Source organism: Syzygium oleosum, unplaced genomic scaffold (assembly GCF_021117445.2).
Source record: "Syzygium oleosum isolate NSW1041296 unplaced genomic scaffold, Sole_v2.1 Sole_v2.02, whole genome shotgun sequence".
Lineage (NCBI taxonomy): Eukaryota > Viridiplantae > Streptophyta > Magnoliopsida > Myrtales > Myrtaceae > Syzygium > Syzygium oleosum.
In genome coordinates, this window is record NW_026607486.1 from 16473863 (window position 1) to 16544163 (window position 70301).

At 41.1% G+C, this 70301-nt stretch overlaps 6 protein-coding genes and 1 pseudogene across 7 annotated transcripts; 3 read left to right on the forward strand and 4 right to left on the reverse strand.

The window, feature by feature from the left end:
- Positions 1 to 1477: 1477 nt before the first annotated feature.
- On the reverse strand, positions 1478 to 2506 carry LOC115670263 (uncharacterized). Its single transcript, XM_030591495.2, has 2 exons — positions 2365 to 2506; positions 1478 to 1911 (listed from the first exon to the last, which is right to left on the reverse strand). Exons 1-2 carry the CDS (start codon positions 2468 to 2470, stop codon positions 1625 to 1627), a joined length of 393 nt encoding a protein of 130 aa, XP_030447355.2. The 5' UTR covers positions 2471 to 2506; the 3' UTR covers positions 1478 to 1624.
- Positions 2507 to 18397: 15891 nt separating this feature from the next.
- LOC115672310 (phosphate transporter PHO1 homolog 1-like) lies at positions 18398 to 23906 on the forward strand. The gene is made up of 13 exons (XM_056305425.1): positions 18398 to 18887; positions 19015 to 19321; positions 19467 to 19893; positions 19985 to 20033; positions 20157 to 20228; positions 20492 to 20621; positions 21353 to 21804; positions 21962 to 22066; positions 22266 to 22310; positions 22406 to 22558; positions 22672 to 22950; positions 23303 to 23439; positions 23563 to 23906. Exons 1-13 carry the CDS (start codon positions 18522 to 18524, stop codon positions 23651 to 23653), a joined length of 2613 nt encoding a protein of 870 aa, XP_056161400.1. The 5' UTR covers positions 18398 to 18521; the 3' UTR covers positions 23654 to 23906.
- A 1763-nt stretch (positions 23907 to 25669) lies between these two features.
- Positions 25670 to 28651, forward strand: LOC115670602 (uncharacterized). Its single transcript, XM_030591907.2, has 4 exons — positions 25670 to 25950; positions 26094 to 26217; positions 27438 to 27566; positions 28372 to 28651. Exons 1-4 carry the CDS (start codon positions 25808 to 25810, stop codon positions 28462 to 28464), a joined length of 489 nt encoding a protein of 162 aa, XP_030447767.2. The 5' UTR covers positions 25670 to 25807; the 3' UTR covers positions 28465 to 28651.
- Positions 28571 to 29799, reverse strand: LOC115670594 (lysine-rich arabinogalactan protein 19). Its single transcript, XM_030591897.2, has 2 exons — positions 28915 to 29799; positions 28571 to 28822 (listed from the first exon to the last, which is right to left on the reverse strand). The coding sequence occupies exons 1-2, from the start codon at positions 29608 to 29610 to the stop codon at positions 28721 to 28723; spliced, it is 798 nt and encodes a 265-aa protein (XP_030447757.2). The 5' UTR covers positions 29611 to 29799; the 3' UTR covers positions 28571 to 28720.
- Positions 29800 to 31256: 1457 nt separating this feature from the next.
- LOC115681434 (tRNA(adenine(34)) deaminase, chloroplastic) lies at positions 31257 to 37250 on the reverse strand. Of its 2 annotated transcripts, none has more exons than XM_030605421.2 (4): positions 33379 to 37244; positions 33205 to 33292; positions 32446 to 32573; positions 31257 to 31808 (listed from the first exon to the last, which is right to left on the reverse strand). In XM_030605421.2, exons 1-4 carry the CDS (start codon positions 36903 to 36905, stop codon positions 31535 to 31537), a joined length of 4017 nt encoding a protein of 1338 aa, XP_030461281.2. In that variant the 5' UTR covers positions 36906 to 37244; the 3' UTR covers positions 31257 to 31534. The 2 variants fall into 2 exon arrangements, with proteins under 2 accessions (XP_030461281.2, XP_056162777.1); XM_056306802.1 differs by having other exon boundaries at positions 31657 to 31808; positions 32446 to 32613; positions 33379 to 37250.
- Positions 37251 to 57341: 20091 nt separating this feature from the next.
- Positions 57342 to 64922, forward strand: LOC115689523 (putative phospholipid-transporting ATPase 9; annotated as a pseudogene).
- A 1753-nt stretch (positions 64923 to 66675) lies between these two features.
- On the reverse strand, positions 66676 to 67631 carry LOC115670793 (probable calcium-binding protein CML16). The gene has a single exon (XM_030592159.2). It carries the CDS (start codon positions 67487 to 67489, stop codon positions 66986 to 66988), a length of 504 nt encoding a protein of 167 aa, XP_030448019.2. The 5' UTR covers positions 67490 to 67631; the 3' UTR covers positions 66676 to 66985.
- Positions 67632 to 70301: the final 2670 nt, after the last annotated feature.

The following is a 70301-nucleotide window of genomic DNA, read 5'->3' on the forward strand; positions in this document are numbered from 1 at the left end:
TCATGGGAAATTGGTAGCAATAAGTATATGATTTGAAACTAGAGGGCGCAAAATATAAGTTCCAAAACAATAGGATGCGAAGTGTCACAACGGAGAAAGTTAATGGTATAAAATATACTAAAATTGGCTTCAAAATTGTTAATAATTTGTTAAGCAATCAACGATTATTGGGTGTTGAACATTGCTAGCTGGTTTAATATATACTTGCAATCTGTCACATCTATTAATATATTAATTCCGTCGTAAGCCAATCCTAATATATGTAGCAATAGCAACTTGATTTCTTGTCTTTAATGTGTGTGTGCCAAAATGAAGGAGAAAGGTGGCATTGTCATCGTTAATATTGGGCCTTCTCTAGTCGAATAGATTGCGGCCCACATTATTGTTTCTAGCTATTTGGGAATTCAGCATAGGCCCAAAATTCATGTATTGCGGATGAAAACCAGTTTTCGTAAAGAAGTCACGGGAAGACCAAATGTTTTACATATCAATTAGCAACGTAGAGGAATTTTTTGAGGAATTATATTAAAGGGCATGGCTATAAAAGCCATCAATTGAATTTGAGAACCAGGAAATTATCAATTCAAAAGACAGGGATAACAAGAATGTTCACCAGCATGTCAACCTTAATTAATGGGTAATGTGGAGGAAGAGACAGAATGGTAAATGAAATGGATGAATATCAAACTCCAAAAATCTATCTATGAAACAGATAAAGAATTAAAAAATCAAATTCTAAAAGTCTAAGTCTATCAAAGTAGTAAAAGGTGTAATTAAATCCTGATGTGCCACCCATCACATCACCATTGTTGAATCGTAATGTCTCAAGTTCTTGCCAACTTGGAGTTTGTGTAGAAACATGGAGTCGACAATGGGTCAAAGGCAAGTTTTATGCAGCATCCCCATACAAAATTAGGTGTCTAATTTAAGATTCAGAGCATCCAAGAGGAGTTTAACATTTTCTTTCTGTAATTTTTCTACGTGAGATAACAATGAGAAATTGTGAGAAAATAGTTTGTGAGATTGCTTGGATATACTTTAAGGTTGGAAAGTACTCAAGCGATTTAACAACTGAGAATGTAAGTTCTCCTGACTCGTAATAGATCTTTTGTGACTGTTCTCCTCGTGAACGTAGGTACAGATTCGGACCAAACCACATGAGTCGTGGTGTGATCTCTTCTACATTTTTTTTGTTACCTTTCTTTGGAATTCTCTAATTTTGTTGTTCGCGGTCCATTGCACGATTTGCTAAAAGCATAAATTTCTGTAACAACCAAATCTATTTAGACCACTAATCCTGTGAGCCCATAGTAGTAGGATCCACATTATCAATGTTCAGATAATCTTGATCCGTATGATTTATAAATCATGTGATAACTTCTCCAATACCTCTTCACTTGTAACAAATCTCGATGCACAGCTTTGGATTACGTTTGAAAGAAAATTGCAACTTTCTCAGACCAGAAGATATTCACAACCTTACACGTGAATCGTACATGCTTATTACACTAAAAAACACGACGTTACAAAGGAATACATCATCACTTCAATCGAACAAGAACGAGAACAACCCCAGAAGAAAGAAACTAAACAACAATCATCAAGGTTTTTTTCATTAAAACCATCAAGGGTGTCGAGGAATTGTGACGCCGGTTCCGCTAGCGGCGCTAGTGACGCTGCTTTTTGAGGTGGCACTGTTAGGAGAAACTGCGGTGGGGACATTGACTTTAGCATTGCTAGGGGCGGAGACAACGGCGCTTGCAAATGTGTTAGGGTGGCCGGCTTGCGACATCGTGGTCTTTGTCGCCGGTGGACGCATGGGCACATCTCCTAAGTCCAAAGGATAGCTTGCAATCTTGTCCCTCGACGGCATGCTCCCATTCATGCCGACATAAGGGACGAGGCCAATGACTGCATGTAATAGAATGGTGGAGCGGACATGAATGAACAAGTTAGCATGGCTTATAATCAGTTAATTCTATCGAATTGAATTGCATTAGTGAAACAATTGACCGTGTCTAGAGTGATATTTAATTTTCATCAAGTGCTTCGAGTAGATTCAACCGAGGGTCTTTCCTTTTATGATTATGCATTGGAGTTTTTCGTTCCAAAGAATCAATCTTTCTATGATTTCTTCGTGTTTCATAGGACAAGGAAAGTGCCTATCAAAATCTTAAAAAAAGAAAAAAATATTGTTGGTCACATAAGAAAATCATATCCTCGATCGCAAAATTATGAAAACACTTCCATTATATCAACCAACCTCTTCTTCTATGCATGCAAAATGAGAATTGTGATCTTTCTATATGTACTAACTACAATCTAATGAAGGAAAACAAGTGGAGATATAGATATAGAGATTACCAGTAGTAGGCCTATTTTCGGCCAGAACTCGGGATGCCATCGGATCCTCAACCATGAGAAGAGAGAAAACGAGGGTCAGAAGACGAGAGATTTTCTTGCTCTCCATTCTTTTGTGTGGTTTTCTCTTGTGATAGTCGCTCGATCTATAAGCTTGACGAAGAATTATTCGCCCATGCGAAGCCTATTTAACAATGCACGGCGGACCGAGGAAAGCTGCGGGTGCTCGACACCCACAGTTGGTTCCACGTAGCGACCTACCTCTCTTCTTCTTCTTTCTGCTTTCTAATGATTTCACGCGGTTCGGCGGACTTCAACTCCGAGTGTGCGAAACATGGAACATGCCATTATTAAAGCAATGCTGTTTTCTTCCGGGCAGTGACTTTTTGTGAGAGAATTAACGTTAAAAGAGTGAGAACGTGACGCACTTCCGGAAGCAAGATTGATTCCTCTGCTAAAAAGGTCAGAACTTTACTTGCAATTTTGATAAGAATGGGATCGCGTCCCAACGAGGAATTCTAAGCGCGAAACCATGAGTCAAGTTGAGCGGTCCATCGTACCTCGAGAGAATCTCCCCGTCCAGCCCGAGCTAGGTGCAGAGAGTCTGAACTCGCGTGCCCAATTCTCACATACTCATTTCTCTTCGGACTCGTGACAATCCCTGTTGATCCGCATCGGCTAAGCCCCTCGAAGGTGATCACCGGTGGATGGCGCTTACACATGTATTACTCAACAATTTCTACATCACTCCATATGATATTTTTTTTTTGTTGGTCGAACTCCATATGATATTCAAATGTTACAAGCTCACGCTATTGGAACATCGACGTTCTCTCATCAGTGGCTGCTACTATATATTGGAATTACCACCAAGCGCCTAGAATAAGTCTTGCACTCTCAATTGGCTACACCACTTCCAAACCCCACGTAACAGGAGTTCTAAAAGAGTACTAAGAGATAAGATTGGAGATACGAAAAGAGAGAGATTGAGACTTGGTAAATCAGCCACCCACTTTTCAATCTCACGTGCACGATTGAGAATTGGGCCTTCGTCAATTCACGGGGAGCGGGATGCCAAATCGACTCATACATCAACATTCAGAAGACATCGCCACGCGTCCAGATTCGGTTTTTTATCTCACGCACTCTCACCACTAGGGCACACGCCATCTCTCTCTTGGACGATCTTCTCACGTTCTTCACTCGCACAACGAGACGAACCCAAGACACGGTCGACAATGGCCAAGTGAATTGAAAAGAAGAAAAGAGGAAGTGCTGGAATGTTGGAGGACGGGGATTGCTTGGTCAAAATATCAAGTCTTGAGTCGAAAAAGAGAGAGCATGACAATGGAGAAAACTCACAGGGATTGGTCAGACTTGGAAGCAGTGGGCTTGCACAATTCCATTGGGGATCTTGAAGGGAAGCAAAAGCCATCAGAGGAAGAGCAATTCACGTGAATCTCTTCTTATACCGCACACAAGGACCCCCACACTTACACATCCACGATCCATCGCCACACCTCCAAAATCCGGCGCACACTTCCTTACCAACTCATTGAGGCCCCTCTTCCACGAGCCACGACGAGGCATCCACCGAGCCTCCACCCGAGGGACCGTCCTGATCCACCACGTCTTGTCGGTGTCCACGTCCACGGCCCCTCCATCCCCGTGCCCTTGGCGATCCTTGGCATGACGTCCAATCAAAGGTATATTTGCTTGTCCTAGTGGTGGTGGGACTAATTTCTCGATGTGATAACTTGATGATTGGCTCGCTGGCTTGCGTGTTTTGATTCATAGTTCAAAATTAAATGCATATAGAATTTAAATTATAATCATGTAATAATTCAGGATATGCATAATAATTTAGGATTGGCGTATTTAAAATTCAACCCATGTTGTATTGCATGTAGATGTATGTGAATATCGGTTTTACTAATTAGTAAAGAAAAAAAAATCACATTAGATCATTCAAGTATTGCATATTTCAAATTAATCCATGTCTTTTCTGTTAGATATAGATTAAAGGATTTGATTTCAACTTCAAATTAATTCAATATCTTTTGGATTAATTATTGGTTAAATAGAAAAATACAAAAAGATTTCATTGATATTTCATTTAGATTGTATTTTGGTAAACTTGTGTTTAAATTCGATGCATGTTTGAATAACATTTAACATGATTTTGAAAGTTAATTTCTGTTAAAAGAGTTGTCTCTTAGCTTAAGGTTATCTTAGCTTGAGGATTATGTCTTTATAATTATCTTTTCGCTTGAAGGTCATCCTTTGATGTAGAGTTATCCTTTTACTAGAATACTTTTGCTTGAAGTTTAACTTAGCATTAGAACAGATAATTAGGACATCTAATTCATTTCATTAATCACATTGCATATAGAATTAAATTCATTTAAATATTTAATTTATGCATGTTATTTAGAAATTTACTTTGTGCATATCATTTAGTAATATTAATTATTCAAGCAAACATACATAGATTTCGGTCAGTGTTTTAGGGGCTACTTTTGCATCTTGTTGTATTAGTTAAACAAAGATTGCATGCAAAAAATGTTCAAAATAAAAAGAAAAGATTATCAAAAGGAGGTTAGTATAATCTAGCGTAATTAAGTTCTCGGATCCATGGACCTTTGATTCACAAAAGTAAAATGTACTCCCACATTTTATTTGTGTGTCCAATCGACCCATCGATGATCAGTGGTGGCTCCGAGGTAAGTTTAATTGCATATTCAAGTTGCGATTGGTATGGATTTGCGAAAGCCGCGATGATACCATCTCTTTAATGAGTAATAATTTGTACCTTAGTAATCCATTAATCTCTTAATAGTGCACCTCGAGGAAGGTCACGACAATTAGAGAATCAAGAGGAGTTTAAGGTTTTCTTTTTTTTTTTTTTATTTCTAGATGTGATAGCTATGAGATATTGTGAGAAAAACCTTTGTAAGATTGCTTGGGTTTCTTTAGCGTCGGAAAACATTTGAGCAATTGAATAATTGAGTGTGTAAATTCTCCAGACTCACAATGAAATTTTGCGACCGCTCTTCTCATGAACGTAGGTGTCAATTTAGACCGAGTCACATGAATCTTGGTGTAATCTCTTTTCATTATCTTGTTACTTTTCTTTGGAATTGTCTCAAATATTATTGTTCGTGGTGTATTGCACGACATGCTAAAGGCGTAAGTTCTGCCACAACCAAACCTATCTAGACTAGTGATCATGCGATCCCATGGCAAGACCACATGATTCATGTTCAATAATCTCAATTCATATGATTTATAAATCATGCGATAACTTCTCCAGTACCTCTCTGTTTATGACAAATCTTGATGCACAGCTTTGGCATCACAGCTTTGTGTAACGTATAAAAGAAATTGCGACTTCTCTGACGAAAAGACATTCACTTCAAGACTCAACCTTACACGCGAATTGGACATGCTTATTATACTTAAAAACACGACTCTACAAAAGAATACATTATCACTTCAATCGAACAAGAATGAGATCATCCCCAGAAGAAACAAACTGAACGACAATACACCAAGGTTTTTTCTTCAACAACTATCGAGGATGGTTAGGAATTCTGGCGCTGGTTTTCGAGATGGCCCTACTAAGGCGGGTTCTTGCGGTGGTGCTAGTGACACTGCTCTTCGAGAGTGGCACCGGTAGGAGAAACGCAGCGGAGACATTGACTTCAGCATTGCTAGGGGCGATGACGATGGCGCTTGCAGATGTGTTAGGTTGGCCAGCTTGTGATATCGTAGTCTCTGTCGCCGGTGGAGGCCCCGGGACTGTCCCCGAGTCTGCACCACCACCTCTCCTACTCTTGTCCCTCTTCGGCTCGCTCCCGACCACACTGATCCTATTGCCATTTTTGTCTGCATGCAACAGAACGGTCGAGCAGACATGAATTAGCAAGTTAGCATGGCTTATAAATCAGTTGATTCGATCAAATTGAATTGCATCCATGAGGCAATTGACCGTTTGGAGAGTACTTTTTTTAATTTCATCGACTACTTTGAATCGATTCAACCCAGGATTTTCTTTTATGATGATGTTATTAGTATTTGTCGTACCCAAGGAGCTAATTTGCCTATAATTTCTTTGTGTTTCATACGACAAGGAAAATGCCTACCAAAATTCGAAAAAATAAAAAAATTTGTCTGACACAAAGGACAATCATATCCTCGACTAGGGCTGTACAACCGGTTCGGCTCTACCCAGGAACTGGACAATTCCAAATATTTGGAACCGGTACTATGCGAGTAGGTTCCAAGTTCTGGGTGCTAAACCAATTCACCCACCTACCCACCGATGATTAGAACCCCTTTTATGAAGTTGGAAGAAGATGTCCATTAATGTTTGTATAACTCGCTTAGATTGTCCATCTATTTGTGGGTGGAAGGCAGCGGTAAAGTGTTTATCTTTCTTAAATGAACTTAACTTCCCTTTTAATTTATATTTCTATTTGTTTTCTATCGATATTTTAGTTTGAGCCATTTTGTTACTCATACTATTTTGTTGTAACTACTATTTGTCTACGTTTTAAAAAAAATGAAGCAAAAAAAAAAAAAACCCTGGAACTGGATCAGAAAAATAAGATAGGTTCTAGGATCGATTCGAGGTTACAAAAACAAGGAACCGGTTTTAATACTACCCATTTTGAAACCGATCACCCCTATCCTTGACTACATCCAGCTTCTAGATCGTAAAACCATAGAAAATACTTCCTATATATCAACCAACCTTCTCTTATGTATACATAAGGTAGGTGGGCTGTGATTTTCCTTCATGTACACACGAAGATACATAGGCAAATGGTAACAATAATCTAATAAAGGAAAATAACTAGAGACGGAGCAAAAAAAAAGAACATAGTACCAGGAGGGCTATTCTGGGCCGGAATTCTGGACGCCATCGAATCCTCTCAATCACGAGAAGAGAGACAACGAGGATCAGAACACAAAAGAGTTTCTTGCCCTCCATTTCTTTCGTGGTTTACTCAACTCCTTTCTCAGTCGCTCGATTATGATTTTGACGATGAATCATTCACCAATGCGAAGTCTCTTTATAGTGCATGGCGATCCAAGCAAAGCCGCGGATACATACACAATACACAATTTCGTCGGCTTGAATGGTTACCACGAGTATTTCTTAATCACTTTTCATACGGAAAAAAAAAAGAAGTTCGTTCTTTTAGCAACCACGATTGTTGACTATGGTTATTACACTATTCATTGGTACATAATTGACTCGACTTCTGCCCCGAGTGTGTGAACTACGGAACCCGTCCTTAGGCTGTTCTCTTCCGGGTCAGAGACATAGAAGAGGCTTTTGTGAGAGAATTAACATTAAAAGATTGAGAATTTGACTCTCTTACGTAAGGAAAATTGATTACTACTAAAAGGATTGAATGTTGCTTGCAACTTGTAGGATGCCAGGATCGCGTCCAACGAGGAATTCCCATGTGTGAAACCATGACTCGAGCCAAGCGGACACTTGCATTCGGTCTCTCTCCTTTTTGCTTGGTCGCTAGTCCATCCCGACTTCCTTTCGTACGTGAAGAGAAACTTCTTCTGGCCCAATCTAGGTGAAGAGAGTGTGAACTCTCGAACCTTCTTCATTTGGCCCGATTTATAACATACTCATTTCTCTTCAAAATTGTACCGATTTTCGTCGATCCCCGACAGCTAATTCCCCCAAAAGCGGTACTTAAGGTGATGATCGTTTGGGTGGATAGCAATTACGTTTGTATCGCTCGACAACTCCACCGTTGCTCCATATGAGATTCGGGTGTTACAAAATCGCATCATTGAAACATTGGCATTCTCATCGGTGGCTGCCGCTATGTCCTGGAATTACACAAAGCACGTGCAATAAGTCTTGCACTTTCAATCGGTCACACCAGTTATAACAACCGGCCCAAATCCAGGTACCAAGAGTTCAAAAAGAGTACTCGCGATTGTGACTATTTTGGACGTGGCATGCACTAATAGATCACTCAATAATCCTTCTCCCGCTCCGACTGGTGTTGCACAAATTAACATGAATTGAATTCCTTATCTGGGCAACCTGATCTAATTTGACAAGATTTGCCATGGAGCAAGAGTAAACTTATTAATTGGACATTCTATTCTTCAATCCAAAATGATACCCAAAAAGGTTTTTCTTTCCGGAAAATACCGTAAACCATCTCAATTTTCTCTTACCCTCATTTTGCATCGTGACCTAATACACTTCGCAACTAGGTATCGAAAACCCCACACTTTACAAGAATGAGAGACTGGAAAAATTGGGAGCGTGAAGTATCTGACTCGAAACTAGAGGGTGCAAAATATAAGTTCAAATACTATAGGATGCATAGTACCACAAAGGATTGTAAATCTCTAGTTTCTTTTGTAATTTCTCTTATATATTAAGTATACTAATTGGCAACAAAACTATCGTATTAAGTTATTTCGCCAACATTTATCGAGTCTTGAACATTGCTCACTTGTTCAAAGATATACTTGCAATCTGTCATATCAGTTAATATATCAATTCTGTAGTCCAATCTTAAGATATCTAGCAATGTGATTTCGTGTCTTCATATGCGTGTGCGCCACAATGAACTAGGAGAAAGGTGGCGTTGTCAACGTTAGTATGGGCCTTCTCAAGTCAGATAATTGCTACCAATAGAGAAAAGTGTCAAAAAAGTCCTAAACCTTTGTCATTGGTGCCAATTTAGTCCTAAACATTTTTTTCGTGCCAATTCAGTCCTAAACATTTTGCATTAGTACCAATTTAGTTCTAAACCTTTTTTTGGTGCCAATTCAGTCTAAACCTTTTACATTTATACCAATTCAATCCTAAACCTTTTGTGTTTGTGCCAATTCAAATTGGCCGGATTTTGCTGACGTGGATACCAACCGGTCATTGGCGCTAACGTGGATAACTTTTAATAATATTTTAATATTTTTTTGAATTTTTTATCTTTTTTTTTCCTTCCCCTCCCTCCTTTCTCCAGCCGGTCGCCGGACCGGCGACCAGCCAGAGGTCGGCGAGGTTGACCTCGTCGGTCACTGGCAAGGATCACCTTCATTGCGACGGCAATGGCGAAGGTGCCGGCGAAGGCGAGCCTCGCCAGATCTAGCGAGGTCGTACCTCGCGCAGCCGCCGACGAGGCTCGAGCCCTTGCCAGAGGCCTTCGACCTCGCGGCCTCCGGCAAGGGCTCGAGCCTCGCATGCGGCTAGGCGAGACCCGAGCCTCGCCAGCAACTAGGCGAGGCCCGACCTCGTCAGATCCAGCGAGGTCCAACCTCGACCAGCCATGGCAAGGCTCCCCTTCGCTGTCGCCGGCGAAGATGAGCCTTGTCGGCCTCTGGCCTATCGCCGGTCCGGCGACCAGCTGGAGGAAGGAGGGAGGGGAGGAAAAAATAAAAAAAATATTAAAAATAAAATTTAAAAAATATTAAAATATTATTAAAGTTGTCCACGTCAGCAAAATCCGATCAAAATTGACCGGAAGGACTGAATTAGTATAAAAACAAAAGGTTTAGGACTGAATTGGCACCAAAAAAAGGTTTAGGACTAAATTGGCACCAATATAAAAAGTTTAGGACTATATTGGCACCAAAAAAAGGTTTAGGACTAAATTGGTACCAATGCAAAAGGTTTAGAACTTTTTTGACACTTTTCCCGCTACCAATATGGTCGTTTCTTGCTAATTGGTAGTTCCGGATAGGCCCAAAATTCATGTATTACTGTGAATTAGTACAGAATTCTAATGCGAAACCCCCGAAAGTAACGGTTGAAACGTATTGTCATTTCGTGCAAAGCCACTCCCGAATCGCTTCAGGAGAACCATTCATAGTTTCTTCAGCATCACTTGCTTCTACTTTCAAAAGCTTGCATGAAGATATTTCTCTATTAGACCACGTTTCATTCCAGGATAGAGGAATCCTCAAGTGATTCCTGTTCTCAGTAATGTCATTCCTTAGCTAGAATGAGATTCCTTTTCGATGGTTTTGGATGGAAAATTATTTTTTCCAAGGAAGAAGGCTTCTCACTGAGGTGGTGGCCAACCGATGGTGGCACAGAAGACGGCTACAACTATCGACAACCGCGGGCAGCGGAGACAGTGATGGAGTTGGATTTTTGATAGTTTTATGGTGGTAGGAACGTGGACTCGAAATCTATTTATACTTACTATTGCTAGGTAATCGAATTCCGCATGCGAGGAATTATAGGGAAAAGTACCAAAAAAGTCTTAAACCTATTGTTTTAGTACTGATTCAGTCATAAACTTTTTCATTGGACCAATTTAGTCCTAAATATTTTCATATCGGTACCAATTCAATCTATCTAGCCAATTTAGGCCGAAAATCACGGACTTGGATGCTGGCCATTATACGTGGCACGAGTAGTACTGACGTTGACATTTTTTATAATTTTTTCCTTTCCATTTTCTTTTTGCCGATGGCCAGGGCTTGCCTCGCTTGGGCAAGGGCAAGCACCAACAAGGCCCCCCTCCCCAGATCTGGCAAGGTCGACCCTTGTCGGGCCTTGCTTGAGCAAGGGTTGGCCTCACTAGGCCTCGCCTAGGCGGGGGTGAGGGCGAGGCTTGGCAAGGCTTAGCTTATGTGAGGGTCGGCCTCACCAACGCTCGCCCTTGCCCGGCGTTGCTCAGCGAGGTTGACCCTCGCCTTTGGCCGGTGGCTGGCCAACCATCGACAAAATGAAAAAGGGATCAAAAAAAGAAAAAATTACAAAAAAAAAGTCAACGTCAATGATTTTCGGTATAAATTAGCTGGGTGAACTGGATTGGTACCAATATAAAAAGGTTTATGACTAAATTGGCTCAATTGAAAGGTTTAGAACTGAATTGGTACTTTTCTTGGAATTCTATTTCACTTGAAATCGGAATCCGCGTTTTGATTTCTATTCAAATATGAAAAATGTAGGAATCATTGGAATCCTATTCTTCGAGGAATCCAATTCCGCATGACCATACGAGGCCTTAGTGTTGTTGCCTGGGTTATTTCAAAAAAAAGCGCTCATAAGAAAACCTACCAAGTCTACTTTAGACCATATTATTTCATTGATGTTGAAAATGAGGCGGATAACCTTGGTTCCTTTCTCAACTTTAGTCAACGAGAAAGAGAGATGGTTGCTTATGGAAATTACGGGCAAACATGTGTATGTGCTAATTATACCGTGTGTCTGTCAATTCCGTAAGATAACAAGATTGAACAGACAGTCTAGTTGTGTGCGTTGAGTCAGGATAAGTCCATTTGAATTAATTCTCAAAAGTTGTGTATGAAAGTGAAATTCGATCCTGAAATATTTTGATAGGACAATCGAGTCCTAGAACTTTCTAAACATATTCAACCAAATCAGTTGATTAGTCTACGACAAAATCATGCATGCATGGCATGCGCAGCCTAGCTATGTGTATAACATTTCCATCAAACATAATTACTCGATGAAGTTTATATTGACTTCAATGAAACTTTTTTAAACAGCTTCATGATTCAACTAATCTAATGAAAAGTTCTAAGATGTCATTGCACTTTGTACGTGAGCTTTAGAACTCTTGAAATAATCAATTTATCCGGCCTCGATATTGAGCATTGATATCATGCCAATGCCACATATTGCGAAGCGGGTCTTGTTAATCATTAGTACCCTTAATAATGAAATAATCGTTCGAATTTCAAATCATTGATTGAACTTAGCAATGGAAAAACAATCCACTGCAACTACTCATCTTTCCTTATCTAGCTGCAACAAGATATCCAATCCATTAATTACTTTAGTACTTGAGCACTGTTGCAGCACCCTGTTCGTTATGTCTGTAGATGATTCGACTTCCGGACAAGATTACGATTCCTTACACATCTTCGGAAACCATACATTGCAAGATCATTGGCAATAATTCGACCTAACTTTAGATAGTACCCCGACATATGGTATAAGTTCAACTCGGTTAAATTGGCAGTGACTTTCAATCCTGTCACAAAATTCTCCTCAGAACTCTCCGGAAGATTATCGTATTCGCCATCAAACAAATAAGAAGAAAGAATCCGAATCGCTTCCAGGAGGCATCTACCAAGGAGGGGATCCTGGTGTGCACGAAAGATGCAAAGGCAAAGCATATACCCTCCTAGAAACCCTAAGTGGCTATGGTCTAAAAAATTATCGTGACAAATATGCTCCACAAAAATATATTTGATGGAGAAGGATGTCCTACTAATTCTAGGAGGACAAAGTATATGCTTAGAGTCAAATCATCGGGACAACAAAGATAGAGAGATGAAGGGTCCATTTGTTCAAAAGAAAATTGTTTTCGGAAAATTATTTTCCGACTTTTTGGTATTTGGATGACAAAAAAAACTAATCGATCTCTGGAAAAACTTTATCTATGGACTAAAAATAACAAATTTTAGATTTGGGAAAATAACTTCCCCTTTTAGCAAAAAAGAAATCGTTTTCCTTAAACCACCAAACAAATGAAAATTAATACTTTTCCTTAAAAATAGAAAATATTTTCCTTTATCATGAAGTGTTCAGTCAAACAAACGCACCCAAAGTTTTAGTCAATCCCACTTTAACGGAGACAAGATGAGAATCTTTTCACCCATTAATTAGGCTATTCTCTTCTTGAAAGAGGTGTATCCACAAATTGGTTTTGAAGCATTTTGCAGCACGATAATGAAGAATCGTATGCTAGGAATCGTCAGTCACGAACTCTTGGAACTTTGAACCGGATTGCATTTGCTTCCCATTTAACAATAATTGTAAGAATAAGAATAATAGCAATAGTAATGATAAAAAGAAAGAAAAACAGGTTCTATCTAGAATATTTCTTAGCACTTCCTCCGGCGAGTAAGTCGGGTTTTACACCGAAAAACATGACATCCGAACGTAACCAAGGCATGCAGCCCTGCTAGTAAAAGGATTGGGGGTGGGGACACTAGTATCACTGGTGCAGGGCTCGACTCTTGCTTTGCAAGTGGCAAAGCAAAAGTCAAAGAGTGAGAAAAATTAAAGATATAACATACCAAAAAATTAAAAAAAAAACATAATCATATCAAACAGGAGATAAAGAATTCATATTGTGGTGTCAAGACTAAAAATCCTTTGCTTAGGCCCATTTATGATATAAGGAAATATTAGTTTTCCTTACATTAATCATAGACTGCGAAATCGTCTTCGTTCATATTCTTATTATATCAATTCCGAACCAAGATATCTTCGTGCACTCTCTTTAATTTTCATTTTTGGCAACAAGATCTCACGCCAAAGGGGCAACATTGATTAAGCATGACAACGTGCATAACCTGCATTGCATGTCAATTGGAGAATAAACTAAGTATAATCTTAGGGGAAAAGAGAGAATAGAAGATGCTTTTTAATTGCCCCTACAAGCCAGATCTCATGGTTCAACGAAAAAGCATTTAGTAATAGTAGCATGGATTGAAGGTCGGGTCGGGTAAATTGATTAAAAAGTCATGTCCAAGGTTATCCCTAATATTATAAAATGACTTAAACTTTTTTCCACAAAATGATTAGATCTAGAGAACTGCCTGACTCGTGATCAAATTTACTCGAAAATAAATCATACATAATTAATGGAGAACAGAAATATTTACTATCAGAGAATGGCTTTTCACGGCGTGCTAGTCAAGAAACTTGAAGTGAGTTGATGTGATTGACTAGTGGTGCGGGATTATGACGACAAGCAGTGGCCCACACGTCCTCCGACATTGCCCAGCTCGTAGATGTGGCAAGCAAGCTTATGCACCCGACACTGAGATGATAGTGATGTTAAACATGTTGAGGTGCATGTGTAATTATGTTAGGTCAAAATAGTTTCAAATTGGAGATATGATATAAGGTGGAGCAGTTAATATATCGTAATTGATTCATAACTCAAATCTCTTAGGTATTGTATCGAAGCATAGGGTTATTGTTGATTGATTTTTCTGAGGATTTTATCTATCTTCAATTATTGCTTTGGCTTCTGTGAGATTTGAGTTCACTAGAGGAAATATTTTTAGCTTCTAAGGTGCTGCTTGAGACACAAGGCTTGGCTTTAGCGTCATGGGAGATGATAGGCTTGCCCAGGTATCAAAGTGGAAGAAAACGCCAAGATGTTGAAAAGATTTTAAACTTTTGAGTGAAAATAGATCTAATTGAATATATTGACATATTCGAATTTGAGCTCTCTTAGAGATCTCCCCTCATAATTATGAGACTTATGTTGCATCAACCCAACACGTGGTACAAAAGCCAGTGGTTTGGCTGGGCTGGGCCCAAAAAAGGCGTGATTCGGCGTTTGGTGATTATCTCAAGGTGATTAAGGTATAATTTATGAGAAGATGTTGTTCCTCCCTAATATCTGTCAAACTTGGCCAGGCTAAGATGAAGATTCAAGTTGAGATAATGTTGGTGGGGAAGGATGTCTACATTAAAAGGGAGTGGGCTAAACAATAGGGTAACACTCAAGGTAAAGATTTGTTGAAGTGTGTGTAAAGTAGATCAGTTAATGTATCTTAATCGGTCTATAACCCACAGACTTCAAGTTTTCTATTGATAATGGGTCGAACTAAATATATAGACGAACTCGAACTCTCCCTCGATAATCTATCCAAACGAAGGTATCCAGAGTTCCGTTTCTGCTGCTCCTCCCAAACATAATCTGCTGGGCTTTTGACACTGCAAGTGTCTCGTTGGGTCTTAGGAGAGAATCGAAGTAATTGGACCGACGGATTGACTGAAAAAGTTATACTGACCCAAACACTGCTCTCAAGTCAACTTACACCAGGATCACTTAGATATATTGGGTCAAATCAAGACGCTTTTGGCCACACAAATTATAATATGATGAGATGATAATGTAATTAAAAGATCTAGAGAAAATGGTACACGAAGAGGGTGGATTGCTTAGCTACAAGGGCGCACCCAAAAAAAAATGCTATCCGATTCAGATCATCATTTTCATGACCTATGATTGGTCTGATTGACCCTAAAGATCTTGAATGATTAAATTAAAAAAAAATTAGTTTATTTGTGGGACCAAAGCTTTTCAATTTATCTTTACCTGAAGTTGTATGAGTGGTTGAGTTATTTTTTTCCCAATGGGAACATATAAACTAAGATATCCTGAAAAAAAAAAAAAGTGGGTTTGGGAGCTTCAATTAAGAGACAATGCGCACCCTAAAAAGAAATTGGAATTAGCTCAACATGTTCATTTGTTTCCTTGTTTTACGTTCTATAGTTCTGACCTAGTTGAAACACTTTGGCCTAGTATTGGTGGCCGGGAAAATTGTCAAAAAAATCCTAAATCTATTGTACGGCGGTCAATTCAATCCCAAACATTTTAAGTTTGCCAATTTAGTCATAAACCTTTTTAATTCTTGTCAATTCAGTCCTTCCGGCCAATTTTGGCTGGTCGGCGCTGACGTGGCCGCCGGGCGGCGCTGACATGGCAATTTTTTATTATTATTTTTCAATTTTTTAATCTTTTTTATTCTGATTTCTTCCTCTGGCCAGTCCGGCGACCGGCGACTGGCGGCCGGCCAGAGGGGAGGGCCGAGGAGAGGCCGACCTCGCCGTCGCCTGGGTCGCGACGGCGAGGTCGAGCCTCGCCCAGATCTAGCGAGGCTCGACCTCGCCATCGTGACCCAGGCGACGGTGAGGTCGGTCTCGCCGCTGCTGGGCAAGGCGAGGCCCAGCAGAGGCGAGGTCGAGCCTCGCCCAGCTCTGCTAGGTCGAGCCTCGCCCAGCTCTACTAGGTCGAGCCTCGCCCAGCAGCGGCGAGGCCGACCTCGCCGGCCCTCCCCTCTGGCTGGCCGCCGGTCGTCGGTGGCCGGACCGGCCAGAGAAAGAAATCAGGAAAAAAAAAAAAAGATTTAAAAATTGCCACGTCAGCGTTGGCCGGACGGCCGGCGGCCACGTCAGCGCCAGTCGGCCAAAATTGGCCGGAAGGACTAAATTGGCAAGAATTAAAAAGGTTTAGAACTGAATTGGCAAATTTAAAAGGTTTAGGACTGAATTGGCCGCCGTACAATAGGTTTAGGACTTTTTTGACAATTTTCCCATTGGTGGCCTTTGCTAGGTTTCTAAAGGGCACATAAGCTAGGAGACATATGGTCTATTCATTTCATGAGTCGTGCTTGCTTTACCATATTGTCGTGCGAATCAACACCTTTAAGGATTTGGCAGAAATTTTAGATAATTCTTTGAGTGCACGAAGTGTCTCATTCAACATGCCGAGTAAACACAAGCATGGCCTAGGTATTTGGCCAAAACAAAGAGAAATGGCTCTGACTCATTGTCTGAACAAGTCGGTAAACCAAAACTAATTGTGGTAACAATACGTCACTGGATTGGTTTATTGGTTATAAGGTTTCACGCCAGAGACAAACGTGCGTGCATATTGATATTCACATATTTTACGTTAGATATCACTTTCTGCTTATTAATGGAACGATTGTGAATTGTCAATGGATTAAAACTATATTTAAGCTACTTTGGCTGTTCTTGTGGGAATAAACCGAACTAAATTTTGGAGCTTTTAGATGGTACACAATCCTCGCACTCTTTTGCTTGAAGGTACCTAACTTATTGGGTAATCTTAATTTGAAAAATTGACTAACCATCCAAATTAACGATGATGGAGGTAGGTTGCGTGACTGAGTGTTCGGAGGTTTTCCTAATATTTATGAGGTCAAAATTGAAAGCACAGACACGAAAAATATCCTAGTCCAGTAAGACTTTTTGCATATCTTTACATGGTTGGGTCAACATTTTCTTTGGAAAAAGCTTTTAGGTGCTTCGACAACACACTAACATTTTCATCATCATCAACAACGAATCAAAATTTGGCAAGCCTCTAATCAAAATTGTTCGGTTTCCAAAAGCTAATGTGGGAAGTTCGTGGCACTTGCCACTTGGCCATTTGATTTAAGTAAAATGGGCACATCTCGCTTTAGAAGGGCCTGAAGATCTCTCTCGTGCGCGGCCCTAGAGGGAAAGGGGTGGGGGGAGGGAGGCAAGACAGGAACAATTGCGAATCTTTTGAGTCAGCCACCATAGGAACGTTGTCAATTCTCCAAAATTATTTAATGATTTGACAGAGAGAGAGAGAGAGAGGTACTAAGTGGGAATAGCTGGTTTCATGTGGACAACAAGTTGGTGGTTGTGTAGTTCAGAAATATGGGAACAAGAACACTGGGAACCAACTTCTTTTTGTTCTTCGCAAACCAGCCACCATTTCGGCCATGGGCAACCCTTCTTGCCATATTTCATTCACAACTTCATTTATCTCTACATGGGAGTAACAGGGTTTTACAGATAACTGCAGATGTATATATGATTGGAGTTGTATAAGTAGAGTATAAACATCGACTCTTTGTGCAGCAGTGTGCAGAGTGCTATGTCAATCTCATTAAATCGGTTTTCGTATACGCGACATTACTCGCCTTGAGAACTACCCTTATGAAAAGGGGGGGTATTATTTTTTCTTTTTTATCATCAATATTAGTGGATATCAGGCTGGTCCAATTGGAGTTGACATTGGTGTTTTCATTAGCTAAGCCAATGATCGTTCTCTTCTGCAATTTTTTGCAATCTCCAGGTACTATCACTAATGCTTCAGCTACAAAAAAAATCACCTAAATTTTTGCAGACTCCTGATGAAACAGAAAGACTTGTTTTTCATGTCTTCACACAAAGTGACAAGCTAATCAACATCCAAAGGGCACTTTATATTTTCCCGAATACACATATTATTCTCTGCATGCTTCTTGGCCCGAGTCATTCCAAATGAAACTTTAAATCCCCACCATTTCATAACAAACGTGAGCTTCTGTTGGCTTGGCCTAGAGAGAGAGAGAGAGAGAGCAATGGAGGGGATAGAGAGAGGCGCCACCGCCACATGAGGCGGTGATAGGGTCATTTTCCAGCAAACCTTGACCACTAACACTGTGTGTGTGTGTGTGTGTGTGTGTGTTCAAGTGGAGGAAGCATAGGGATCGAATACTGCGTGCAAAAAAGGAGGATATTATACGAATGGTGCTTGGGGTTGGAGCATCTCTCTGTACCACCGTATCAATCAGTCCCTCTTTTTGGAGGCCATAAATAGCACGATCATGGCCTTTCACTGATGCACTCATCACAGGCTATAACCAGCCACCAAGTCCTTCACATATCATCATCATCATCATCATCATCGCTATTACTATCTCAAATTTTTCAAATTGTTGAAAGAAACAAGATGGTGAAGTTTTCTAAGCAGTATGAAGGTCAGCTTGTGCCTGAGTGGAAAGCGGCCTTTGTTGATTACTGGCAACTCAAGAAGGACCTGAAAAGAATCCATCTCCTTATAAACATTCAACCGACCTCATTGCCCAACAGAGAACACGAACATCATCCTAGTACTCCTGTCACTGAGGCTGACACTTTCCTCTCATCTCTAAAGAAGTTCAGTCCTTTTGGGCATCATCAACCTAGGACTGATGGTGCCATTCAAGTATTTTCCTCACTTCCTCAAGAACCCAAAAGAAAAAAAACAAGAAAGCTTTTTTCATTTTGATGATTATTTCAGTAAAGAGAATGTAATGGCTTGTTGGTGCTTGTCTTTCTTAATTTCACACCAGGTGCACAAGAAACTTGCATCTTCAGACAGACAGGGTGATTTGTATGAGACTGAGTTGGTGGAGCAATTCTCAGACCTTGAAGCAGCCAAGGAGTTCTTTGCATGCTTGGACCACCAGCTCAACAAAGTGAACAAGTTCTTCAGGACCAAGGAGAGAGAGTTCTTGGAAAGAGGAGAGTCCCTGAAGAGGCAAATAGAGATCCTAGCCGAACTCAAAGCATTTGTCAGTGAACAAAGTGGAAAAGATCCGTCGTTGGCCCATGATGTCGGGGAGGAGGATGCTTCCATTTCCTGTGCCATATCTTGCGGTAAATGAGGATAAAAATAGTTTCTGTGCTGCATTGCCAATACCAAATTTTATGATCACATTATTAACCACATAAAACTTAGAATTTTCATTAAGCTCACGTTGAATCACAACTTGCTGAATATTTTCCATTCCTCGGGTGGCAGAGGAGGAGTCCATAGTAAAAGGACAAGATCAAGAACAAATGCAAGAGAAAAAAGTCTTGGAATTGGATGAACTTGGGACAAGTGACGAGCTGCCGTTGACCGAGTCTGCAAAATGGGACGAGGCGGGGAAGTCGGGAACAATAAAGAGAGAGTACAGTAATAAATTGAGGTCGCTCTCGAGTCGGTCTTTCAGCTGCCAGGGGAAGAACTTGAAGGTGAACATTCCTCTGACAACGCCATCTCGGGCCTTCTTGGCAATCAGTGACCTGGTTCGGGAGGATCTGATCAGCCCAGCCTCCAAGAAGTGCAACTCTGAAGGCAATAATAAGATGCAAATTAATAGGACAAAGCTGCAGCATGCAGAGAAGATGATCAAAAAAGCTCTCATTGAACTCTACAAAGGGTTGGGTTATCTGAATACTTACAGGTACCTTGGCATATATGTTTGCTTACTTTTTTATGCATGAATCTACTTGTGTGAGCCTTGTGCTTAATAAAGTCGTTCTATTTTTCTTCAGGAATTTGAACATGCTTGCATTTGTAAAAATTTTGAAGAAGTTTGACAAAGTAAGTGAAATGGTTGTTCGTTTCTTTCTCTTTTATCTTTGTTTCCATAGGCATATGTACCATGATTATTACACATATAACAGAGAAATTGGGTTTCGTAACTTCGGTTAATGAATGTTTCAGGTCACAGGAAAGCAAGTTCTTCCGATTTATCTGAGAGTGGTAGAGAGCTCCTATTTCAATAGCTCTGACAAGGTAAAAGAACATTACTAATTTACTTCTTTCTGCAACAGAATGCCGTGAAATCATGTGCACCATGATCCATAAGATGATTTGTACCCACTTATCCATTCGTCCTAAAATTAACCTGACCAAACCTAGTGGTCGTTATACTAAATTTCCTGTCTGCTCAAAGAATGACCATTGAATCATATGTTCTTTCCCCGTTTCTCATATAGATGTGCATTTGCAACTTTGTAAGGAGGAGGAATTTTCTTATCGGGTGTCAGAAATGACAGGTGATGCATTTGGGAGATGAAGTCGAAGAGCTATTTGTCAAGCAGTTTGCTGCAGCTGATCAAAGAAAAGCCCTGAAGTACCTGAAGCCACTCCAGCGTACAGAGTCGCACGGCACTACCTTTTTAGTAGGTCAGTTTTATGGCTCAGATACAAAAAACTTAAATCTTCATGATAATATCTTCAAACGACATATTTTCGACATCCACCTCGTGTGTTGTCTTAACTTGGGACAATATTTTAGAGCAAGAGACTGAAAGAGAGAGTGACTCGACCCATCAGGCCATTAGTGCTCACAGAATGACTGCTGGTGCACACTGCACTTATTGTTTTTGGTTGAACTATAGATCTTGGTCCCATGGTACGACACATAACTATCTTTGCACTGGATATTGCCGTAGAAGATTGAAGAGTGGAAAGGCTTAACAATATAGACTCATATTTTAATGTCATGACAAAATAAGCTAGTCCCGATCTAGAAAACAAGTAAAGGTTGTCTTAGATAACGAGTTTTAGGCCTAACTTCTGTAGCAAAGGAGTTATGATAAAGTCTACTCAGTGAGGACGGTTTTCCAGTTATCAACTAACTGCAACTGAAGAAAAAAAGAAATGAATATTAAAATTAAGCAAAGTTTCCTTTGCAGCTCTGCCATAAGAAAATAATGACGGTGAAAAAAGTTAGCATTCTGTCTTGCGATTGTATCGTATAGAGAGGAGAGAAGAGTGGCAGACTGCAAAATTATCTAATGAAAAATCTACGGAAATATAGCATACTGTGACTTAAAGTAATCAAGAAACAGAAAAGATGGAACAGCGAAACTAAATGATTCCGTAATGCATTTTCCCTCACTGTTGTGCATCAGGGTTATTCACCGGTTGCTTGATTGCGCTCTTCACCGGATATGTCATCATGGCTCATGTCACCGGCATATACAGAAGAAAGGGAGACAGAGTTTACATGGAAACTGTGTACCCCATTCTTAGGCAAGTACCGTTAAGTTTTAGCGTCCTTCTTCATAATAATGGGCAAAAAGCAGCTAAAAGAAGTGATCCCTATATGTGCAGCATGTTCAGCCTGTTCTTTCTGCACTTCTTTCTCTACGGATGCAACATTTTCGCATGGCGAAAGGCACGTATAAATTATAGCTTCATCTTTGAACTGACCACTCCCAAGGAGCTCAAGTACAGAGATGTGTTCCTAATTTGTGCCGCATCAATGGCTGTTGTGGTAGGTGTCATGTTTGTCCATCTGTCTGTTCTCACAAAAGGGTCTTCGGACAAACAAGTCCAGTCAATTCCCGGGCTTCTGCTACTGGTACTTTTCTCTTCTCTCTTAGCAAAATAAGACGACAAATTCCTCCAATAGGATGGAAAAGCACGTATACGCATGCACATAATTGTAAAAGAATCTACTTATTACATACATAATCTCTTGTGCTAATCTGATGAAAGTAGGGTTTCTGAACATGCAGAGTTTCGTTCTATTACTTGTATGTCCATGCAATATCTTCTACCAATCTAGTCGGTACCGTCTCCTTCGAGTGATAAGGAATATCATTTTCTCACCCCTCTACAAGGTACAATTTCTTGTATCCCTATTTGGTGAAATAATATGCGTCCTGCAAGAAAGTGGGTTTATAGGCTCTGACTTCAGAAGATGAGCATAATTCCCAGTTTAACATGACTGCTCAGCGATGCCCAGTAATTCTGACTGAACAGAGACTATCCACTGCAAAAACAATCCGACTGTCTAATTCAATTCTGAATTTTCTGCAGGTGGTTATGCTGGACTTCTTCATGGCTGATCAACTCTGCAGTCAGGTAGAGCCTTGTTCAATAGAAATTTTGCAGAAGGATAGTCGCATAGAGAAATCAAATCGTTGACTTCACCGGTTCATGATTGATACTTTTGGCAGATTCCGATGCTCAGAAACTTAGAGTACTTAACCTGTTATTACATAACCGGAAGCTATAAGACTCAAGACTACAAGTATTGCATGCAGACCAAGCACTACCGAGACCTCGCCTATGCAGTGTCCTTTCTTCCCTACTACTGGAGGGCAATGCAGGTTGATTTAAAAAACCCACCACTTTTTCTTAGGCAATTGTTAACTACTTTAGGAAATCGGCAGACGTGTATAATAGAATAGCCCGATTGAGCATTACTCTATGAAATATGCAGTGCGCGAGGCGATGGTTTGACGAAGGACACACAAGCCATCTCGTGAATCTAGGGAAGTACGTGTCGGCGATGTTAGCAGCCGGAGCCAAAGTAGCCTATGAGAAAGAACAGAGCTTCGGGTGGCTCTTCCTAGTTGTGGTCATCTCGAGTGGTGCCACGATTTACCAATTGTACTGGGACTTTGTAAAAGATTGGGGCTTGCTCCAGATGAACTCGAAGAACCAATGGCTGAGGAACGAATTGATGCTTCGCCGAAAGTTCGTTTACTACTTGTCCATGGTAGATACTATGCCCTCTCTCTTTCTTGCTTTTCGAACACAAAACAAAAGACTGAGGAAAGAAAAAGATGGGAAGAAAAATCTAATGCAGGACATTAGGATAATATCGATTCTCACTGCTCAGAAGATGAATATGAATATATTCTTCTAAGACATAGTATGATAACGGTTCCGAGGATTTAAGGATGAAAAAGATAAGAGAACCCAACTTGATGATAAACAGAACGAGATGGCTAGTGTGCTTCGCATCGCAGGAGACAGGATAGAGAACTAGATGATCAGTGAGAACAAGCATTTCGCAAATGATTCTGACTAACTATATGCAGTTTTAAGAAGTCTGAATAATCGTGCAGGGTTTGAACCTCGTTCTCAGGCTCGCTTGGTTACAAACGGTCCTCCATTATAGTTTTGAAAATGTCGATTATAGAGTGACGGGGCTATTTTTAGCAGCCCTGGAAGTACTCAGAAGAGGCCTGTGGAATTTCTTCAGGTAATAAAATTTCAGCTTTTCAAGTTTTGTGTGGATGTTGGAGATATTCGTGCATTCAAGTCTTTTGAATTATGATCTGTATCCACTATGTCAATTGATTAGGACTACTTTTGATTGGCTCAGGTTGGAGAATGAGCATCTAAATAATGCAGGAAAGTTCAGAGCAGTTAAGACAGTACCCCTTCCCTTTCACGAAGTGGATGAAGAAGGGTGATCGACCAATTGGCCTAAGTTGCAAGCAGAATACAATTCAGGGATTCGAAATTTCAACTTCTTTCTGGAAAAGGGTATCGGGTTTTCTCTACTTAGCATCAGTTGATGGAACAACTTGGCTAAATCAATTTTTGTTCATTCAGTGTGCTCTAGGAACATGCGTCAAACTTGTAACATTTTTTTTTGTTCCTTTTTTCCAAGGATGAAGTGGATGAGATAGAAAGCTGTCAATGCATGAATACCTAGTTAATGCATTCTCCTCGTTGCCTCTTTCTGTCTATTTGTTTGACACCATGTCGACTGCGGAAAATTGCTACGTACTTTGGTCGCTCTCAACTGTTTCCATCCACATTTCTGATATTTCAATTAGAATCAAGGGGAAACAATTGACACAAGCACAGAGCTCATTTGGAAAATGTGGTCAAATGATCAAGAGAAAAGGGAAAAGAACAGAACTTATTGACATAAATTAATCGTTCAGTGAAACCGCTCGTAACAGCGGCACCATATATCGAAAAGAAGTTTATCCCAATCCTGTAGTGAGACCACCTTCGGTTAGGATGGATCAGCCATCGCCAGGTTCGACAATACCGATGACAACCCCGATGACGATGCCCAAAATGAGCACCAGAGCAGCTCCCATCACAATCACGTTCCCGATAACCTCGACCTGTTCATTCTCATTGATCTCCATCAGGAAGGGACCAGGGAAAAAAAGCTGAGAATTGATCGTTTCCCTTCCCACACTTCCCGTCTTCCCAAACTGAGAAGAAATGAACTTTTTCCTGTTTTTCTTCTTTCATTTGGGTGATTAAACCATTTACATGATCCATGATCATTGCCTGCAGACTACCTACAGGTCCACGCCAGCGCAGGATCTGTTTCACACCCAACCGAAGGGAAAAATTTCTAGACGTGTTAACTAAGAGCAGGTACAAGTTTCCAGTTTTGATGGAGGGTCTAACGCCAGATGACAGCAAAACTTATGCGGGACGGCTCCGAAAGAGAAGCCCTGCCACAGGCCAAGCTATACAGGCCAGCTTTGACAAGTTCATATGTGGAGGAAGTTGTTCAGCTGAATCACTTGCTCAAATGGTCGTGAAAGATGGCTAATTAGGCTTTGCCTCAGCACTCCCTGTTGCTCCATATCCTCTAACATCATCTCATGTTTCGCACTTGCATATGTAAATAACTCCATTGGCCCAAGAATCATGCCTGAGAAATGGGTGGCCATGGTCTATTCAAATCTATAATGAAATCAAGTGCCCAAAAACAGGATAAAAGATTGTCCTTTTAAGTGAATCTACCTATCTAACTCGAAAAATAGCCAGACAATTATGGCGGATGAAATTGGATGATGGAATTCCATCAATTGCTCGCGGGGTAATTCTATAGTCCTAGGGACAGGTCTCAATAGTAACTTGCCGTAACTATTTGTATCTTATCGAATTTCCTTACAAAGTATTTTAATGCACCAAAGATTTGACCAATCAACGAGGAAGATTTAATCTTTTTAAATCCTATGGTTGAGAGGTTAGGGATTCATTTCCCAAAAATCTATAGAAACAACTTTAGACACGTCGAGAACGATGAGTAAGTTAAATGAAAAATGCCTTCTATATAAACATATATATAATATTTTTTGTTAATTCATGTGCTTAATAGTTTCTCATGGGGCGACACTAATAGGCTTGCAAAAAAAAAATTTAGTGATTATGGCTCAAACGGAACACTCTCTTACCAATATAAAACTCATAATAACACCGAGAGGGATCGCCGACGATGGTCATCTCTCCCTACCCTTTTCTGCATACACGTGCCGCAACTCTAGTACATAAAATTGAAATGCCGGACATTTTTCGAGTTATGATAAATCGAATAAAATGATGATGCCAATGTAAAATCATTCCTAGTAAGTTAAAATCCGCAGCCGCAATCAAATTAAAAGGCCAGGATTCAATTTTTGTCTTCTTTTTTTTTGCCTTATTACAAAAAAAAAATTAGAAAAATAAAAAAAAAATTCACTGGCGGAGAAAGAAGTAGGCCGCCATCAAAAGAGCGTTTGTTCCCCTTTCCGCCGGCGGCGCAAAGAGCAGCAGGAGCACACTTTGCAAGCGCAACGCCGCCAGAAAAAGAGCTCGCGCAAATCCCTCCAATGGCGGCAACGGTCACTAACGGTCACCCGCCGACCGTTAACTCTCTCCCCTCTTCCCGACAAGGCCTCCATCGACCCTCTTCCTCCTCCTCGTACCGTCCTCTTTGGCCTCCGAGGGACAAGCCTACCCTCGCCTCCTCCAGGTCGCCGCCCGCCGCCGACCATGGCTGAACCCACTTCGATCTCTCTCTCGCTCTCTCTTTTCTCGTCTTTGCTTCGCCGTTGTCCGAAGTTCCTGCGCTTTTCAGTGGCCCCTGAAGTTTCGATTTTGCGCTTGTTGCCGCAGGTTGCGCTTCTCGCTCCCGGCGGTTGGACCGAGAAAGCGAGGATCGAGCTTGCCTTTGGTGTTCTGCTCGTCTGAGGGTGAATCCGAGACGGACCCGGAATCGCCCCCGAGTGATTCGACCGTGGTAGGTGATGATTCCGGGTTCGTGATTGCGTTTTCTTTGACTGTGCTGATGCCGATCCAATGCCTTGTCCCAAATCCCATTGTAGGAGGATATCTGTGTGTTCTTTGTTAATTGTTTGATTGAATTGGAACGGTTGTTCCATCAAGTTGCTGAATTGATAGGAGGGAAATGTGCTATGTCGGGTTGTGATGAAATCCCAAATTTTGGGCATCGGAGGGCGATGATACTTGTGATGAATTGTTATGTTAATTGATGTTCATTGGAAGGGCCTGAATCTTTTAGAGAAGTCACTTTACAAACCTAATCCATTCGGACTAGAGATATAGTATATATTTCTGATCAGCGTGTCCATGCGACGGCATTACTTTTGGCATTTGCTTTTGAAGAAGAATAAATGGTCCAAAACTAAAGATCCGTATTCAATCCCTTGGATCACTTTCATTTGGTACCTTGTTTATCGTTTCTCTATTGTAGTTGAGCAACTGCTTAGGTATTATCTTCTGGAAGCGTAAGTTGGGGTTTATAGCTGGCAAAGCACAAGATGAAGCAAGAACATGATGCTGTCAGGAGAGAGAGAAAGTCTACATCACATTTCATGTTGTTATCGAACATGCTTGTGAAAGCAGTAACCTTGCTATGTTGTCACTTCCCTGCAGAATGTGTAGGCTTCGAGCTTCTGTTTCAACTTGTGTCATCTACCTTTGCCACATCATAACCTTCTAGCAGTCTGAATAGCCTTTACCTTGATCCCTCGAATTTCATATGAGTGAAACACATAACCATGAGATTCATATGTGAATTTCTTGCAAGATCGGATTGTAGGATCTCCCTTAGGCATCTGTGTGAATGAGGGGGCAAAGTACCATTGAATCAACTCCAAAAGATCTTTAAGAAGAAAAACTCTGATTTGCTGACCACTTATTGTCCTCTTCTTCAATGAGTTCGAAATTTTTTATCTCTTTTCATATAGAATTGCCATTTTTCTTTTTCCTGCAAGAGAAGAGGCATGGATGTAAATTGTTCTTTTGCTTTTTGTCATTTTTCCAATGATAATTGAAGATAGATCTACCCTTGAGCATTTATGCTATGAATAAAGGGCTTATGCCCTTTGCATGCTTGATCTTAGATGGAGAACAATTGATGCATGCTTCTTTGCTATTTCATGCCTGGAGTATTTCTCACTATTGGCCTCTTTTAATTAATTAATGTCCTCTTGGCAGCGTCTACAGCTTAATTTGGAACACCCGAGGAGAAGATTGGTTGTACAATTCACTTGTAATGAATGTGGTGAAAGAACACAAAGGCTCGTTAATAAGTTAGCCTATGAACGAGGTCTTATATTTGTACAGGTAACTCCTATGTACACTATTTCATTGTATCTGTGATCCATCTTGTTGTTTTGTGATGATTAGAATAAAAGTTGTGACATTTCACAAGGAATTGAATGCTCTGAGGTTAAGCTAATCGTGGTAGTAAATTCTTCTTTGAGCAATTTGCTCGTTAGTTTTCTCTTGGCATTGGCAAAATCTATCTTGTAAGTTGTGAATCTAGAAAGATTTCTTGGGTACTGAAAAGAACATATGCAATTTCTGGGAGACTACTTTGGTTCAAATAACCTCATTCTGCTCACTGTTTTCTTTTTTTTCTTTTTTTGTGCCTGACCTGCATTTGTAGAAAAGATAATTAGAAATAGATTATGAGTCTTTTCCCAAAAAAAAATAATAATAATAATAATTCTATTGATTGTCGGATTGTATTTTAGGCACACTTGTCAAGAGGCTATAAACTCCGAAGAGTGACATTTCGTAGTTAATCTACTTTTGGCATTCCATTACATCTTTGCTTGTCATTTTCAATCATGAAGTGTCCTCAGGCGCTTGAATAAGAAATAAGACAACTAGAAAGGGAATTTCGCTTATCCGTCTTATATTGCTTTGCATGAATATGAAGGTGAGCTGTGAAATTTGATGTCATGGCTGTCCCTTTTAACTGCAGTCCTACTGTTTCTTTCATTTATAAGTTATGATCATAACATTAAGAAGCCAGCAGCAACTCATGTTTTTACTTCTTACTGGTGTTTCTTTGGCTTAACTTTGCATCTTTTTAAAATCCTCTTTTCTATTTTGTTGATGTTTTGTTTATGCTTCTCATCAGTGTGCTGGTTGTCTTCGGCATCACAAGTTAGTAGACAATCTTGGCCTCGTAGTGGACTATGACTTGCGAGAAGAAATTGAGATGGAGCAATAAAGATCAAGCCTGTTGAAGTTCAAAATGGCGAGGACCTCTCCATGCTGTACTTACTTTTGTTGAATCGACTGACTTTGTGAAGGTCTTGTTTTGAATGAAAAAAGAATTGTCCAATAGTATGTCATTGTGTAGAAAGAATACAAAAATGCCTTACAATTCTTGATCATATTTTCTTTTATTTGTTCTACTGGCTCCATTTTTTTCTTGTAACGCCAACTTTTTTAAATGCAAACATGTCCTGTGGCAGCAAATTTCTCTAGAAGCCACAACCTCTGACTGCCAGCAGAATGGCCATGGAAAATCCAATCCTTGCCCACATCCCCAGCTTTCCTTGTCGATGGAAGGAAAATCCTCCATTCTATAAACAAGCAGGAAATAATTTGTCATAATATGCTGCTGATGGGTATCATGATTGAAACTTGATCATGCATCAATAGTTTGCTACATTACCAAGTTTGGTGAAGGTGCTGGGGATGCATCCTCATTGTCTGAAACAGTAGGTGGAGCTGGAGGGCTTCGTACAGTGGGTGCTGGTGCAGGGGCATGATGCCTTTTGTGCTTGTGCTTGTGCCTCCTCTTGTGTTTGGTGTGTGCTGGTGCGGGAGATGGCACTAAAACTGGTGCAGGTGCTGGTGCCTTGTTGACAGGTGGAGGGGCAGGGGCTGGTGGTGGTGTTGATGGGGACGGTACAGGAGCTTCCTTTATTGGTGCTGGTGCTGGTGCCGGTGGTGCTTTAACAGGAGCTGGAGCTGGTGGCGCTTGGGCTGGTGACGGGGATACTTGTGGTGGTGAAACAGGCGGTGGCAGCAGGGGTGGTGAAGCAACGGGCGGTGGAGGCAACGCCGGTGGTTGTGCAGGAGTAGAGGTGGGAGGGCTCTGTGGCGGTTGAGGTGGTGGAACCTGAGGGGCCGAAACTGGTGGGTTGGACACTGGTGCAACTTTCGGGGTTGGGGTTGCCGTTGGACTGGAAGTCGGCGGAGTCGTCGTCGCAGGGGTAGACGGTGCTGAACTTGCTGGGGGCGGTGTTGTGGAAGCCGGTGGTGTTAGCGGAAGAATAGAAGGTGAGGCAGCTGGTGCTTGCGCATATGTGAATACCAGTTGACAAGCGAGGATAGCCGAAATTCGGTACCAGTTCGCGAAGGCCATTTTATGGTAGATGGGAGGTCCGAAGGAGGGACTTGGTGGTTCTATATAAGCAAACCCCGAAAGAAGGGGACCTGAGAAGATCCGAAGTGTTCGGTGGAGGGAGAGATGTTGCCCTCATGTGATAGGTACATAGTTTCTAAGGTTCTGGTAATGCGATGAAGGAAGTTTAAAATGAGGTTGTTTAGGAGAACAGTTGCGCCATCTTGTCAGCCAACCTATTTGGCTGGCTCTTGGAGAAGGGGCCTCCGATGAACTCCTGCCTTTAAGATCGGAGAAACAGGAAAATGAGGCTTAGGTCTATAGTTCTTATGAGAATAGGACTCCTCTTATTTATTTTGCTTGTCACGGCGAGAATAGTTACACATCGCTAGAGCTTTATGGTCGGGTACAGGTGGGGATAATTACCAAATCAATCATAAATCTTTATTGTACGAATGTTATTTCAATTTTAAACCTTTTAATTTTTTCAATGTAGTCCTGAACCTATTATGTGAAATTTCAATATAATCCTCCCCGTCAATTGCTGCCAGAAATTGCTAATGTGGCGTCCAGTTTCGTCGGCCGTTTTGCGTGGCACGCAGACATGGATGGCTTTACTCGAGACATCCTATATGGATAACCACATCGGCGATTTTCAACAACAATTGGTTAAAATGACTACATTAGAGTTTCGCGCAAAAGTTTAGGACTACATTGGCAACATTAGAAAATTTAAGACAGAATTGATATAGGTAGACTAAATTGGTAATTTTCCCTCCATAAGTGGGATAACGTGAAATCTTTTCCAATTTTCTGCTTCACAATTCGTTTGTTCAAGGGGCTTGGTTGGTACTAGTAGTCTCTTCGTAACAAAGGCATCGTATTCAAATTTAGCTCCAACTTAAACTTAATATTGTTCTCTTGATTAAGCCTTTCGCGTCTCTTGGTGCATTGAGATCTCTCTCTCTCTCACTCTATCTTTCTGTGATGACAAGAATATGGGGGTCGGTTCATGAATTCTAAATTGGCAGTTTACTGAGCACAGAAATGTCCACCTAAAAGGTCAATATCTTCTGAATTGAAATAATAGTAATAATACTTTTTGCCCCCTCAAAAAAATTCGATTTCCAATGGTGTGTTTTGAGCTTTCATGAAGCTGCCAAGCAAGAGAATCGCCAACTTCTCATCTTCTCTTGCAATTTGAAAGTGAAGAATTCCAAATTAGAAGGCTGAATTGCCTCCTGACCAAACAGGCGAGTCCCTCTTTTTTTCTCTTGCTGTTTCTCAAATCTCACTCAAGTGATTTTCTTGAATCTGCCAGTGTGTGGCAAAAGAAAATCAGCAACCTTAAAGGGCAATTGGAGTAAGCAAGCAATGGGCTGAGAATAGATTAGTAATATTTACCAAATTCGACCACCAACCTATTCTAACCACCATTTGGTTCCATCCTCGAATCTAATCATTGGTATGCAGTCTTCATCATATCCAGCGAGAAAATGAAATACCAATTACTTCTTTGCGTTTCATTGGCTTCCCTTTGTGATTTCCATGCTTTTTCTCTTGACAGTCTCAACACAAAGTGTACAAGCTCATTCCTGTGCTAAATGCTAGGCCACTCGTATGGTTGGTTGTCGCAACGAATGAGACAGCTTCCAAAGAGTCGACAATCAAGGTGAATGACGCATGATCTTGCATGATAGCTACAAAAATGTTTGTACAAGAACAATAAAGAATTCCTCGCATTTTATCCCTCTTGGTTACAAGAACCTTGGCCGAATTAAAGGACCATACAAAAACCTCAAAACTTACATATGAGACGGGTAATTTCACAAGGACAATGACGGGTTTTCACCATGGTTTATGTGCTCATCCCCCTACAGTATGATTCAGGGTTTTCTCACGTGCTTCTGGATTGGTGAGTATTTTTGCAATCAACATCGTTCTTTCACAAACAAAACATAAGGTGGAACATGTCATGCATCTTGTTGAGCAGCTTTGATGGGTGGGGCGAGATGGGAAGACATGAAGGCGGGGTTGCTGGCTCTGAATTCTTCTCTTTCTTCTTCCTTCTCAGCTGGAAGAACTGCTGCATTGCATCTGCACACTCTGATTCTAACACGCCTCGCCTGATGGTCATTTTCGGGTGAAACGGGTGTACAGGAGGAGCCGGCTTGCCTGTGCCTTCAGAAGCAGTCGCCCCTTCACCAATCGGGAAAAGCCTGAAACAAAAACAAAGGGAGATGAATTCTTTGGACTCGGTTCTAAATAGAGGTCAAGTAACAAAGTCCGCATGCAAATCATAAATGTATTGTTTGAGAAATTATTGATTGGGGGAGGAAATTTCCCCCCTCTATCTCACGAAAATTTCAAACTTTTTCCTATTTTCGACCCTAATTTAAATCACCTCCCCTTTCTCTCTTTTCTGCATGGAGCATAAAAGAAATACTCACAAAGAAAAACTTAGAGAAGAAGTTGCCTCATTAAGATGGATCTTCAGCATATTCTGGGATAAACTGCCTCAGTAAAGTTTTCTTCAGATATCTCGGGAAAGCAGTAGGTAGCATCATGTGTTGGTGATGCTCATACCAGCCAATAAGATACTTTTAAAGTATGGATGCTAGACAGCTACTACTTAACAATTTTTGCAACAACCCAAATAGCAATAGAAGCCAAATTGTTATCTGGCTTTATCAAGCCAATATAGCAATCTAAGTGGAGCCCTGAAAAGTATCTTGCAACCGCCATACAAGCAAAAAAACCAATTGGGAACCAGAAAATATTCCGGAAACAAAGATAGCTGATAATCTCTGTTGGGGTGTGGAAAACTTCAAAAAGTAGCAGATGAATTCAACATACCTAACCCAGCTGCCATCAGCTCCAAGAAGTTTGTTGGGAGCTCCCCAAACAAGAGTGTCGACTCGAGCTTGAAGAATTGCTCCAGCACACATGGGACATGGTTCCAGTGTCACATATAATGTTGTCTCCTGGGGGAATTATAGAAATTAGGTTCACAAATACATAGTTCTGCCAACACAGCAAAAACTTAGTTTGATAAGGTCCTGCCAGCACTCAGTTATTTCACAACAAAAGAGGCTCAAAATACGCAAATTCGGAAGAATATCAGTAGGGAACACATCATATGATGGTGAGAAAAATATATTTGCAAAGCGACTATACCAAACATGGCATAAACACCAGTGCCATGATTCCTATATGAGTGCGATTCATCTGGTTTTGTCCTCAGATGGCCATTTTTGATAATGTCCAGAGGTCTCGCTTGGCATATAAAGACAATCTAAACCCATACAACAGTCAACACTTGGAAGGTGCAATGCTGCCATTGTGCTCCTCAGGCATTGATATAGACATAACTTTGCCTATAGAGAAAAAGTCTCTTCAGATTTTTATCTTATGCTTAGGCATCATTTTCCCTGCCTTCATGCTATCAACAGAAATTGAACCAGAAAATTCCAGGTTTTGGCTTCTAAAAATTATCACGAAAAGTGCCAGCCCTGAGGTTTGAATCAAATATGTTTTATGCTAGAAACAGCTAGTAAGTAACAACATCTAACACTTAGACACCAATAAAGAATGAGCTTTGGAGCAGAGTTCTACCGCAAGTCTCCATGACCGAAGAACGTTCGATGCCTCCTTTATACATATCATTTCAGCATGGGCCGTAGAGTCCCTCAACTCCTCCACCCTACATATTATATTTCCTTGTCAAGTGATTCTGAAGTAACATCAATCGTAACAGAAAGGATAAGCCAATGAAATTCTAAGACTCACAGGTTGAATCCACGAGCAATAATCTTCCCATGTTGCACCAGTACTGCTCCAACTGGCACTTCCCACTTTTCAGCAGCTTTATTTGCTTCCACAAGTGCTTCCCTCATGAACATTTCATCAATCTTCCGCTGCTCACTTTCAAATCTGTATGCCTCTTCCCATTCATCAAATCTATCTCTTGTTACTTGCTTGGCCCGTTGGAACTTCCTCTGTTTCAGCGGTGAACTCGTAACCTCCACTCCTCCAACTTCAATTAACTTTTCGGCATTTTGGTCCAACCCTTCACGAAGGCCAGTACCAGCTAAAAGGGTCTTACCAGTATCTGAAGATGCTTCTCCTCTTGGAGGAGTTGTTTCTCTCGGAGGCTGAGGTAATGATGATTCCACCAATTCCAGAGCAAGAGGAGGGCTATTGGTGTCCTGTACTTTTTCATGCCAACCAATTTCTTCTTCCTGTTGTGCTGAACCAGAGGAGATCGTCTTTGCCAAACTGCTTCCTGATTTAACAGGAGATAGAATCTCAGCTTCAGATGGTGTTCTTTTTTCACCTTTTGGTGAATGTGTACGGTTTCGAGTTAAAGGATGCAATGGCTGCAGCTGGTCAGAAGAGGTTACTTTCTGTGGCGTACTTCTTTCGCGCTTGATGTTCCCATCATTGTTTTCGTCATGCTCATGGCCAGAGAACCACGTGTCAATGCTAACAGACTCATTCATTGTGCTCTTTCCACCTGAAAGTGCAGCTGAAGTGGATGATTCAGCTCGTGAACCCCAGCGCAGGCGAACAATATCCGCCATGATATTCCACAAGGACCTGCCAGATCTCCTGACAGCAACAGGACCACTTGTTGTACTGCTGTCAGGTTCTTCCGACTTCAAAACTTCGTGAATAGATGGATCAATTTCATGCCATATTTCATCAGTAGGGCCTTTTGATCCAGAACTCCCAGAAGGGTGCCTTGAGTCACGATTCCTTAACGGAACGTCTTCTGAACCATATTGAGTGGAACTAGCTTGGATGTTAGCTTCACTACCGTATCCTGACTTAGCATCAGATGTATCTACTTCGGCCTCACTACTTATTTCGTGCCTGGCCTTCTCAATGTACTCCCCAACAAATTTTCTAGATGATTCCTCCAAACGAAGAGCTGACCCAAGAGCATCTTCATGAGTTCTAACATACAACGGTGCCCCATGGTTCCCATCTCTTCTGCCTCCACTATCAAGCTGTGCATGCAAAGCAGAAGTTTGAGTTTCTCCGTGTGTACTTGAGGTATTAGAACCACTTTCCAAGAAATTCTCTTTAGTTGGCATCCCACTTGTCCTATCAGCATAAGAAGAGCCCCTGGCTACCAACTGAGAAGGTGGAGCTATCAATAAAGATTGTGAATTTACTGTGTTGACCTCCTGGTTTATCAATTGCATATTCTGTTGGTAAACCAAATTAATGTTCTGGTTACTAGAAGGCCGTTCTACAACTTTTTGATGAGAAGTAGATTGTTTAGCAAGTCTCGGAGGCGTGCTGCCCAAACCTGACTTAGACTGCATGACTTTTCCTCTGCTTTCTTTTTGTCCGTCCCGGGCATCCCCAGACAGCGTCACAACTGATGTTAAATTCATATCTTGACTAGCCATTCTCTTTTCAGAGGTTTGCTGGGAGCTACGAGCTGTTTCCATATCACTAGCACGAAACTTTGACTTATTCACGTCATCTTGGGATTCACCACTTGAGTGTGCCAGTTTGAGGGCCTGTGAATCTGTATGGTGATATTGTTCCCTCTCACTTGGATATGAATATGAAACCACATTTGTTTTCTGTTGCAAATTTATCCTATTAGACTGTATAATGGACATCCTCTCAGCTGTCTGGTTGCTTTCTGATGGCTCAGTACACTGTTGGGATTTTCCAAATTTACCTTCTATGGTGATCTGATCATCTTGGTGGCTTTGCTCTTCTCTCCTCTGAGCCGAGCTTGAGCCCAAATTCACCTTTACCTCCCAATCATTCCTCCTAGACTTTCTATGCAAACTGGAAGTCTCCTCAGTGTCCATCTCTTGGATTTCCAGCTCTCGAGATAATTCCTGGGTATTTCCAGCAAATTCATCTCTTTCAGCCACATGGCCAGCCGTTTTCCTGCTTTCATTTCTGTTCTTCAAAATAGAACCAGAAGAAGCCATTAGTTTCTCCTCCCTGCTACTGAGTTGCTTTTCAGATTGGGACGACGCTTTCACCTCACTACCACAGGCTCTACAAACTTCTTTATTTCTTTTGCTTTTTCTTTCCAATTTAGAGATGTTAACATCTTCATTTTCATTTTGTCTGTGACTAATAGATGCTCTAGAATCCAAGTTCACAGGAAAAGTCGATTTCTTTACCGCACCAGTGAATTGGGTGCGGGAAATGGAAGATTTTCTATCATCATAATCATGGGTTCTCGACATTGTACTGCATCCTTCCAAGGATTCCTTCTGATATTGCGCTTCTTCAACCGACAGCTCATTGAGTTTCTTTTCTGACTTCTTTCTCCAATCCCACTCTACATTACTCCTCGCCATGGCTTTTTTCTTCTCCAAGGTCTCACTTTCCTCCCTTTCTTCTCTATATATTCTGTCTTCTTCCGACATCTCATTGTCAGTTTTCCTCTCTTCTCTCCTCTTTGAGTCTTTACAGTGGCCACTCGATGTTTCTCCCACAAATCCATCGTCTTTAATCTCTTCTATATCACTCCCAAAACCACCAGAAGATGAAAATGAATGATAAGATGAACAACTAGAGGCCTCTTTCTTTGCCCTGCAATTCTCCTCTCTCCTAAAATCTCCTCTTCCTTCGTCCTGTGTGCGAACATCATCCCTCGACTTGATCTCGATACCCTCGAGTTTGCATTTCGAATTACTCTCCTTAGAAACTGACCCCTTTTTCTTTCTACCCCTTGAATGTTCACTGCCGTGAATCTTTTTCCTCTCCACTTCATATCTCTTGAACGAACTGCTCCCCGGTTTCCCTCTCGAATCAAAACACTCCTCATCGACTTCTTCACTCAACAGACTAAGCACGGCCTCCGCATCCTCAAAACAGCTCAACCGGCGGATCTGATTATTTTCCTCCGAAACCATACACTTGATCCTCCTTCTTCTCCCCCCATTTCTTCTCTCACCACTTCTCTCCCTAAAAGCACAAGAACCTGCCTCATACAAATCCGAGACCTCCCGGTCAATGCCGTGAACTGGGAGCCGACAATGGTACCGGTCTCCCCCGCCAAAGTACAGCCTCCTAGAAGCTGACCACTGAAGCAAAGAGGATTGCCTCCACCCATACAACAACGAAGGGCTTACAGACACCCCATAGTTACTATGTCCACAACAAGCAGGACGCGCACAGCAACAAGAACAACCACAACAACACGACGACGACGACGACGAATGGGCTAATGGGTACTTGTCGAATCGATCAGTCAGCAAGTAGGAATTGTCATTGAAGGAGAAAGAAAGAGGCCCTTTGCTCCTATAGCACAGAAGGGTCGAGCTATACATGAATTCGCGCGGCGTGCGGTGACAAAGGAAGGGAAAGGGCTCACCTTGATAGGCGAATTCCGGAGCTGCTTCTACTGCTTTGGAGCTGAAAACACCAGGAGCGAGTGATCTCTGTGGGTCTGCGTTGTAGATCGGATTGCACAAGGAATCTGTTGAAAAAGATAGGACCAGCTGGAGAAAGAACGGTCACGTGTGGCTGAGTCGGACGAACTCGGTTGAGTTTACATCAGATAGGCTTTGGACTCGCACCAGATCTGGGCTATCTTCTTCATTCTATGAAAATGGTGATATGAATTGGGCTCCATGACAATGTACTGGACAACATTATCACCTCAATGGACTGCTCCAGTGAACCCAATTTGGATTATGATTCGGATCTATCTTTCGTTTCCTGAGATGAAATCGGGTCATCGAACTTTCGGCTCTACTAATCCGCACCGATGCTTGTAAAACTATGCCTGAAGTCCATTTCGTGTTTATAGTGTTATCTACATCCGGATCCTAATCCTCGGATTGAAGTTTGGGGTCGCGATTGTTTAACATCGATTGAAGGACGTCCACACATCACGAGAAAGGATCCGGACTTAGATTCGATGTCGATGACTAAGATCGCGCAAAAAATAAGAAGTCTGGAGGACTAAAAGTAGCAAATTTTGCCAGGAATGTTAGCTAGGTTAGCAAGCTTATTTTGCTGAGGCAACTTTAGACCATCTCGATTGCCGGAACAAAGGGTAAGGAAAATCCTTTTCCCATGCGTTGAAGCATTTTAGTACATGATGCCAGCCGTTATAAATGAGATAACGAGTATTTTTTACGTGTTTTGCAGCACGGTATTTTTGCCCATCCAAATTAATCAACGCATGCTGAGTGTTCTAATTTTTCGTATTCTTGTTCACAACGATAACACTTCTCACACGGCGATTGGTACGGCGAATCACAACATCGTGCATTAAAAGCATGTAAACATCCCTCGATTCTTCGGGCCATGAGACAGATACGAAGTGCTAATCAAATCTTAAAGCACTATTTGGGATATCGTTGCACCGGTTGAAGCAGTGTCCCATCTGGACATGGTTTAGGTAAAACTTGGAGTAGTTGGAAAGGCTATTCGTTCAGGCCCTCCATAGTCCTCATGATGTGCTAGGCCTGGCTGTTTTTTATTTTCTTTAATTTATAAATTTGTTAACAAAATTTATGAATGAGTAAATATTAGAAATTCCTATGACTTTGGATTTTTTATAATATTTTCGCAAGGAGACATGAACAAATCAACACGTACCAATATCTTCCAATATCAAAGACGATACATGAATACATGATGCATAAAATGCATATGGTTGCCAGTAAAATAAAAGAATGAAATTCGATATCCCACGGTTATATGTGGTATGATAGCACAGGTCAACGTGATAACAATGCCATGCGGACCGCAGTGAAAACTCTTTTGACATTATTTGCAAGCTATAGGACGACGTTCTATAATATTGACAAATTTTCGTACATATATTCTTCTTGGTTGGTTACCAAATCTTGGTAGGTTGTCTAAACCACCTTCTGTGCCTTATTTACAGGGGAACGGCAACCTCCCCGTGGGTCAATGTCGACGGATTAGTCATTTATAGCCGGTGGTATTCACCTATTTATTAGGGAAAATATCTTTTTGTAATATATATACAGTGCAAAATACAAATATACTTGGAAGAAATACGACCACATCAGTGAAATACAATTTCATGTAAATTCGAGCGGGTTCACGCCCTCAAAAAAGATAGAAGTACAACCAAATGCCGGTGTGAACAACCCCGTCAACATGACCGCCATGATATAGTGTCATCATTCATTGCCGCTCGTTGTCAAACCTGTTCCCGTGGCATCGTTTCCTCCCGAAGCCACGAGGGGCAGACGACAGACGATCATTCCTAGATTCTTATCGTTCGACCTTTGCCTATTGACCTCCGTGCTCCATCTGCCGGTGCCAAAAGTGGACTTTGACGGTACGGTCGATGACGGTGAGGCAAGCATGTCGCGAGCCACAATGGAAAGAATAAGAAAACGCGAAGTTTTGACCTTCCCCCACCGAGAAAAACAGTGACATTGTCTTCCATGACTTTTTCAATGTACTTAAGGTCATAGTTGCTGAAATATCTATCCACCTTATCGATAACTGACACCGAAATGCTAACAAAACTCGCAAGTGGTGTTTTGCTTAATCAGTGTGAGGTTCCAAGCGCTCATGGTTTGTCCGCTTGATGATTAATGCGTCGTGGGGTTGAATTCCACGGTTCTTATTGAGCACCATACGTGCCATAGAGATTGTCAAAGCCAAAACCTCACCATTGCCGAGATTTGTCGTGCATCAGTCTAATTACCTAGGCCTGAATTTTCACGGTACTGCACAAACAGAGCTTCGAGCACGTTTGGGATGGAAATCCTAGTAATACCTCAACATATTCCACAAACCTATCAACTTAAGCTTTTAGATTGAACTTTCTAACATAATATTGAGCTAAATTATGTTCCTTTCGTATGTGTGCCTATCATGTTACTCCTAATCTGGCTTGCACGGGAAAGAGGGTGTTAAAATATCTCCTCACCTATTGACTTAAATTTTTGAGTTGGACTTCCTAATATGGCAAGTTATCTTTCGTGGTCATAAGAAAATTACCGCCTCTATCGGCTAATTCCATCGCAATCAGGAACATAAACGACAATGCTCAGTTGCTTCGATGGATAATCACTTGTCGGCGGGGTAGAAACTAACGTCAGCATATCCATCTGATTGCGGTACCTTCTTCAACATCACAGAAGTGGAATTCCACCTAGCTTTTCACATCTACCGGTAGCTTTGTCTGTGTTCTCTTTCCATTTTGCATGCAGAGCAACTCCATATCCAGCCCCCTACTGCCACCCTTGTATTTTTTGAATAATGGTTTTGGTTGTTATGTCTCGTCATTGTTGAATTCTTGTGGCTGCTCGAGTGGAGTGGGCAGTGGGCATGTAGGGAGTTTTATGCGTTTGCAGGGCAGTGAAAGAATCGAAGTGCCACTACCAGCCTAGATGTATTGATTCGCAATTTGGAAAGCGAGTTGGATAGCAGCAGTAGGGATCCATTAAAAGATCGAAATAGCGAGGAAACCCTATATAAATAGTGAGAATTTGTTAAAAAGTCGGAATTTTTGAAAATTTTTGAGAGAGTGGGAATTTGTGAGAGAGGGATGAAGATGAAAATGAGACACACCATTGATGGACCGTCCAACGACTACTGAAAGGCCCCATTTTGAATTTTTTGATCGGGTCACATGGGCCCCAATCGGTGGCCAAAAACATTTCGAGCCTGGGTCGAGAGCAAAGAGGCCGTGCTTGCCGTGGAACCAATCCTGCCGAGCGTGACGTTCCATGGCCGGCGCCGTCGTTGGCCATTGCTATGTCCACATACTTGTCTCTACAATTCTATCCAAATCATATCGAGATTAATGCTCTATTCAATTTTCAGTCAAAGATGCATGAACAGAGTTCGTGCATCGACGGATCACGAAAGAGTTCAAGTGAGCTCGGACCTCCTCACAAGACTCGACACATTCTCCTAAAACTACGTGCAAATCAAATTGAATATCCGTGCCACTCGATGATTCACCCGGCATGAAAGCTAAATACACGAGTCAGGATCTATTTCGCACCATCTAGATGCTGAGACACACCACTCACCACGTGAATCCCGCTTTTGCTCAAATCATCGCGAAAATGGACAGCACAAAGAAAAGATTGACAATGAATGTTTGCCACCATGCCATGTTTCTTGGCCTTTGTAAAGCTTTTGGCATTGACATGGTTTGAGACTCTTTTGACGTCGAAGTGACTGGCGATTCGCCAACGGGAAGACTTCTGCTTTATCATCCGAGCACGTCAGAAAGATTCTCGATCTGTCAAGTTCTCAGCCACCCCCCCCACCACCACCGACTCTGCTCCAGAGTCACTTCCGTCGACTCGGCTTTCTCCCCTCGCTAAGTCCAAGGGGCTTTGTACAGAACGAACTGAGATGACTATTGTTAGTCATATTATGAGGTTTTTTTACAGCCAACATATGAGGGAGAGCACGAACAAAAGATGGTGCACATTACACTACAAAAAAACAACGATTTTGCCACGAAATTTCCAACGAAAAATTTGGCAAAATTCGTTGGAAAACGAATTTCCAACGAAATTTGCGACGAACAAAAATTCGTCGGTAATTCGTCGTCGCAAATTTTTGCGACAAAAAATTTCAATTTTCGTTGGTAATTTGCGACGAAAAAAATTTCGTCGCAAAATTCGTGGCTAAATTCGTTGCAAAATTCGTTGCAAAATTCGTCGCAAATTATTCGTTGCAAAAATCGTGGTAAAATTCATCGGTAATTATTCGTGGTAAAATTCATGGCAAAACGAATTTCCGACGAATTAGCGACGAAAAAAAATTCGTCGCTAATTCGGCGTCGGAAATTTTTTGCGACAAAAAATTTTAATTTTTCGTTGGTAATTTGAGACGAAAACAAAGTCGTGGCAAAATTCGTGGGAAATTTCCCACGAATTTTGCAGCGAAATTCAAATTTTCGGCATAGGCGGCTTTTTTCAATTTCGTGGCAAAATTCGTGGGAAAACCCGGTATTTTGCCATGAACAAAAAAATTCATCGGAAAATTTTTTTTTCGCAAATTTTGGCGACGAAAATTTGAATTTTCGTTGGTAATTTGCGACGAAAATTAATTCGTGGCTAATTATTCATTGCAAAATTCATGGCTAAATTAGTTGCAAAATTTGTTGGAAAATTTGTTGCAAAATATTCGTTGCAAATATCGTGGGAAATCACGAATTTTGCCGCAAAAAAATTTCAATTTTCGTTGGTAAATTGCGACAAAAGCAAATTCGTGGCTAAATTCGTGGGAAAATTCGTTGCAAAATTTGTCGCTAATTATTCGTTACAAAAATCGTGGGAAATCGCAAAATTTTCCGACAAAAAATTTAATTTTTCGTTGGTAATTTGAGACGAAAATAGTGTCGTGGCAAAATTTATGGGAAATTTCCCACGAATTTTTGCCACGAAATTCAAATTTTCGGCATAGGCGGCTTTTTTCAATTTCGTGGCAAAATTCGTGGGAATTTCCCACGAATTTTGCCACGAAATTGAAAAACCCGGTATTTTGTCACGGAAAAAAATTTCGTCGAAAATTTTTTTTTCGCAAATTTTGGCGACAAAAATTTGAATTTTCGTTGGTAATCTGCGACGAAAATTAATTCGTGGCTAATTATTCATTGCAAAATTCGTGGCTAAATTAGTTGCAAAATTCGTTGGAAAATTTGTCGCAAAATATTTGTTGCAAATATCATGGGAAATCGCGAATTTTGCAAAAAAAAATTTCAATTTTCGTTGGTAAATTGCGACGAAAACAAATTCGTGGCTAAATTCGTAGGAAAATTCGTTGCAAAATTTGTTGCTAATTATTCGTTACAAAAATCGTGGGAAATCGCGAATTTTTCCGACAAAAAATTTCAATTTTCGTTGGTAATTTGCGACGAAAAAAAATTCGTGACAAAATTCGTCGCTAATTGTTCGTTGCAAAAATCATGGCAAAACGAATTTCCACGTCGCAAATTTTTCCAACGAAAAAGAATTCGTGGGTAATAATTCATTGCAAATTTTGTCACTAATCATTCGTGACAAAATTCGTCGCCAATAATTCGTGACAAAATTTATCGGTAATTATTCGCGACAAAATTCGTCGCTAATTTTCCACGAACTATATTCGTCGCTAGTTTGCGAGGCATGTTTTTTTTTTGGGTCGTTAAATTGCGACGAAATCTATTCCTGACAAAATTCGTCACTAAGTTTGCGACGAATTTTGTTTAGGGACAATTTCGCTTTAAAATCTAATTAGCAACAATATTAATTTCTACAATGTATAAGTTGCAAAGTCTCACATGATGGTATTCGATATTCAATCTCATAATATATAGTGGTAGCTAAGCACTATAAAATGTTGAAAGGACGCGGGACACCATAAAATGTTGGCAGCTTTGGTACTTGGCAGGACATCAGGAACGGTCATCTTTATCGACACCTGATGAAATATGGATACATAAATAAAGATATCGAATTTGTCCAAAATATAAAAAAAAGCATTTATGCATGGACGTGGAACTAGCTATAAAAAAATAAGTAGGAGGATTTTTAAAAAACGTTCAAGGACCAATGTTCTTACATTTGAATATAAGTCAACTTTCACATCCATTAGAAAACATATGAAACCAGCAGCAACGTCACAATTCTAACTCCTAAAGCCGAGAGACGAGGACGTCACCTGAAGCTTGTCCTTGGACTGACGAGGCAGCTCGCCGCGAGGGGACGACCACAACGGGTCGGCCCCGAAGAGAATGAACTAGGAAGGACTGACAATAAAAGCATCAGTATCATCATCATCACCAATCGCCGCATCATTGTGTGGCTCATCATTATGCCCACCACCTATTACATTAATAGGAGGTACAGGAGGAACCTCATTGCGATCGATGTCGAGGTGTCGCATGATAAGTTACATTTGTTGTTGCATCACTCTCATTTCTTCGTCCTTCTGTCCAAGTAAATGCTTCATTTCTTCGTCCTTCTGTACAAGCAACTATTTCAGTTGGTTCAATTCTTAGGTCATTTGCTCCTCATGTCGTGTCCTCCTTGAAAGAGCCGCATTGGAGGATGAAGTTGCAACAGTCTTCGTTTTGTACATCCTTAACAAGGATCCCATCCCAAATATTTTTCCTCCTTTCGTCCCACCCGCTGCCTCCACCCATAATGCCATACTGTCAACCGATGGCTCAGACACAGCAACACCATCACCACCACCACCATCATCACCACCACCATCACCACTAGCAGTGCTCATTAAAAGTTCATCATATTTTTCCTATATTAACAATATATATGGAAATAATATAAATTCATATATATTACCATAAATATTAAAAACATTCATGATTTTCATTCTAGTTTCCATAAAGTCCAAACTATAACCTTACATACCTTAATAGATTTTGCTCGAGCGCCAGTCCATGTCTTATCCTTTTTTCTGAAATGTGCGTTCAAATGTAGCTGTAAATGTGGATTCCGTTCCCAATTCATCTGCCTATAAAAATTAAAATTAAATGAGTAATCATTGAATTAAATGAAGGGTTAATACCACGAAAACCCCTAAACTGGTACACTTGTGACACATTTACCCCAAACTATTTTTTTGACCATAAAAAATCACAAACTGGTACACCTGTGATAATTTTACCCTGAACTATTTTTTTGACCACCAAAAACCTCAAACTGGTACACCTGTGACAATTTCACCCTGAACTTACCACAAAAAACCCCAAACTGGTACATATGTGACAATTTTACCTTGAATTAAAATTTTAATATTATTTTTTATTTTTTTTTCGAATTTTTATTTATTTTTTATTCTTTTCTTTTCTTTGTTTTTTCATCTTCAAACCCTGGCCGGTCGCCGATCCGGCGACCGGCCAGAAGCGGAAGCCGGCGAGGGCCGCCATCGCCGGCGTCGGGCGAGGGTCGTCCTCGCCCGCCTAGGGCAAGGGCGACCCTCACCCGACGCCGGATCTGGCGAGGGCCGTCCTCGCCTGCCCAGGGCGAGGGCGCCCTTGCCCTGGGCAGGCGAGGACGGCCCTCGCCCGACGCAGGCGAGGGTCGCCCTCGCCAGATCCGGCGTCGGGCGAGGGCCGCCCGACGCCGGCGAGGGCGGCCCTCGCCAGATCGGCGAGGGCGGCCCTCGCCGGCTTCCGCCTCTGGCCGGTCGCCGGACTGGCGACCGGCCAGAGGTTGAAGGTGAAGGAAAAAAAAAGAAAAGAAAAGAAAAGAAAAAAGAAAAAATTCAAAAAAATTCAAAAAAATAATATTAAAAATTAGTTCGGGGTAAAATTGTCACATGTGTACCAGTTTAGGGTTTTTTGTGGTATATTTGGGGTAAAATTGTCACAGGTGTACCAGTTTAGGGTTTTTTATTATCAAAAAAATAGTTTGGGGTAAATATGTCACAAGTGTACCAGTTTAGGGTTTTTCGTGGTATTAACCCTTAAATGAACTGACAAGTTTAAACAGACTTACCATTCTTCTTTTATGCTCGCCGATGCTGATAGAGCCCCCAGCATATGTGGCAGACGCAGACCCGTCACTAGAACTAGAAGCTCGATTCTTCTTGTTCTGTTCACACCTTTGCTTATGCTTCTCATTTTCCCAAGTTCTCGTAATTTCCATCCAATTGTCAGCTGTAATGAAATCCGGCTTTTGTTTTGTTTTCTTCGTTATATTTATCACATATCGCATGTGATCACCGACTTTCTTCTTAAAAATTCTTCTAATCTCATCCTCTTCCATTTCATCCCACGTGAACTTACGCTACAATCAATAAAAAAGCAACTGAAAGTTATTATGAGGGTTACAGGTGACATATCCATTATAATGCACCAGACAATTTGTGACAAAATTCATTATTGACCATCAGTATGCTACACCGACCTTAGTATGTGAGAAAATAGAAGGACAACACTAACGTTGAACTCATTCCACCACAAAGTCTTTACTTCTTTAGGAGCGCTGCTGAGAGTAGTAAACTGCCCGATCCAACAGTTATTGACTATTTTATTAAGTTCCCTCACAACATACGTAGAATCCGTGAATATGAAAATATATTATAACAATATAGACAATAAGACAATGAAGCATACGGAAAATTCGCAACATGGACAATTTTGTTTACATCCATAATTTACATATACGTAAAAAAATGAAGTACTTACGAATCTCCACATGGGCATATAATGAATCGGCTATCTTCTTCATCATTCGAGTGTTGCACTGAAGAAGAAGGTGGAACCGAAGGAGATGGAACTAAAGTAAATTCAGTTCGCATGTCCCCAAGTTCTCCCCTAATATGTTGTTGAGGGTCGGAGGATGAGCCAATGTGTCCGTGTTGTCCATGAACATGTGGTGGTTGAGGGTTAGATGAAAGGGCAGGGGAAGAGGAGAAAGACGGGGACGAGGACGAGGAAGCGGAAGGGGTTGGTCTTCTTTGTGAAACCACACCACGCATGTGACCTCCACATTTATACTGACAAGTAAAAAGGTTAGACAAATATATTCAAAAATATGAACATGTATTAGGGTTGCTTACCATTTTGTTTCAGAGAGCAAGAAATAAACTTGAGAAAATGAAACAAACAGACTATCGCCTCTGATAAATAGCAATCTCTGCCTCTCGTCGGAAGAACCTATTGAAATTTTGACCACATCAGATTCCACTAAAATTATAAGGAAGCATATTAAATGTGCAAAACGAATTACAACAAATATCAAGTCTGATACCACATTTGTGCAAATATATGCCCCGAATATCCCATTTCGCAAAGTTCTAGTATAGACCTAGAAAAAGAATTACAAATTACGTTCAACAAGCAAATTTGCCACGAATGCAACCCACGTTTAAGCTTCCCCCCCCCCCCCCGGAATCGCGGCCGCGACCCCCCCCCCGCCAAAATCGCGGCCTCGACCCCCCCCCCCCCCGAATCGCGGCCGCGACCCCCCCTCCCCAGAATCGCAGCCGCGACCCCCCCCCCCCGGCTGCGACCCCCTCGGAATCTCGGCCGCGACAGCATATTTATTCAGGGAATGGAGCTCGAGTACGTACCGTGCCGGGCGAGGTGGACGGCGAGGGCGGCGACGGCGAGGAGGACGGCGTCTACTCTAGGCGAACTCGACGGCGACGAGGACGGCGAGAAAGAGATTTGGTTGGGCCAAAATTACTCGGTAGACGCGAGGTGGACGGTTGAAGAATATTATGATATGTTTCTATCTTCGTGGCAAAATTCGTGGGAAATTTCCCACGAATTTTGCCACGAAATTGAGAAAATCCGCCTGTACCGAAAATTGAAATTCGTGGAAAAATTCGTGGGAAATTTCTCACGAATTTTGCCACGAAATTAAAAAAAAAAGCCATGATACCGGGTGTTTGAATTTCGTGGGAAATTTCCCACAAATTTTGCCACGAAAATAGTACATAGTGCAATAATTGCCCAGAAACTTTAAATTCATGGCAAAATTCGTTGGAAATTTCCAACGAATTTTGCCACGAATTTAAAAACGACTCCAACATACCGTATATTAAAATTTCGTGGCAAAATTCGTCGGAAATTTCCGACGAATATTGCCACGAATTTAAAAAAAACCGCCAACATACCGAGTGTTTTAATTTCGTGGCAAAATTCGTGGGAAATTTCCCACGAATTTCCCCACGAAATTAAAAAACAAGCCATCATACCGAGTGTTTGAATTTCGTGGCAAAATTCGTGAGAAATTTCTCACGAATTTTGCCACGAAAATAGTACATAGTGCAATAATTGCCCGGAAACTTTAAATTCGTGGCAAAATTCGTTGGAAATTTCCAACGAATTTTGCCATGAATTTAAAAAAGACTCCAACATACCGCATATTTAAATTTCGTGGCAAAATTTGTCAGAAAAAAAAAGCCTCCAACATACCAGGTGTTTTAATTTCGTGGCAAAATTCGTGGGAAATTTCCCACGAATTTTGCCTCCCACGAATTTTGCCACGAAATTAAAAAAACAAGCCATCATACCGGGTGTTTGAATTTCGTGGCAAAATTCGTGGGAAATTTCCCACGAATTTTGCCACCAAAATAGTACATAGTGCAATAATTGCCCGGAAACTTTAAATTCGTGGCAAAATTCGTTGGAAATTTCCAAAGAATTTTGCCACGAATTTAAAAAAGACTCCAACATACCGCATATTAAAATTTCGTGGCAAAATTCGTCGGAAACTTCCGACGAATTTTGTCACGAATTTAAAAAAAGCCGCCAACATACCAGGTGTTTTAATTTTGTGGCAAAATTCGTGGGAAATTTCCCACGAATTTCCCCACGAAATTAAAAAAACAAGCCATCATATCGGGTGTTTGAATTTCGTGGCAAAATTCGTGGGAAATTTCCCACGAATTTTGCCACGAAAATAGTACATAGTGCAATAATTGCCCGGAAACTTTAAATTCGTGGCAAAATTCATTGGAAATTTCCAACGAATTTTGCCACGAATTTAAAAAAGACTCCAACATACCGCATATTAAAATTTCGTCGCAAAATTCGTCAGAAATTTCCGACGAATTTTGTCACGAATTTAAAAAAAGCCGCCAACGTACCTGGTGTTTTAATTTCGTGGCAAAATTCATGGGAAATTTCCCACGAATTTCCCCACGAAATTAAAAAAACAAGCCATCATACCGGATGTTTGAATTTCGTGGCAAAATTCATGGGAAATTTCCCATGAATTTTGCCACGAAAATAGTACATAGTGCAATAATTTCTCGAAAACTTTAAATTCGTGGCAAAATTCGTCAGAAATTTCAAACGAATTTTGCCACGAATTTAAAAAAGACTCCAACATACCGCATATTTAAATTTCGTGGCAAAATTCGTCGGAAATTTCCGACGAATTTTGCCACGAATTTAAAAAAAGCCGCCAACATACCTGGTGTTTTAATTTCGTGGCAAAATTCGTGGGAAATTTCCCACGAATTTAAAAAAACAAGCCATCATACCGGGTGTTTGAATTTCGTGGCAAAATTCGTGGGAAATTTCCCACGAATTTTCCCACGAATTTTAAAAAACAAGCCATCATACCAGGTGTTTGAATTTCGTGGCAAAATTCGTGGGAAATAATACGTAGTGCAATAATTGCCCGGAAACTTGAAATTCGTGGAAAAATTCGTCGGCAATTTCCCACGAATTTTGCCACGAATTTAAAAAAAGACGCCGGAAATATAGTCGCATGGCTTTTTCCCGACTATTTGAATTCCGTGGTTAAATCTGAGGCTAATTAGCCACGGATTCTAATAATAACAACAACGACAACAACAACAATAATAATTACGACAACAACAATAATAAAAATTGTGACAACAACAAAAAACACATGTCCCAATAATAATAATAATTACACATAATTAGTAAAAAGTCTCAAAAATCATAATCTTCATCTTCATCTTCATCTTCACCTTCATCTTTACCTTCATCTTCGTCTTCATCTCTATCTTGATCTTCATCTTCTTCATGAGCATCATTTTCATCCTCTGTCTCAAAATCAAATTCTATACCCGCTTCAAAATTTGATTCGCGAATTTCAGTTGGATCCACATCGATCATCGCTCCACATGGATCTCGTAAAGTTGGAATGTTATATTCATCAGTTTCAATCATGTGACGAACTTCCTCTTGTTGATATGCTGTGTCCTTCCAGTGTTCCTCGATTTTTTTTCGTGCTTTGGTTTTACATACAGCCCACCAATCGGCTTTGTCACGTTTCAAACTAGGATATGATGCATAATATACTTGAATTGCTTGTTGTGCTAAGACAAATGGTTCATATTTCATATATCTTTTCTTGTGATTTATTTCAACCAAATTAAATTTCGTATGCACATTCATTCCTTTAACGGGGTCGAACCACATGCACTTAAATAACACAACCCGCATTAATGGTCCATGGTACTCTATCTCTACGATTTCATCCAACAAGCCATAAAAATCATCTTTCGAACTGCCACCATTGGATGACTGAACACACACACCACTATTCATTGTGGCTTTTCCCATTCCATATTTTCGAGTGTGAAAATTATACCCGTTTATGAAATATGCTGGCCAACTTCGTACTCTTGACTTTGGACCCCACGACAGATGATATAGCAATCCTTGCTCTCCAACATAATCATGATTACTGTGAACCTAAGGTCACACACGTAATGTCAATAATATATATTTTAATATATGATGTATAAAAAATTCGAATAACTTGGATTTCGTCCATATACAACTTACATATGTTTCGAACCATATTGCAAATTGTTCCTCGCACAAACGGTCAAACTCATTCGGTGGTAATCCAAACATTGAATTTTGGAAAATCCTATTAACAAATACCATTTATATATTAGCAAATGTTTGACACACAATACATATACTTACAAATGTACACTTACTTGAAGTATGGCTCGACTTCTGGACAGTTCAGTAAAATATATGTATGGGCTGTCTTCTTTTCTTCACCTGTTAAGTGACGAAACTTACATGCGCCGCTTGGTCGACCCAAATAATTGAAAATAGAGAATGATTTGCAATTGGGATCAATGGGGCCCTCATCATTTCTTCCTGCTCTCCGCCTCTTGCACTGCACGTGCGACTCAAAATAGTATAATGCAAATGTTGTCACTTCTTCCACAATATATGCATTACAAATTGAAGCTTCGACACATGTCTTATTCTTCACTTTTTTCTTCAAATGATATAAGAACCTAGTTGCAATAGAAAAAAATTTATCTGAACATAATATATAATGAAGTAATTTCAAATTTATTTAAAAAAAAATTTACCTCTCAAATGGATACATCCATCGAAATTGGACGGGACCTGCAACTTTGGCCTCGTAAGGCAAGTGAACTAAAAGATGCTCCATTGAATCAAAGAACGATGGAGGAAATATCCTTTATAAGTTGTAAAGAATAATTGGAATATCTCTCTCTAGTTTCTCCATGTATGATGATTTCAACGCTGTTGAGCAAATATCATGCAGGAAATTACTTAACTCTGTAATGGCGCCCCAAACAAAGTTTGGTAGAAGTTCCTTCAAGGCTATTGGAATTAGTCTTTCCATAAATATGTGACAATCATGACTCTTCAGACCTGTCAACTTACATTCATTCAAATCAACGCATCTCCCGAGATTGGAAGCATATCCATCAGGAAATCGCACCGATTTCAACCATTGACAAACGACCCGTCTCTGCTCCTTGTCCAATGTATAAACTGCTTTTGATTTTGGTCCCCTGCTGCTTGCATCCGCATTTAGTGTTGGCCGATCGCAAATATCCCTTATATCTTTTCTTGCGTTCAAGTTGTCTTTTATTTTTTCAGTAACATCCATCACAGTATTTATGACATTGTCGAAAACGTTCTTCTCTATGTGCATGACGTCAAGATTATGATGAATAAGATGGCATTCCAATATGGTAGATCCCAAAATATACTGCGTTTAGTCCACTTATGTGTACTTCCGTACGCAATAGTTATGCCGTGAGGGTTTTCAACAACAGTTGGAAACTCTTGCACTCGCTCCCAAATTTGATGACCCGTCAACCTCAATGGTGGATGTGTTCTTTCGATCCTATTCTTGATGAACTCTTTTTTATTCCTTTTGAAAGTATGATTTAGCGGCAAAAATTGCCTGTGACAATCAAAATAGCTGGGCTTCTTACCATGTTTTAATCTGAATGCCTTCGATCTCTCCATACATATCGGACATCCTAAGATCCCAGCTGTACTCCATCCAGATAACATTCCATAAGCTGGAAAGTCATTTATCGTCCAAAGAAGAGCAGACTTCATTACAAATGTTTGATCGGTAGAAACGTCATACGTAGGGACACATTCATCCCATAGCCGTTGTAACTCTTCAATCAATGGTTGCATATAAACATCTATCAACTTTTTCAGATTTTGCAGGCCAGTCACGATCAATGTCAAAAACATATAAGGTGTCTTCATGCACATACCGGGTGGAAGATTGTACGGAGTTAAGATAAGCGGCCAACATGAATAACTTTTTCCCGATTTCCCAAATGGAGCAAATCCATCAAGACTGAGACCTAACCCGATATTTCGAGGCTCTATCGCAAACTCGGGATATGTTCTATCAAAATGTTTCCATGCCTCTGCATCTGAAGGATGACACATTAGATCATCTTCTGTTTCATGATTTGCATGCCAAGTCATGTGTTCAGCAGTGGCTTGAGACGCATAAAGCCTTTGCAACCTGGGGATTAAGGGCAAATAAAATATTTGCTTGCATGGTCTACGCTTCTAATTACGACCTTGCCTCCGGTTAATCTTGTACCTAGGTTGGCTACAGAATTTGCAAGATTCTGCACTTTCATCATCTTTCCAATATAACATACAACCCCTACTACATACATCAATCCTTACAACCGGAAGACCTAAGTTATCCACTAGCTTTTTCATATCGTAAAAATCACTTGGCATGATGTTATCACGAGGCATTTTTTCCGGCATTACTTCAACAAAAGAGTTGAAGCAATCCGCAGACACATTATGCTCTACCTTGATATTTAACAGTCTTGCTGTCACCGATAACTTAGTGTGGTTGTCACAACCTGCCCATAAAAGTTCATCAGCTGCTTTCAACACTTCCCAGAACTGATTAGATGGAAAAGTTTCATTACACACATTCTCATCAAAACCCGTTACTCCTATCTCTTCCAATTGTGATGCATGACTAGTTCCCACTTGTTCAAGTGTATGAATAAAACTAGTACTTGCATGATTCGATTCTGAAACAAAATTATGACCGGCTTCATCAAACACCATCCTCTGGTATGGGTTCAATTGGTCATAATAGCTACATTCTTCCCTAACTAAAAATTGGTCGCTTCTTCGATATCCGTCATCAGATATAAATGGTTCACCATGGCAAGTCCAATTATAATAGTTCGGAGTAAACCCAAATCTACAAAGATGTTCTCTAACTTTGTCAATGTCTTGAAATTTTCCATTACTGCACTTTTTACATGGACACCTTAACTTATTTTTATCCATGAACTCATATTTACTACTAGTAAAGTCCAAAAATAGTTCCAACCCGATTCGAAACTCATCGGTCAATCCTCGACGTCCAGGTAAGTTCTTATTATACATCCAACCCCTGTCTCTTTGCATTGTGTCTGTATAAAAATAAAAAAATTCTCGTACAATATTAAAAATATCATATCTATTGTTTAATATTATTAATTAAAACCATAAAATTCTAAAAATTACAATTTTGTTTTTTACGAGATAATTACTTTCAACTTGAAAAAAATGAAAAAATTACCATGTCAAGAAGACTTACCAAGCATTTGACTGAAACATTTGTAGTAGAAAGTGATTTATTTGATGAGAATTGCAATGTTCACTTAGATTGCGAGACCTTCAAATGGACACGTACCTAAAATAAAAACAAATTACTTAAGATTCATTTTTAATTATCTTTTATTTTTTTCTCTTTTTTTTTCCTTTCTTCTTGGCCGGTCGCCGGTCCGGCGAGCTCGCCTGGGCAAGTTCTGGGCGAGCTCCAGCTCGCCGGCGGCGAGGCTGGCCCTCGCTGGCACTGGCGAGGGCCGAGCTCGCCATGGCCGGCGAGCTCGAGCTCACCCAGATCTAGGCGAGTTCTGGGCGAGCTCGAGCTCGGCCGTCGCTAGTGCCGGCGAGGGCCAGCCATGGCCGGCGAGCTCGGCCCTCGCCAATGCCGGCGAGGGCCAGCCTCGCCGTCAGCCCGTTTCAGAGGCTAGCCCTCGCCGGCACTGGCGAGGGCCAAGCTCGCCATGGCCAGCGAGCTCGAGCTAGCCCAGATCTGGGCGAGTTCTAGGTGAGCTCGAGCTCGCCGGCCATGGCGAGCTCGGCCGTCGCCAGTGCCGGCGAGCTCAGCCCTCGCCGTCAGCCCATGCGAGGCTAGCCCTCGCCGGCACTGGCATGGGCCGAGCTCGCCCAGATCTCGAGCTCGCCAGCCATGGCGAGGCCCATGCGAGGCTAGCCCACCTAGGCGTCGACGAGGTTGACCGGCGGCCATGGCCAGACCACTGGACCTCGCCTCATGGCCGACGAAGTCTCCGGCGACCGGCCAAACCAGTAAGGAAGGGAAAAAAAAATTTCAATAACACCAACAAATACAAATCCAGCGATGAATAATTTTGCGACGAACCGTTTTCGTCGCCAATTAGTCACGAAATTAGCCACGACACTTACCGGCGGAAAAGCTTTACCGAGATTGATTTGCGCGTGCACAGATAGGTAAATCGAGAGAAATGAAAGAGAGAGACGGAGAGAGAACAGCGAGGGGCTATGAGGAATCAGTCAAGAGAGAGAAATTGGGGGTGGGGATGGATATCACACAAATTATTTTCCGTGTCGCAAATTAGCGATAAATTTTTTTTCCGTCGCAAATTTGCCACGAATAATTTTTCGTCGCAAAGTTCGTCACAAATTTGCCACGAATAAATTTCTGTGCCAAAATTCGTCGGAAATTAGCGTTTTTTCGTCGCAAAAATTCGTCGGAAATTAGCGACGAAAAACTTTTCGTCGCAAATTACGTCGGAAATTTGCGACGAAAAGTGTTTCGTCGCTAATTTCCGACGAAAAATTTTTCGTCACAAATTTTCGTGGCAAAATCCCAGTTTTTTTGTAGTGTTAGGTTCGCACCATGTGTGTCCTTCGGACGTCGAGTTGGTGACCCCAGCGAAGCCGCCAAATTGAATAAGGCGACCGAAACGGCGTCGATATTACTTTATTAACAGCTGTTAATTCGATTTTTCTAATGTCTGTTGGGTCCCCTTTCTCTTTGTTGTATTCTTGTGACCAAGTGTCTTTAAAAGAGTGATGATGATAATAATGAATAGTTTCCGGATTAGTGATCAGCCGTAGCCGCACAACCAAGAAGTTGACAAAGCCGTCCCATGCATACAACGTAGTTGTCTTATAGACCCCAAGTCCCCTCTTCCTCGCAAGTAAATAGGATTTGCTTTTAGGGTTTTGAGGTAACAGGAGAGAGGGAGAGAGAGTATTTAACCATGACGCATGTGTGTACACTCAATAGTTAATTTCATTTGATTAGTGATCAACCAACCAGGCGACCACAACTCGAAAGAGTAAAGCTAACCCGGTTATCATAAAGCAGAACTTTCGTCGATACGATAAAAGCTTCAATGGCTTACCAAAAACGGAAAGTATGTGAATCGTCTCAATTAATGTAATTCCTTTTTTGGCCAAAAAGGGAAAGTGAAGTACTCCAGCATTAAGTAAAGTATAGGGGTGTGCAATCGGACCGGGTTTATCCAAAAACCGAACCGGTCCACCCGAAAAACAGGTCCGGGAACCGGTTTCATATTTTGGAAACCGGTTAGAGCCGGTCCAGTTTCCGGTTCCAAGTAAAAATCGACCCGGACCGGTTTTAGAACCGGTTTTGAGATAATGTAAAAAAAAGTAAAAACCCTAGATCAGGTTACCCTACCCAGCTACCCAGTCTGTCTCTCACGGTTTCTCTCTTATCTCTTCGCGACCTCCTCTGTCTCTCACAGTTTCTCTCTTCGCAAGCACCTCATCAGTCGCCGCAAAAACACAACCCAGCTCGTCGCTTGCATGGGTGTTGAAGAGGGCTAGGGTTCGGTCATCTCGGCGTCCATACCGTGCGTGTGTTTTTTCCGCCTTTTTGGCTCGCCAATTCGGTAGATCTGTAAGTACGCGACGAAATTCTCCGTGGATTTGCTTGTTTTGCTTTTGGATTATTGATTTTGAACTTGTTATTTCAATTGCTCATTTTAGGGATTGTTACTTCCGACGGATAGTGATTTTTATTATTTATCTTTTACTTTGAATCGTTTCATTGCTACCTATATTATTTTGCTAGAAGAAAATGAACTGGAAAAAGGAACCAAAAAAAAACTGGTTCTCGGGTAGACCCTAAAACCGGATCGGAAAAATAGGATCAGTTCCAAAACAGGGTAGGTTTCAAGTTCCAAAAATTGGGAACCGATTATAACAGGGTTAGTTTCAAGTTTCAAGTCTGGACCCAACCTATTCTGGAACCGATCACCCCTAGTATAGTATATAGAAATGAGGTGGGACGAGTGGCTTCATCTTGAATTTTCCAATAAAACAAGAGGACGGATTAGATCAAAGTCATGTATGTGAATATGTGATGTTTAGTGATTTATATCGTGTTTTCAAGTTTGGTTCGAGCCTCTATAGATAGTATGTCAACCTCTCACACAATACACATCGCATAATTCACATTAGAAAAGTAGAACGTAAACCTAAAATATTTAATAAGATTTGCCGTTTTTGGCCGGCCTTCCACCAAACGTCTTTACAATTTTACCATTGTTAGTTTACCAAAGTTCCTTAATCACATGGCGTGTCGTCGATGATCCGCTTTGGATTCGTATATTCGAGTCTCTTAGAGAGAGAGAGAATCGTCAATGAAATTAGTCTCTTCTAATGGTTTAGAGCTTCAAGACTTAGGCACTTTAGGAATAAGGTGAATGCGAATACCTCTCATGTGAAAAGGATAAAGTACGGAAACAGTTCCATGCAAAGCTATCACGAATGCCAACCGTTTATGATTTTTCCTCGCCAACCGTTTTATGACTAATTCGGATAGTTGTAGAGAAATTTGTATTTGCTGCAACGTTGATGACATTGCAATTGAATGCCACTTTTCCAAAACACCTCTTGAATTTTCCAACATTCATGTACAGAACCGTCGTATCGCGTGTCATCTTTTGACGAGACTATTCATCTACTTTCTTTAAGAAAATTATCTAATTGATCTTAAACAATTCAGTCCTTAATTTTTCAATTTTGCCGATTTAATTTTAAACTTTGCGCGAAATTCCAATATAATCTTTTTGGCCGGTCGGCGATGATTGGATCGCCACATCAACTCTTTTCGACAAAAATTAACCGGAAAGACTATATTAAAATATTGTGCAAAGATTTAGAACTAAGCTGACAAAATTGAAAAATTTAGGATCGAATTGGCACTTATATAATAGGTTCATAACCGAATGGACAATTCCTCCCTGATTTGCAGTAGATCCCGTTAGCTCGATCAGCCTCCATTATTTATTCTATTCGGCCAAAAAACCACCACCACCACCACCATCATCATCATCATTACTGTCCAAATTCAATCATCTTACACTAAATAAACTTTAGAGACAAAAAGTAAGCAACGGACAGGAGCAGAATACAACCTAACTGGGGTCTAAAACACGAAGCAGCTTCACCAACCCACCATCGAAAAAAGGGAAAATTTCAATTAAGGACCCCAAGTGGATATAGAGTTAAATAAGGGCTAGAAATGCTCAATCAGTCTCAAATAGGGGCCCGAAGTGCCCAATTAATTTCAAATAAGGGCCTGGGTTCGCCGGCCGGTCAAATGCTCGCCGGCCGGCGAAAAAGACCCCGCCCGCCTGGAGTCCTTGATTGAAATTTTCGCTTCAAAAAACGCCTGCTCCCTTCGTTTTTCTTTTCTCGCTCCATCCGTTCCTTCGTTTACCTTCAATTTCAAGAACTGACCCTTTTCTTTGACGACCTTTCTAGATCCGACGGATGCACCCGATTCCAGCGGGTTCCGGGGACCCGCCTCGCCATCTCAAGAAAACGAGTTCCCGGCGGCAAAGAAAAGTAAAGAAAACGAATTTTCGGTTCCGGTTCTAGAAGACGAACGCAAACTTCTCCGGGCCGGGAAGGGGGAAAGATCGCCCCTTCTTTTTCACATTCCTTTGCCGAATCCGACGAGGACAAAAGTCTCGTCTTCAGTTTTTGCTGTTCTATTTTTTTGGGCCCGTTTCTCGGTATGAAAACGAGGTATGGTTAAAAGCCGAAAACGCGTGTTGAGGGAGGGAGAGGAACAGAAAAGTACGAGAGACGAATATTAAACGTTGCGATGCGAAGTCAAGGCTCCGGAGGGGCGTGTGAGAGCGAGAGCGAGAGGGAGAGAACCCATTTAAAGCATCGCGCTTGCGCCATGTTTGAGGGAGAGAAGAATATCCACTGGCACCACGTTCTTGGTCGTCGCCCGCTGTGTTATGTGGGTTTTGCTTCGAGTCGGTTTTCTGTGGCGGAAAGTTTGGTCCTTTTTCTTTCTTGTTTGTACGTTCTGGGGGGCTGAATTGGCGGTTCTTTCCGGGGACGGAGATTACATCCCCAGCTTCTCCGTAGCTGGGTTTTGTTGTTGGCCGTACGAACTTGGCCCAGTTATTTTCTTCAGCTTCGCTCCTCTTTTTCACCCCTCCAAGATTATTCTTTTCTTGAGGCCTTTCTCGGAGAAGCCTCGCTTTTCTGAGTTCTTCTTGCCTCCCCGTCCCCCTTGCATTGTTGCTTGCAACATTCACTCGGGTCATCTTTTGTGCCCCTTCTTTTCTGTTTCTTCTTCGGGGTCTCTCTTCCCCGATCTGGGGTGCGATCGGCGCGTTGAATTCGGGTGCTTTCCTTCATTTTCTGTTGTAGGATCTGTCTGATGCCTTCTGAGCTGTGTTTATGTGGGATAATCAGCTAGGAAAGAGCACTGTTCAGTTTTAGCAATTGGGTCTCTCTGGTTGGGGTCGTTCTTTGTGGTTTCTGTCCAGTTCTTGGTAGTGCGGGTCCGAGAAAGAATTAATCGATGGCCGGTGGAACAAGAAGGAAGCTTCGTCTGAGCAAAATCTACTCCTTCAGATGTGGGAAAGCTTCTTTGCAAGAAGATCATTCCCGAATTGGAAGACCGGGATTTTCGAGGGTGGTTTACTGCAACGAACCGGAGTCTTTCGAGTCTAGCATTAGAAATTACAGGACCAATTATGTTAGGACTACAAAGTACACACTTGCAACTTTCTTGCCTAAGGCATTGTTTGAGCAGTTCAGAAGAGTGGCCAATTTTTACTTCCTTGTTATTGGTACCCTGGCCTTCACTCGGCTGGCGCCTTATACAGCTGTTAGTGCCATTATCCCTCTTATCATTGTTGTAGGGGCAAGCATGATCAAGGAAGGCATTGAAGACTGGCGGCGGAAACAGCAGGTGCTCATTAGGCTTTCTCGGTTTGATTTGTTTGTTTCATTATGTTCCACCCACTTTCATTATCTGTTCCTCAGTATGAAACTCCGTATTGTGTTGTATACTTGGTATCTTAGGACCTGTTTGATGAAATCAGAAGTTAATCTCCAAAAAAATAGGAGCTGAACTTGTACTGCTGAATGCTGTAGATGTTGAAACCTCAGGGAAGAGACATGTTTGATGGCATCTTAAATTTGAGCGATTAATGTAATTAAACATTCTGCAATCATCGAATTTAGATGTGAAACATCTGCAGTTTTTCCATTCTGTCAGGCTGTTGAAACTTCATAATGGACAGCAATCTGTGAGCGTTTTCATCTAAAGCAGAACCCCAAAAAAGATATCATGTGTGATGTTTAGGATGTTATCATAATGTATCAGACATATTTGAATGCCAGTGTGTTCCCTGATTTCATGTGGTATGTATGTTTATGTGCATGCTAATGAGTCCTATATCATAATTATTCTCACATACACATATTAATTCTTCATTTCAATTTCTGATTTTAGTAAATGTATATTTAGAAATTACACGGAGAGAGGAATTCGAAAGTCTAAATCTCAGACTAACAAAGATGGAGATGCTTATTGAAATGATAAAGTTGGCTGTTTTTGAATGGAATAAGGGAAGATTGTATGTGCTGATGATGATTATTACTCTTCATCCATTTAAGTTGTCAAACCTAGCCTTTTAAAATGTTTAATTTGGCCGGTGATTTATTTTACAGGATATTGAGGTAAACAATAGAAAGGTGAAAGTGCATAAGCATCATGGAGTATTTACTTACACTGAATGGAAGAACCTGAAAGTGGGAGATATAGTGAAGGTAGAGAAGGATGAGTTCTTTCCTGCAGACCTTCTTTTGCTTTCATCTAGTTATGAAGATGCTATTTGTTATGTTGAGACCATGAACCTTGATGGGGAGACAAATTTGAAACTGAAACAAGGTTGGGAGGCAACCTCTAGCTATTGTACGGACTCAAGCTTCCGGGACTTCAAGGCATCTGTCAAATGTGAAGACCCAAATGCACATTTGTATTCTTTCGTGGGAAGCATGGAGTTTGAAGCAAATCAGTATCCCCTTTCTCCGCGGCAACTTCTCCTCCGAGGCTCAAAACTGCGAAACACGGATTATATATATGGGGCTGTCATATTCAGTGGTCACGACACCAAAGTCGTGCAAAATGCAACTGATCCCCCTTCAAAGAGGAGTAAAATTGAGAGGAAGATGGATAGGATCATCTATCTCCTGTTTTCAATTGTATTTTCTATGTCTCTTGTTGGATCTGTTTTCTTTGGCATTTGGACAAAAGATGACCTAGAAAATGGGAGGATGAAAAGGTGGTATCTTAGGCCAGACCGCTCCACCATCTTTTTTGACCCTAAAAGAGCTCCTGCAGCTGCCATCTATCACTTCTTGACAGGTTTGATGTTGTTTAGCAATTTCATCCCAATCTCCTTATATGTGTCTATGGAAATTGTCAAAATTCTTCAAAGCGTTTTCATTAATCGAGACATTCAAATGTATTATGAAGAAGCTGACAAACCGGCTCATGCTCGTACCTCAAACTTGAATGAGGAACTTGGCCAAGTTGATACAATACTTTCAGACAAGACGGGAACTCTGACCTGCAATGAAATGGAATTCATCAAGTGTTCGATTGCCGGGACAGCTTATGGCCGCAATGTCACAGAGGTAGAGAGGGCTAGGAATAGGAGGAATGGCATACCTTTAGCTTATGACAAGCTGAGTGGCTGTGACCACATCGAGTGTTCACCTGATAAAGAGCCACATATTAAAGGCTTCAATTTTTATGATGAGAGGATCATGAAAGGAAGTTGGGTAAAAGAGTCACGTGCAGATGTCATACGGAAGTTCTTTCGTTTGCTGGCACTTTGTCATACAGTCATACCTGAAGTGGAAATAAGTACAGGAAAAGTCTCATATGAAGCTGAATCACCAGATGAAGCTGCTTTTGTTGTTGCGGCAAGAGAACTTGGGTTTGAGTTCTGCAAGAGGACCCAGACGAGAATCTCTCTTCGTGAGCTGGACCCGGAATCTGGAAGGAAAGTTGAAAGGTAGATGGAAATAAAAATTGATCTTTTGTGATATCGGATAAACTTCCCTTGCTGGACGGCAATGTGCAAATTGTCTTGATATTTAGCGCTCTGCACTAGAATAAGAATTCACTGCATTAAAGATCTTTCCGCTTTTGTTTCCATTTTAACTGGAAAGAACTTTTTTTGCTATTAATCTCAAGTCCCGAAATGCTTATTCTGTTGGTGTTTCTTTAGGTGCATATCTGAATTCTGACATTCGGGTTAATTATTTTCATTCTTAATCTCTAATATTCTCTTTGTATGTAAAACTTACTGTTTGCAGGGAATATCAGCTTCTAAATGTCTTAGAATTCAACACCTCAAGAAAGCGGATGTCTGTTGTTGTAAGAGATGAGGAAGGAAAATTAATACTGTTCTGTAAAGGCGCTGATAGGTTTGTATTTAGGACCGTGATTACTTGAAGGTTCTAGTATTCTTCTTCCTTGTGCTCTGAACCATCATTGGTGCATATTCAATGCAGTGTCATGTTTGAAAGGCTTTCCGAGGACAGCAATAATTTTAAAGAGGATACGAAGAAACATGTGGATGAATATGCTGATGCAGGCTTGAGGACATTGATACTTGCTTATCGTGAACTCGATGAGGAAGAATACCACAAATTCAACAAGAAATTCAATGAGGCGAAGAACTCAGTTAGTGACGATCGTGATGCTTTGATTGCTGAATCAACAGAGATGATTGAGAAGGAATTGACTCTTCTCGGTGCCACCGCTGTTGAGGACAAACTGCAGAATGGGGTGGGTTTCCTATATGCCTAATACTGTTAGAGGAATGTCAGTCGGCCTTGGAAAACACTTTGGAGCTCAAGAATAAGTTTTCCTCTTTCCTTCTTGTCAGGTGTCGGATTGCATTGCCAAGCTTGCCCAAGCTGGAATTAAGATCTGGGTTTTGACTGGAGACAAGATGGAGACTGCTATCAACATTGGGTACACTGAGATGTCATAGTTTGAAGATGAGTCTTTATATATTTGCGTGTCTGGTTTCCTCACTTGGAAAAATAAATTTGCAGGTTTGCTTGCAGTCTGCTCAGACGAGAGATGAAGCAGATAACAATCAGTTTAGAAACGCCAGAAATTCAGGCTCTAGAAAAGATGCACGACAAGTCTGCTATAGTAAAGGTACCTCTATGAACATTAAATATTTGTGGTTATCTTTTAAACTGTTTCAGCCACCAAACTATACATGCTCTCACCTGTTTAGTTGGACACAAGAAGTACATATTGAGCTTAACTTTGTAAGAAACCATGGTTGAAGGCATCTTCAGTTCTAAATGAGTCGAAAAGATGCATCAACAATGAAAACGCAGACACATTTAGCATCCTCCTGAAGTGCTAGTCATGCATGCTGACTCAAAACTGTGGCTGGCGTTCCCCCAGTAAAATCAATTTCTAACTCGTAATAGGATTTCGTAATCCAATTAGATTTGTGGGCTCATTGTTAAGTATACCCGATGAAGTATTCAGCAGTTTACAGCATGTGACGTGCTGCTCCTTGGCTCTGGCTGATGACTTTCTTCTGTTGCAAGACCAAGAGAAGACAGTTGTATGACCTAATGTTGGCAGTGGGTAAATCCATATAGTTAAGATGATTCTACATGGAAACTAAATGAAGTGATGGTTGTCTTTTAGGCATCAAAGGATAGTGTTTGCCATCAGATCGCAAGAGGGAAGGAATCATTGGCTACATCAAGTGGGGCCTCAGGAGAAGTTGCTTTAATCGTTGATGGAAAATCACTTGGATATGCTCTGGAAGACGACGTGAAGGACAAATTTTTAGCGCTTGCACTCGGCTGTGCATCTGTTATTTGCTGTCGTTCGTCACCAAAACAGAAGGCATTGGTGAGTTATAATATTCATTTCAAACTTTCCACGACGGGGTACCTCACTTGCATAAATGTTTTATTGTACTAAACGTAGCAAAACAAATGATCCTATGAAATAACTTGCATAATGTTTTATTATAATAAACTTAGCAAAATAGACGATCCTTTAAATAATTTGATTTTATTGCCTGAACTGATAAAACATAGGTCACAAGACTGGTCAAGTCCGGAACTGGGAAAGTAACATTGGCTATAGGTGACGGTGCCAATGATGTAGGAATGCTTCAAGAAGCAGATATTGGAGTTGGAATTAGTGGTGCCGAAGGAATGCAGGTGCCTGACATGCCGTTATAATACCTTCAGAATTATGTAATCCACCTGCAACAATTGTGTTGTTTTCTAATACCTTTTATGTTTCTCTTTGGTTGTTATTTAAACTTTTCAGGCAGTCATGGCCAGTGATATTGCAATTGCACAGTTTCGATACCTCGAACGCCTGCTACTCGTCCATGGGCATTGGTGTTATAGAAGGATTTCAATGATGGTAAAGACCTTTGACGTATTCATTTGAAGATAAGGACATGATCATTGGTTGGCATGTTATTATCTCTTTGGCAAAACAAGATAAATAAATAAATAAATAATTTGGTCTCTTGAATGAGGGACAAGCATACCATCCATAGAATGAAGATAAATGTTGTTTTTATCAAGTAAAGCTTCATGTGGTGATGTTGCTCGGTTTTTTCTGCCAGATATGCTACTTTTTCTTCAAGAATATCACGTTCGGTTTCTCCCTCTTCTTATATGAGGCACATGCGGCCTTTTCAGCACAACCTGCATACAATGACTGGTTTCTGTCACTTTATAGCGTCTTCTTCTCCTCACTTCCTGTGGTTGCTCTGGGAGTTTTTGATCAGGATGTATCGGCAGGGTTGTGTCTAAAGGTATGCCTGTCTTCTTAATATGTAACTTTTATTACTGTTGAAAACATTTTATGGCCAAGCTATTCATATTGTGAATATCATGTCTTATGATCCTCCACAGAATATATGCGATTGTGATTTTCTTTCTTGCGCATGGGCATAATTCAAGCATCCAGGGAATTTTTAAAGTTAGGCTTGTTTAGCTCCCTGAATGCCTTCGAATTTGTTTTTTTATTTTTGGTTAGAAGCTTTGGATCGTCCCTAAAAATTGTGTCAACAAAAATGCCCTTTGAGATCTCTCAGCATCCTCATTGATCATTAGGGCCTGTTTGCTTTGTTTATCGATGCTAATTGAGAACGGTTGGAAACAGTAACTTGATTTTTTCGGAGTATTTTTGTTTAGTTCAATTCATTCTCAACTTTCGTGTGGCAGTTCCCTAGGCTATACCAAGAAGGGGCTCAAAATCTCCTCTTCCGCTGGGTTCAAATACTCGGCTGGATGTTTAATGGGTTCTGTAGTGCAACCATAATTTTCTTCTTGTGCACAAGCGCACTGGAACACCAAGCATTCAACAGCGACGGACACGTTGCTGGGAGGGACATCTTGGGTACAACAATGTACACCTGCGTCGTATGGGCAGTGAATCTGCAGATGGCAATAACCACAAGGTACCTCACCTTAATACAGCACATAGTCATCTGGGGCTCGATCATATTTTGGTACCTCTTCTGTTTGGCATTTGGAGCTATGTCTCCCACTCTATCTACTACTGCCTACAAGCTCCTTGTCGAAGCCCTCGCACCATCGCCGGCCTTCTGGGCCGTGACGCTTTTCGTGGCGATCTGCACCGTTATCCCATATTTCACTTACTCGGCAATTCGGATGGAGTTTTTTCCCATGTACCATGAAAGGATCCAGTGGATCAAGCACAAAGGAGGGATTGAGTGATCCTCCGGAGTGCGATATGTTGAGGCAGATGTGATTATGACCGACAGATGGCTTATGGGTTAATTCATTCTGTAAATCTTGCAGTCCAGGAATACTTATTCCTGCAGACCCGTCTAATTTCGAAGAATCCTCGAGTATACGATTTTACGAGCGTGGAGATCCACCGGCTCTGCATAAGCCGAATTCGTTCTCCGGATGTGATAGACAGAGTAGATACATTTCGAAGTTTTGCCTACTATCATCAAGCTTTAGATGTGCTTGATTTTGGGCGGACTAAAAAAAAACAGTAGAGGAGAAATAGCCGTACCATATGTTAGCTTTGCTGTAGATTCTCAAATTATAGGAGACGTATACTCCACACAATTTTCTCATCTTTGTAATGAATTACAGGAGACGTATACATTGTCGATTCAGGCCGTGCAGCCCTTTTGGCAACCTGTATATAATAGATGATGTATTTTGTTGATGAGCGTTCGGGAGTGTTTGTTAAACAACCAATTGAGGAAACTATTCCAATGCACTGTTCGCCTTCGAGTATCCTGAAAAAGTAAAGTACTACTTAACGGGTTATCATATATCTTTCACAAACGCCTCTGAAGAATTTTCTCCAGCGTTGCTAAGGAGGATCATGGATTGTTAGAAAAGTCTTCTTCTTACAAGAAATGGATTTGTCGCGTTCTCCACCAAAGTATGAACAATTGTCATTGTGCCGCGAGACATGATACTTGTGCAAACAACTAAAGACGTAGCAATGTTTGCTAACAAAATGCCCCATTTCTATTGTGCAAGTCACATTCGAATACCTATGTGTAAACCATATTTGATCGTCACATGTAACATATTTAATTGCTTTTGTTCATAACTGATTTAAATCGAAGGTTGGTATTAATTTCAAATTTTCGTAACTGATTTCGAAGAGATGAATTTTTTTTTTACTCAATTCTTTCGTTTAATTGAAAGATAAATATCATCAAACTAAACTCTTTTACTTAACTTTCAAGGATCAACTAATATTCTCTTTAGACTTGGGCTATTTTCACTTCACAAATAACTTTAGACACAACCCGAACTTTACATGGTCCAAAATAGCTTGTAAGATTGATGAAATAGAAAAGATATGCCTTTAATGTAGATCGGTTATTCTAATGATTTATCAACCTTTCTTTATATAATATTAATAAAGTACATATATTACTATGTCCCTTTAATGTTTAATTTTTAATAACTCCTTGTGATGGACAACATAATTTTTTTTTTGGTTAGATATATACAACTCTTTAGTTCGAGCTTTTTTAGAGGAGTTCTATGGTTAAAGTTGTGAACTATTTATGATTTAAGATATGTCCATTAACAAAGATTACCAACCTCATGAAAATCGGCTTGAACACATTAGTAAGTAGAAGAAAGGCAATGAAGTTTGTATACAAACGAAAGGAAAATAACATAAAGTGGTGAATAAAACATCATTGTTTTGATTAATACCAAAATTTTAAAATTTTCATGACAATGTGCGGCTTTTGCATATTCAATAATTTGTAACTTTCCATTTGTGATTTTTTATTAATGAATTTTTTGAGGTTCTTTTCGTCAACTTAGTAAGTTGGAGAGTGCTATAGCCATTTAGAGTGTGAAACTAGCACGACCCTATCTTTAATATCTATAAGCCTGTATAAACGAATGCATTTATTTGAGACATTCTAAAGTACATTCAAGAATGTCTCTAAAGAAGTCATTTAGGATTTCAATTTCCAAATTTATATAGAAATTAAGTTTGAATGTTGATTGTAATAATTCTATACGAAGAAAGAAGATTGTCAAAGATTTCAAATTTACGACAGAGAAATAATCCAGGATTTCTCTCCACAACAAAAAGGATGTTGAATGAGATATATATGTTTTGTGTGTTTTTTACTCACTCAATTTTGCCAAACCTCCACCTTAGCATATAGAATTTTGCTATAGGAGTTTGCTAAAAAATAACCATTAAGCTCTTTCGCCCATATATACATGCATTAAAGACATAACGCATTTTCTATAATCTTGATTAAATCTACTTTTTCACTAAATACATTGAACTAAACATTTGACATTAAACGACAGTTTTAATTATTCACTAAATACATAGAGGTTCTAATCCATTAGAATATTTTGTAAATGTGGGCTTTTCACCTTTTCCACCAAAAAGGATTTTGATAGACTTTTTCAGGTTGGCTAGACTATTGAACATTTTGAATATTTCATCGTAGAAATTTATGATAAAATGAAGGAATTCGGTGAGAAAATGAATGATTTACATACAGAAAACTTGGAGAAAGGGTTGGTCATTCCCGTTGAAGGAGAGACATCGATTTCAATCATCCTTTTTCTTTGTACAGAACTCTCCTTCTCCTTCCTGGACACAGCCTTGCAGGCCACAGACAAAATTCAAGCTAAAACCTAAAAGCCAACCAGGACCAAGTCATATCATTCACAATCTTCATTGGACGGATCTTGGTTCATGATTGCCCATGGAAACTGAATCATGATGAATCACTGCCTCCTAAGCGAACGCAGACCAAGAAAATCGGCAGCGGACCGGGCCATGATGGTGGCGAACTCCTGGAAGCTGATGACACCGTCACCGTTGGTGTCAGCCTCCCTCATCATCTCCGACAGCTCGCGGTACGTCAGGGGATGACCCATCTTGGCCATCGACCCGGCCAGCTCGGCCGGCGTGATGTAGCCGTTGCCGTCGCGGTCAAACAGACGGAACACCTCCGCCAGCTGCTCCTGGTTGACAAAGACTTGCTCGGTCATGTTGGGCAGCAGGGCACTGACCAGCTCGTCAAACTCGACCGAGCCGTTGCCATTGGAGTCCATGTCGGCAAGCATGGCGTGGATCTGGTCGCCGGTCGGCTTGAGGCCGAGGGAGCGGAGGAGGGCGGCAAGCTCGAGCTGCGTAAGGCTGCCGTCGGCGTCCATGTCGAAGCGCGCGAAGATGTCCCTGAGCTGCTTCAGCTGCTCGGATTGGAGGGCAGCAGAAGCAGCAGCCATTGAGGAAGATCAAATTGGATGGTGTCTGAATGAATAATAATGGAAGTTGTTTGCGTGTTTGTTCTGTTTTGTTTCATTTAAGACGTGGGGCTGGCTGAATGTTCCTTGTTTTTGTGGTGGAGGCCTATTAGAGAATGGTCCAAACCAGAATGCGCGTTGTTTGTGATAGATGTTGAAAAATGAAAACTTGTAGAGTCGATTGGTCTTTAGTTTTGGTTTTTTGTCCTTCGTGTGGCCACCTATCATTAGTAAAAAAAAAATTCTGCCGTATAGGCTTCCGTTGACTATTCAAGATCCTCTCATCCAAGTGACCCAAATTATGGTGAATGAATCTTTTAATTTCGGAGGCTATTGAAGCCAGTCTGTAAGAGCAAACAAGTTGTCTTACGTCTCATCCGTGATGCGGGTCGATGATAACGAAAGGAATGGCACAAAAAGATCTATAGTTCGACACGATCGGATATCGCAAGCGGACTATTGTTTACAGGGTGAATAAGTTCAAGAGAACATATTTAGAAAGTCGGATGTGAAAGAGTCCGAGGAAAACCGGACCTGTCCGCGATGGCAATCTTGGTTTTCCCACTCCATCCTTTCGTTCTGGTTGAAAGGTCTCGGCTTTGTCCAAATTTGTGTTCGCTCTCAGAAGCTGATCTTGACATTCGGATAACTGTTGGTAAGTCCATTTGGCCAAATCACTCCTGGGACGTTTCCTCCTTAAACCTTTTATCTTCCGGCGGAGATCGTAAACGTCGCATGTGGTATTCCAGTCCCTTGCTTGTCCCCATTGACCGACTCCATCATCTGGTCATGCACGAGGGCGGGTTCTTTTACTGTGTATGATGGTTTTAGGAGCCGAAAATTGAATAAAGAGCTTGATTATCCTGATGAGATTTTGATTGGCCGAAGACTAACATCTCGTCAGAAAAGTGGAGAGCCGTTAGATGTAATGCGTGTGCACGAACCTAGAGAGAATCAATCTTGCTCGCCGAGATCGCTCGCTTCGAAAGTCAACTTCTTTAAGGAGCTTCAACACCATGAACTTGTTTCTACACTCCCCTACAATTTTGACTGAATACTTGCTTCTCCAGAAACACAATACATACAGAGATGTTCGTATCCAGGACCTAAGATAACTTTTACCTGATGGCAACGCATGAAATGGACAGCAATCTCTCTTCCGTCCAAATGAGGAAAGAACTTGTGAACAGGCCTTTTCCATTCAAAAACAGAGGAAAGAACTTGTCAATGGGCTAGAAGAATGTTCATCACAATGAATGGATTCGCTGAAATGACGCTTACAAGAACTCCTAAGATGAACATCAATGGAATGGGGTCAAACTCTCGGCCACAATCTCTCATCAGCCACATACTGATTTTAAATAGACACTAATCCAACTTTGAGATATACCAACCTCTGGCAGAAAATCAAAGTCCGTGCGAAAGCTAACGAGAGAGCACATGCAAATGAAGTGCGTCTCCAAGCCCTGGCCTGGCCATCACCTCCCTCGTTTGCATCTCCGACCTGTGCCAGCTGGTCCCGTTGCCTTGCCAATTCTTCAGGTTGGACCACCAGACGGGGCTCTCCACTCCCGTACCTCTACCGGACATGCCTTCCGAGTTACGCGTGAAGATCTTCGAAAGCGTCCATGGCTTCTTTTGCCTCAATGCCGGAGATGTCACTCGCGTGTGTAACCCCAGCACCAGGGAAGTCACAGCCCTCCCTCTCACCGACCCTGAGTTCCCCGCGGGTCTCCAGGGCGGGATCGATGGCTTCGCCGCATTAGGACACTCAGGCTGCGACCACATATCCCCCGATTGTAAAAATTCGTTTCATATGTTTGGTGCAATATAAGATAGGATTTAGAATATTTGAAAACCTTAGAAAATCCACGATCTAAGATAAGATTGAAAATATTTGAAAATTTTTCTCATTTGAAATTCTTTGAAAATCCCATCTGTCTTTGCTCTTCCTGAGGCTCAAACCCTCCCATCTCTTACTTGGCTCCTCCTATACGATCACATGGGAAGTCGACCTCAGGAACATGAGGTCTCTTAACCGACTTGAGCGTGAACAGCCGGAGGCACTTCATGTGGGTTGTACGGCCAAACTCCATTGCTGAAGAAAGCGGCTGAGAGAGCGACAGCGAAGAAGGTGTGCTTTGTGGATCAGACCCACAGGATGAGCTTTTGCACCACGGAGCATTTTCGATGCACAGCGGGAACTCAACGCTCAAGAGTGTGGTCGCCAAGAAGCTGATAATGCGCTGGCCGTTCTTCATCAACCAGCAGGTGAACAACCGGCTCATAAGTCATGCATGAAAGGTCAGGTTCGACATGAACGATGTACGCAACTCTAGTGGAAAGGATGATCTATGCAAACCTAGCATGACGATGGTCTTTAGGCCCCTTTTCATCCTCACTTTGTCGGATTATGATTGCCAGCCGGGCAGTGACGATCTTGCGGTGGATGGAAAGGACGATGTAATTTTGGTGGTGGTCCTCAAGCGAGCGGTGCCAGCAAAACAATATCCAATGTGTCATTTTATCACTCGGTTAAAAGAAAAATATAAAATTTTTAATTAATTTTTAAATTTTATATCCAATCCGGGTTTATCCCACTCGGTACTCCCTAGACTAGATTTCTTATCCCGATGTATTCAGTTTATTTGGTCCGGAGAACGCGAATTCAAAAATGGAACCGGCAACAGCAGCTCACGTTGCCACTCTTAGCTTGACAACCAAGATATTTTGTAGAATAAATTTGGCTTAATATACGTCGTACCATCGTATAGTATCAAAACAAATGTAATTT

What these genes read in the sequence shown, in the direction of transcription:
- LOC115670263 (XM_030591495.2), bottom strand. Translation starts at nt 2,470, where the DNA reads ATGGAGAGCAAGAAAATCTCTCGTCTTCTGACCCTCGTTTTCTCTCTT. An exon ending in CGAAAATAGGCCTACTACTG is followed by an intron (nt 1,912 to 2,364) that starts GTAATCTCTATA and finishes TATTACATGCAG; the next exon opens with TCATTGGCCTCGTCCCTTAT.
- LOC115672310 (XM_056305425.1), top strand. Translation starts at nt 18,522, where the DNA reads ATGCACTCATCACAGGCTATAACCAGCCACCAAGTCCTTCACATATCA. An exon ending in TTCCCGGGCTTCTGCTACTG is followed by an intron (nt 21,805 to 21,961) that starts GTACTTTTCTCT and finishes CTGAACATGCAG; the next exon opens with AGTTTCGTTCTATTACTTGT. An exon ending in ACTACTGGAGGGCAATGCAG is followed by an intron (nt 22,559 to 22,671) that starts GTTGATTTAAAA and finishes TGAAATATGCAG; the next exon opens with TGCGCGAGGCGATGGTTTGA.
- LOC115670602 (XM_030591907.2), top strand. Translation starts at nt 25,808, where the DNA reads ATGGCGGCAACGGTCACTAACGGTCACCCGCCGACCGTTAACTCTCTC. An exon ending in CCTACCCTCGCCTCCTCCAG is followed by an intron (nt 25,951 to 26,093) that starts GTCGCCGCCCGC and finishes TTGTTGCCGCAG; the next exon opens with GTTGCGCTTCTCGCTCCCGG. An exon ending in GAGGTCTTATATTTGTACAG is followed by an intron (nt 27,567 to 28,371) that starts GTAACTCCTATG and finishes GCTTCTCATCAG; the next exon opens with TGTGCTGGTTGTCTTCGGCA.
- LOC115670594 (XM_030591897.2), bottom strand. Translation starts at nt 29,610, where the DNA reads ATGGCCTTCGCGAACTGGTACCGAATTTCGGCTATCCTCGCTTGTCAA. An exon ending in CAGCACCTTCACCAAACTTG is followed by an intron (nt 28,823 to 28,914) that starts GTAATGTAGCAA and finishes GCTTGTTTATAG; the next exon opens with AATGGAGGATTTTCCTTCCA.
- LOC115681434 (XM_030605421.2), bottom strand. Translation starts at nt 36,905, where the DNA reads ATGTATAGCTCGACCCTTCTGTGCTATAGGAGCAAAGGGCCTCTTTCT. An exon ending in TTCGGTCATGGAGACTTGCG is followed by an intron (nt 32,574 to 33,204) that starts GTAGAACTCTGC and finishes TAATTCCCCCAG; the next exon opens with GAGACAACATTATATGTGAC. An exon ending in GCTGATGGCAGCTGGGTTAG is followed by an intron (nt 31,809 to 32,445) that starts GTATGTTGAATT and finishes TTTTTGTTTCAG; the next exon opens with GCTTTTCCCGATTGGTGAAG.
- LOC115670793 (XM_030592159.2), bottom strand. Translation starts at nt 67,489, where the DNA reads ATGGCTGCTGCTTCTGCTGCCCTCCAATCCGAGCAGCTGAAGCAGCTC.